The following is a 69,041-nucleotide window of genomic DNA, read 5'->3' on the forward strand; positions in this document are numbered from 1 at the left end:
ATTATTGTTTTACCCTCGATTTACAGAATTACCGTTTTACCCTCGATTGACAGAATTACTGTTTTACCCTCGATTTACAAAATTACTGTTTTACCCTCGATTTACAAAATTAATGAAATACTCTTGTAGGGTAGAATTACCGCAATACCCCTGTAGGGTAGAATTACTGAAATACCCCTGTAGGGTAGAATTATCGGAATACCCCTGTAGGGTAGAATTACTGGAATACCCCTGTAGGGTAGAATTATGAAATACCCCTGTAGGGTAAAATTATCGAAATACCCTTGTAGGGTAGAATTATCGAAATACCCCAATAGGGTAGAATTACTAAAATACCCCTGTAGGGTAGAATTATCGCAATACCCCTGTAGGGTAGAATTATCGAAATACCCCTGTAGGATAGAATTACCGAGATACCTTATGGGGTAAAATTACCATTTTGCCCCTAAGGTGTTAAATGACTGTTTTGCCCTTGTGGCTAAGAGACTAACTTGGACTGTGTGGATGACGAATTTGATTGTGAATATATCTTGGTATATGAATGACATGACTGTGATTGTTTGATTCAAATATGGGCATGACATTCTGCATACATGACATGTTGCATGGGTTGGGATTTTGTACGGAGGAAGATCTGATCTGTTAGGATCGCATGGTTGTTTGACGACTGTGGATCCACCGAAGGCTTAAGAGCCGTATATTCGTACTGATTTGATAAGGTCGCACGGGTTGCCCAAGATGACTGTGGACTGATCAATGGCTGAGTGCCGATCATATTTACCCGAGGCTGTGTGCCGACTATATTACCGTCGCTGATGGCTATGTGCCTAACATGATACAGCTACCGATGGCTTAAAGCCTTCTGACTATGGCTTTGTGTCAACCTACATACGGCTCTGTGACAACCTGATTATGGCTGTGTGCCAAACGTATTTGCTATGTGTCAATATATGGTTATTGACGACTCTATGTCGATCACATTTACCTAGGGCTGTGTACCGGTTATGTTACTCTAGTTGATGGCTATGTGCCTAACATAATGCAGTTATCGATGGCTTTGTGCCACGTATTCTGTTAAGTGGCCTTGCCACATTATCTGTTTCTGGTGGCTATGCCACAAATATCTGTTCTGGTGGCTTTGCCACAATATCTGTATTTGGTGACTCTGTCACAATATCTGATAACTGAGCAGCAATGCTGCAACTGTGGAGTGTAGGGTTGGGTGGGTTAAGCTATTCCCCACATGGAATGTAGGGCTGGTATGGGTGGAGTGTAGCAGTTGGTTATAGGCTGGATTGGGTTGGGATTGCATTCACATTCTGATTTTTGATTCTGTTACCTGATACTGATTTTGATGTTGATTTTGTTACCTGATACTGATTCTGATTTTGATTTTGTCACCTAATTCTGATTCTGATTCTGATTCTAGTTCTGATAATGTTTCTTATTCTGTAATATGTTAAAGCCTATCTGGTACTGTCTGTTATAATGGGCTAAGGCCCAATTGGTACTAAAACTGTAAGTAAGGCTGGGGCCAGACTTTTAATTCTTTTATATGACTGATTGTTCCTTTTTATAGTAGGGGATTTCACACTGAGTTTTCGTAAACTCACCCCATTTATTGACCTTTCAGGTAATTTCCAGCCTTAGACGGATCGGGGCTGCGAGGGGCTCGGAGGAAGCCACACACACTATTTATGTTACAGTTTTGATTATTACTTTTAAATGTTTTTATGAGGGTTGTTGTAGTAAAGCCGTTGTAATTTTCTGGATTTCAAATTTGGAATTTTATTTATTGTTCTTATAATTGCTAGTATTAGAATACGGTTTTCCAAAGCAACTACTGTTGTTCAAAACATCACGTAACCGCAATTGTTTTTAAATTAAGCTTCCGCAACTGCTAGGATTTTTACAAAGTTGTTAAAAATGTTATTCAGCTGAGGTTTTCTAACAAGGTTTAAAAAGGGTATAAGTTTTTAATTATTAAGAATGGTTTTTAATGGAAACATGGTTTTCGAAAAACACTTCAATGTTCGAGCCAAACTTCCAGGTTGGGTTTGGGGTGTTACAATCACATTTACTAATTAATTTAGTCAAGCATGCAACAGCATATGTAGGCCAAACAAATATGAATAAATATATCACTATATAAACTTTCATCTGACCTATTATCTCATATACATATATCACGAATTCTTATTCATACCTTCCCGAGTTTAACACATCATAGCTACACTTTATTCAAATACTTCAATATTACTATTAAATGGTCAGATGTAGCTCGGTTGGAGAATACTTCATTTTAAACAAAATGGTCCTTATTAGTGTCGGGAGACATCACACTATCACATATTTGTGGCATGTATAACTAAACTCTCAAACTTGCTATGTTAGTCCAAGAATCGACTAAACCTGCTCTGATACCACTAAATGTAACACCCCTTACCCGTACCCGAGGCCGGGATAAGGTACGAGGCGTTATCGGACAAACATACAAACATTAAACTAAAATACGGGCCATAAAATTTCATTCATGTTTCAAAACGTTCATTCACTTACACATAGTCCCTTATTTGATTTTACGAAGCCCAAAACATACTTTAGAAAGGGTTCGGGACTAAACTGAGAAGTTACGAAAATCTTGAAAATTTCATGCTTTAAGGCTCCACACGCCCGTGTCCCAAAGTCATGTTCCATACACGGCTGAGACACATGGTCGTGTCTCTGCCTGTGTGGAATATACCTAGGCTATTTTCTAAGCTTTGGTCAACCTTAATCTCTTACACACTTATACAAAATCAAAAGCATATAACATGGTATTCATTTAATGATTAAATATTCTCAATTAAACCACAAATATAGCATTTTTATACCATCATACATGTGTCTCTCATACTCATTTTACCTTGTTTATTATAGTACCACTTATACATTTATACCAAGATTATCATCTTACCAAATATCTTCAGCTTTATCATCAAGCATTCATATTTAAAACTAGATCATATCTTTATAAAATATCACAATTCAGATGCGCAAATAACATGTTTACCTAAAACATTTTAATTCAACTCCATACCCTACAAGCATTACATTGAGACTAGTCATATATATATACATGTCATGATTCATATCATTCTCTTTCTGTTTTCTTATAAACACATATCATTTATTTCATTATATCAATATTTCATATACCATAGTTTCCATGTATTCCACATATATTTATTTTCCTCCTCTTCCTCTCCATTCCACATCTTTAATGTATATAGCATTCTTGTAAGTACGATTTCACAATTTACAAATAAATGCTCACATCAAACTGTCCACACAAGTCATAGTCACTTACTTATTTATAATTCGAGCTACAGAGCTCCAAATTAAGATCCGTAAATTTTCCCTGAAACTAGACTCACATATCTTTGCTCCATAAAATTTTCATAATTTTTGGTTTAGCCAATTAGTACAGTTTATTCATTAAAATTTCCCCTGTTTGACATTCTGACAGTTCTGACCTCTCTTCACAAAAAATTAATTATCTCAAAATAAAAAAATTGGATAATGTTCTTGTTGATTTAGATTGAAAATAGACTCATTAGGGATTTTAAAAATATAATTTTAAGCCTCTAATTATATTTATCCAAATTTTTGTGATTTTCCAAAGTCAGAACAGGGGATCACATAATCATTCTGAATCAGTCTCACAAAAACATAAATATATCAAAATATAGAACTCCGTTTCTTGCGTTGTTTATTTTATATGAAAATAGAATTATTGAGATTTAATTTAATATCTTATTCAGTCTCTGATTCAATTTCTATTATTTTTGGTGATTTTTGAAAATCACATCAATGCTACTGTCTAAAGTAGTTTTATTGCTAATTAACTCTGTCACACTTTCTTTGTATTAACCTCATTTTAACATACATATCACAAATCATTTTCACCACATTTCATACATCACAAGTATAGGCCCATGATCACAAGGTCACCATAAAATCATCCTCATGTATAACTTACTTGTTTATAACCTTACCACATCCTGGTCACTTAATGAACACATCATTCACATAACCAAGTTCATGCACTTATTCATCCCAAAACTCACAAAGCAATACATAGAGAGTCTCCCGTTGAACACTTCGGATCAATCCTCAATACTTGGTGGTTTCAGCACATAGCTCCACCCATCATAGAGATCGGCTCTCTTGTACACATGGTGAACACTCAGTACCACCTATGTGACCTAGCCAATTTATCTCGTAGCTCTCTTGTCTACATGGTGTCCTTCACCTGGAGCCACGCATGCGACCAAGCTACATATATCCCGTAGCTCTCTTGTCTACATGGTGTACACATAGTATCACCCACGCGACCTAGCTACATCATAATGTCTTGTAGCTCTCTTGTACACATGATGTGCACTCAGCACCATACATGTGACCTAGCTACACACTATCTGTATCATCCAATCTTTTCGAAGGTTCAACCGGGATTTCTCTCTCTTTTCCAACAATTTCACCAATCAAGTAATTATCCACAAACATATTTCCAATATTATTATAAAATATCATAATACAAGTAATATTGATGTATTACTTACATATAAACTTACATCTCATTTAATATCAAGGCAATAACATTAAATTACACATTGCCTTATTAAAAATCATATGAACTTACAATTTCCTATAATATCCATAATCATAGAAATCACATTTATGTATGATAATTCATTGCACTTCATGTACCATAGACATATTTTTAAATCAATTCATAAACTTGGCACCATAATCATTTAATTTAACATAATTCAATTAATTCACTAAATTTAACTTTCAAATATAATTACAGCATTATTGCTGTATTATCATACCAACTTACATACTTTCAACACCTCGAAAATTATAATAAATATATCAATTTTACATTGAAACATGCATAAATTAATGCTTATTATACAGATGAACTTACCTCAATACTAAAATGATCATTTTACCAACTTTCCCATTTTTCGATTTTTCTCTCATTCTAGGCTCAAATCTCATTTTTCGGGATCTAAAACATCATATTTTACTTATTTAATTAATTTACTATTCAAAACAGTCCTTAACTCAAACTTTGGAAAAATTACAATTTTGCCCCTAAACTTTTGCATATTTACACTTTTGCCCCTAGGCTCAGGAATTAAACTTCATCCCTTATTCTTATGTTTTATGACATGCTGATCACTTTTCCCTTCAATGGCAACATCAAATTCTCACTTTAACATATACTTATGACTATTAGGTATTTTTACCGATTAAGCCCTTTTACTCGTTTTCACTCAAAACCGAGTAGCAAAAGTTGTCTAAAATAATTTAAAACCTCATATTCTATCATAAAACAACAAAATAAACACATTTCACCTATGGGTATTTTTCCAAATATGAACCCTAGCTTAAATTATTGCTAGAATAAGCTTAATCAAATTATCGGGATTCTAAAAACGTAAAGAACTTGAAAACGGGGTTAGAATGGAATTACTATTGAGCTTGGAAAGCTTGAAACCCTAGCCATGGTTTGCCCCATGCTAATTTCGGCCTCCATGAAAAAGATGAGTAAATTTTGGCTTTATTTTCCCTTTTTATTTCTTTTAATTACCAAATGATCAAAATGCCCTTCCTTAATAAACTTTCAAAAATTTCATCCATGTCCAATTTTTGTCCATCACTTAGAAATTGGTCAAATTCCTATTTAAGACCTCATAATTAATATTTCAAAGCAATTTCATACTAGAAACTTCTAGAATGCAAGTTTTGCAACTTATTCAATTTAGTCCCTAACTTCAAATTGAGCACTTTATGCATAGAATTTCCTCACGAAATTTTTACACAATCATGAAATCATATCATAGACCTCAAAATAATCATAAAATTTTTTATCTCATATTTTGTGGTCCAAAAACCTCTGTTCCAACTAGACCCAATTTTAGGCTATTATAGGGATTTTTATAGCTAAATGTGGTAGTTGAAATTTGGAACAAATAGTAGCCAAAGAGCCACCTCTTGGCCGGCCTCCTATGTGGAAAAGTTGATGGCTTCAACTTTGCTAAAAATGGCTTGGGGCAAATCTACAAAGCCACAAATTGTGGAGGGGTTTAATTTCAATTTGATCAAGTCTTCAAGGGATTCTTTGCAGCTTAAATAATCAGCTAATGGGCTGAATTGGGTCAGTACTTGGGCGGTTTTGGGCTGTCCTTTTCTTGGCCAGTTCAGTTTACTCGGTTCGGTTTAATTGGACCACTTTTTCATAATTAATTAATCATAATTTATTAACCCAAATTAAATTGGATATAAATTAAAATTAATTATATTATGAATAAATACATATAATTTTAGACCGTCTCAGGCTGAAATTTAGTTCACCTCGATACTTCAAATTGCTTCTCAGTTTCGTGCTTCTAGCAGTGTCTGCCGAGCCATTTTTCGCCCTTTGTGCAAATCTGTCGAAAATAACCAAAGTTCATCAAAAATAATTATAAAATTAACTAAAATTCAACATGTTCATATTTTAAGTGCACTTTAATTATTTTATAAAAATTGATTATTTTTCGACAAGAATTTAACCAAATTCGCATGAATTTAAGTTAAAAAGGGTAAGAAAAAGTGTGTAAATTTTTGTGTTTCCACACTCCCAAACTTAATTCATTGCTCGTCCCGAGTAATGCACAAATCAAAAATAATTTCTCATAAACACCTTTGAAAAATTCCTTCAAAACAGCATTCTTCCCAGAATTATGAATTTAATATACTTATGCTCAAAAATAAGAAATTTGATAGTTATGCTTACTTTAGTATATATATCGTTCAAATTAATCTCAATCATTCTTATGATAGAAAAAATTAGACTAAATGCGTCCTAATAAAATCATGTTAAACCTTACCAATTTAATTTTATTCCCTTATTCAAGATTTGCAATCATTAAGTTTAACTTATGCCTTCATATGTTAAAGGTAGCAATTTCTCTCCACTAATGCAGGTAGCATTAGAACTTTGAATCAATAGGTCTTTAACAAGGTTGTAACGTGTTTGGGCTTAGGGGTAGGTAAAAGATAGATAAATTAGGCTTTTAAACCCTAGATTCAGCTTCAATTGGACCCTTGGAATAATTTCCCTCAATACACCAACTTACTTTGCTTTCATATGCTCTTTTGTACATCTTATTTTAAGAACTCATGCTCTTTTTTTTTAACACGAGCATTTTACTGAATGCACTACAATTTTAGAGCATTTGATATTTCTTTTTAACTCCCTCAAACTTATTTTTAAAGAATACTTTGAATAGTACTAAGTCCAGTGTTTGGGACAATTTTAAGATAGTTAAGAGAGAAGTGATGGCTAAATTTGCAAGGGTTCAAATAAAATTAGGCCATATAGTCTCAAAGTTAGGTTTCAAAGGATAAAATTTTCATCATGGTTGGCTTGGAAGCCTCAAACGGTCCAAAAAAAGGTTGCCTAAATCATTTCCAATGTTCCATGCTTCCTAGGATTTCACCCCGAAAAACTACTAGGTCAATTCTAAAGACTTAAACTTTCATGCATGCCTAACTTTCGTAAGGAACTAAAAATTTATGGTACGATTTGCATACTTTATTAGAAATACATTCATATCGTTATTAAGCTAACATAATAATTTACTGAAATAATAGAACTTTATTTATACTGAAGTTTAGCATACTTAACAAAATTTCAAATTATTGAACAAAATATATCCTAATCATAATTAAAAGGAAAAAAATTATTCTGAGTGGATATAATTCAATTTTTCGGTCCCTCTACTTAAAATGAACAATGTCCTCATTGTTTAAAGTGAATAGATACTATACACCAGGTAGGATTTTAGAAAAGAGAAGGTGATTCTATTTGACTGCTTAAGTACCAAGCTTTCTCTAAATCCAATCCTAGACATGTATATATCTATTACAACACTTTATACTTTGTGACTTCCTCAAATTTTATTAATGATTTTCATCTCTTATTTTATTAGGCAAGAATAAAAAATTCTAATTAACTTAATCCTAAAATAACCTAAAAACAAAAAAATAAAATAAAGTCAAGATCTTCCCTTTTTATTTATTTACAGATCCTTCCGAATTCGACTCATCTTTTGCTCCATCATTATTGCCTTTGCATGAATCTCTTCGCTCTTTCTTCGATAATGGACTCCATGGTTCAGATATGAAATCTAGAAACTCAGGCACAAAAATAAATGGGTCATTGTAAATTTTCTTCAGATCACTTCTCATCGAGTCATCCCTTATTTTTTACTATCTCCAGTAAGCTTGTTACTGCCATTGCATATGCTGCATTATGTCCATCAACTTTGACAGCTCATCTCGAAAATCTGGGCTAGGCAGTTGAGCTCTGAACATTGAAGTTTTGACATCAAGGTCAGCTTCTGGTTCTATTGGTTCCACCTTATCTGGTACTTCAGCTGATTGTATTGTGGGATCTTCTTCTTCTTTGGGGTCCTCAATTTCTTGAACTCGTTGCTGTAGAACAGATTCTCTAGCTACTCGGTAGAGGTCCCAATCTGTGATTGTGCCCTGGCTATAGCCTGTCTTCGTTACCTTTCCAAGAAATTTAGCTTTCAAGTACAAAATTGTTATTGTAAAGGGAAAGTAAGCTGGGCCAGAACGTTTGACGGCACAATTCCGCATTTCTCTCAAGATGATTTTTCCCACATCAATGGTCTTTCTAGTTAAAATCGAGTATAATAAGACCATTCGCTCTAATGAAATTGTAGTTCCATGTGAACTATGTAACACCCCAAACCCAGCCTAGACATTATGACCGGATCTGACGTGCCACATCAAACCGTTAAAACATTTTTTCATTCCCAGTCCAGAAAAATCGTACTTGATGTTCAAGGATTAATTCATTAAGGGTTAAAGTGAATGGACGCTGTGCACCAGGTAGGAAACCGAAAAAGAGGAGATGAGTCCGTCGGACTGTTTAAGTACCAAGCTCTTTCGGATCCAATCCTAGATATGCACACCGCCATTGCCACACTCTAACATCGTGTATTTCTTTAGGTTACCATTGTAATTATGTTCATTTTAAAATAAAACATATTTAATTTTGGAAAACATTATCATATTAAAAGCCTAGTTTGAGATCGTTTTACTTTGAAATCAATTTATGTTTTTGAAAACAAACCCTAGATCTAGCCCATTTTGATAGTTAATATAAATTAAGTTCATCATAATAAAATATAAATCAAAAACCAAAAGAAAAATAATAAAGCGGCCTTATTACATAGTAAAACCAAATCATCAAAGTAAATGAAAAATGAAGTCCAGTTCATCAGAAGAAAACCATATTGCAGTACGAGTGGCCACTCTGAATCCCTCGCAGCTCCAAGCCCATCCTGGTTGGGGATTACCTGCATGGATGAAAATAGGGGATGAGTTTGGGGAAACTCAGTGTGTAAAATTAACCCAACCATGGCCCATATTAGCTCAACCCACAGAATACAGAATTAAGCCCATATGCCCATAACAGATCAGATCAGATATTTCATGTATATGCAGAACCCAACCCATAACCAACCACATACACCCCCTTACCGACCTTTCACCATGTGGGGAGACTACTCGACCCACCAAACCGCTACACGCCTTAGAAATGTGCAGCATGGCTGCCAGAACAGATAATGTGACAGAGTCACCAGATATAGATAATCGTGGCAGAGCCACTAGAACAGATATATGTGTCAGAGCCACCAGATCAGATAATTTGTGGCATAGCCACCAGGACGCTTCCTCCATAATATAACCCATGTCCCCATGCAACAAAAATTCATTCATGGCATACAACATACAGATTTAAATCAACATGCTTTTCAGACAAAATTAGCCCTAGGGGCATATCGGTCATTTACACCCAGGGGTATCATGGTAATTTTCCATACATAAGGGTATTATAGTAATTTAGCTACTTTTAGGGTTTTCATGCATATCCTAACCATTTACGTACCATCAGAACACTTACCGCGCATAATTACCGAATTGGGCCCGTTGGCCCAAGAACCCGATTTTTGGCCTATTAAGCCCAAATTATCAAAATGCACGAAATCACGCGTACTGCAGTTTGTTACTTTAGATTACTAAATATACAAACCCAACTATCTTGTGAGCATTCGCACACTCGCAAATTCCCAAAATATCGACTTTTCGGCATTTCAGCTTTTCGGCTTTTGCCAATCTAGTCTATGAGAGGGTGTCAGTTACACATCTGATTTGTGATGATATGCTGACGAGATCCGCACATGAACTGCCTACAAATAGATTACTAACACGTTAATCTAACTACTAAAACGCACTATAACTAACCCCTTACCACATTCGGCCCAAAGCACTTTGGCACTAGCGAACCTACCTTTGCCGAAACTAGCGATTGTGTTTAGATTCAGTCGTTTCTCCTTGTCCAAGCCTCTGATCAGCAGCCTCTGAATCGCACTATCATCATAATAAACAATTGTCACAATCTGTTAGAGCCTTAAAGCCCAATCCACAGCCTCCCTAAGCCTTTAGGGATTTCAGCTTTTCTAAATCCCGAAATAAAGAATAGATTCGAAAACTTACCACCAGTTTCTTCAGCCAACGATTTCACTTAAGCTCTTATTTGATTTCGATGTAGATCTAACCCTCAAATCCTAGCAGAAGTCGATCCTTTAATGATCTAAGAATTCGGCTATGCCCCTAAAATATGGGGTTTTCGGCTTTTAGTACAGTGAAGAAGATATGAGGGTTTTTGTAGTGGTTTTGTCGATAGAGGTTTAGGGCTCAGAGAACGAAAGAGTTGATCTCAAAGGATGAAAAAAGACGAAAAAGAAATCAATAGGTTTGCTAGGAGAATTCGGTACAGACAATATGAACCTTCGAGTTTTTGGATTTTGTGATATTCGGCTGTAAGGCTTAAAAATAAAAAGAATAAGGAAGTGGTGAAGAGTAAAGTGGTAGAAGAATTCGACTTTGGAGAAAGAAGAGGAGAAGGTAGGTGGAGAGAAAAAAATAAAGAAAAGAGGAGAAGGAAGGATGGTCAGAGAATTGGCACAGCACACCCAAATGCCGAAATTCCCACTACTACAATACCTAGCCGAATTTCCCATGCTAAAGTCCCTTGGCCGGCCACCTCTTGCTCCTTGATCAACTCCTAGATTTCCCTCCTTATCTTTATCCTTATCCAATCCCCTTTTCATCTTAAACTCTCCCAACAGAGTTCCCCCTTGAGTTCCATCACCTCCCCTTTTTGTGCACAAAAAATAAACACCTTATTTACTTGTCTTGCGGCTCGAACCTGGGCTCTTCCTACACTTCTACACGCCACTTTTATAGCCTTCCCAGTGGCGCCACATGCCACTTTGCCACTTGCTTCCTTTTGTCTTATTTTACCCAAATAATATTTAAGACCCCTGTTAACTAGAGCCCCCTTTTCCCTTATGGATTAAAATTAATTAAACCCTAGACTTAATCTTAAACTTGGGCCTTCTAGAGGCCCCCTAACATAATTAAACCTACGCCAAACAGTCAAAACACAGAAATTCTAAAATTCACCAAAATTCACAGAAGTCCCGAAAATTGGGGCGTTACAACTCTACCCTCCTTAAAGAAATTTCGTCCTCTAAATTTTACCTGATTCAAACAGATGAGGGTATTGCTGTAGCATCGCCTCTTCTGGTTCCCACGTAGCTTCCTCTCTGCCATGATTACGCCAAAGCACTTTCACTAATGAGACAGATTTCCTTCTCAAAACCTTAACATCTCGATCCAATATTTGCACCGGCTCTTCCTCGAATGTCAAATTAGTTTGTACTTCAATTTCTGCAACCGGCACGACATGAGCAGGGTCAGAACGATAACGCCTTAACATGGAGACATGAAAAACATCGTGAATCCTGTCTAGTTCCAGAGGCAATTCCAACTGATAAGCCACCGGGCCTACTCACTTCAAAACCCGATAAGGCCCAATGAACCGCGGATTCAACTTCCCTTTCTTACCAAACCTTAATATCTTCTTCCAAGGGGAAACCTTTAAGAAGACCATATCCCCTACTGAGTACTCAATCTCCTTACGCTTCAAATCTGCATACGATTTTTGCCTATCAGATGCTTCTTTTAAATGATCTCTAATTATTCTGACCTTATCCTCAGTATCTGCCACCAATTCCGGTCCAAGAACTTGTCGCTCCCCTAGCTGCGTCCAACAACTAGGTGTACGACACCTTCGTCATTACAGTGCTTCTTACGGTGCCATTCGAATACTTGCCTGATAACTGTTATTGTATGCAAATTCTGCCAACGGCAAGTAATCCTCCCAACTACTTTGAAAGTCAATCACACATCCCCTTAACATGTCCTCCATATCTTAAGTGCAAATATCACTGCCGCCAACTCCAAATCATGAGTAGGATAGTTCCCCTCGTGAGGCTTAAGCTATCGTGATGCATATGCAACCACCTTACCCTCCTGCATTAACAGGCAGCCCAAACCTACATGTGATGCGTCGATGTACACAGTAAAATCCTTCCCAGACTCCGGCTGGATTAACACAGGTGCTTCCGTCATAACTTTCTTCAACTTTTCAAAAGCTTCCTGCTAGGTCTCAGTCCATACAAACGGTACCCCTTTCCTTATGAGTTTTTTCAGAGGTGCAGCCAACACAGAAAAACCTTCCACAAACCTTCTGTAGTATCCTGCAAATCCTAGGAAACTCCGTATTTCTGACACCGACCTAGGCAGCTTCCACTCCAAAACCGCTTCAATTTTATGAGGGTCCACCTTTATCCCCTCAGCAGAGACCACATGTCCTAAGAAAGTTACCTCCCTCAACCAAAATTCACACTTGCTGAACTTCACGTAAAGTTCCTTCCCCTTAACACTTGTAGCACTATACGAAGATACTCGTCATGCTTTGCTGCAGTTTCAGAATATACCAGAATATCATCAATAAAGACGACTACGAACTGATCCAAAAATGGTTGGAACACACGATTCATCAGATCCATAAATGTTGCAGGAGTGTTCGTCAGCCCAAATGGCATAACCAGAAACTCGTAATGACCATACTGAGTCCTGAACGCCGTCTTATGGATATCCGCCTCCTTGACCCTTAACTGATGTATCCAGATCGAAGGTCGATCTTGGAAAATACAGACGCTCCTCTAAGCTGGTCGAACAGATCGTCAATCCTTGGCAGTGGATACTTATTCTTAATTGTCAATTTGTTCAACTGGCGGTAATCAATGGACATTCTCATTGTACCATCCTACTTCTTCACGAATAGCACCGGTGCTCCCCATGGAGACACGCTTGGCCTAATGGAGCCCCAATCCAACAACTCTTGAATTTGTGCCTTTAGCTCCACCAACTCCTTTGGTGCCATTCTATACGGTGTGATAGACACTGGCGCCATTCCAAGCAACAAGTAGATTCCAAACTCCACTTTTCGATTTGGAGGCAATCCCGGAAGCTCCTCTGGAAACACATCTTGGAATTCCTTTATAGTCCTAATCTTGTCCACTATCAATCCTTCCTCTTTCAACTGACTTACAAATGCCAAAGAGGAGGTGAGTCCATCGGACTGCTTAAGTACCAAGCTCTTTCGGATCCAATCCTAGACATGCACACAGCCATTGCCACACTCTAACATCGTGTATTTCTTTAGGTTACCATTGTAATTATGTTCATTTTAAAATAAAACATATTTAATTTTTGAAAACGTTATCATATTAAAAGCCTAGTTTAAGATCGTGTTACTTTGAAATCAATTTATGTTTTTGAAAACAAGCCCTAGATCTAGCCCATTTTGATAGTTAATATAAATTAAGTTCATCAGAATAAAATATAAATCAAAAACCCAAAGAAAAATAATAAAGCGGCCTTATTATATAGAAAAACCAAATCATCAAAGTAAATGAAAAATGAAGTCCAGTTCATCACAAATCATCAAAGAAAATGAAAAATGAAGTCCAGTTCATCAGAAGAAAACCATATTACAATACGAGGGCCACTCCGAATCCCTTGTAGCTCCAAGACCACCCTGGTTGGGGATTACCTGCATGGATGAAAATAGGGGATGAGTTTGGGGAAACTCAGTGTGTAAAATTAACCCAACCATAGCCCATATCAGCTCAACCCACAGAAACAGAATAAATCAGCCTTAGCCCGAAACAGAATACAGAATTAAGCCCATAGGCCCACAACAGATCATATCAGATATTTCATGCATATGCAGAACCCAACCCATAACCAACCACATACACCCCCTTACCGACCTTTCACCATGTGGGGAGACTACTTGACCCACCAAACCGCTACACGCCTCAGAAATGTGCAGCATAGCTGCCAGAACAGTTAATATGACAGAGTCACCAGATACAGATAATCGTGGCAGAGCCACCAGATCAGATAATTTGTGGCATAGCCACCAGGACGCTTCCTCCATAATATAACCCATGTCCCCATGCAACAAAGATTCATTCATGGCATATAACATACAGATTTAAATCAACATGCTTTTCAGTCAAAATTAGCCCTAGGGGCATATCGGTCATTTACACCTAGGGGTATCATGGTAATTTTCCATACATAAGGGTATTATAGTAATTTAGCTACTTTTAGGGTTTTCATGCATATCCTAACCATTTACGTACCATCAGAACACTTACCGCGCATACTTACCGAATTGGGCCCATTGGCCCATGAACCCGATTTTTGGCCCATTAAGCCCAGATTATCAAAATGCACTAAATCGCGCGAACTACAGTTTGTTACTTTAGATTACTAAATATACAAACCCAACTATCTTGTGAGCATTCGCACACTCGTAAATTCCCAAAATACCGACTTTTCGGCATTTCGGCTTTTCGGCTTTTGCCAATCTAGTCTATGAGAGGGTGTCAGTTACACACCTGATTTGTGACGATATGCTGACGAGATCCACACACGAACTACCTACAAATAGATTACTAACACGTTAATCTAACTACTAAAACGCACTATAACTAACCCCTTACCACATTTGGCCCAAAGCACTTTGGCACTAGCGAACCTACCTTTGCCGAAACTAGCGATTGTGTTTAGATTCAGTCGTTTCTCCTTGTCCAAGCCTCTGATCAGCAGCCTCTGAATCGCACTATCATCATAATAAACAATTGTCACTATCCGTTAGAGCCTTAAAGCCCAATCGACAGCCTCCCTAAGCCTTTAGGGATTTCGGCTTTTCTAAATCCCGAAATAAAGAATAGATTTGAAAACTTACCACCAGTTTCTTCAGCCAACAATTTCACTTAAGCTCTTATTTGATTTTGATGTAGATCTAACCCTCAAATCCTAGCAGAAGTCGATCCTTTAATGATCTAAGAATTCGGCTATGCCCCTAAAATATGGGGTTTTCGGCTTTTAGTACAGTGAAGAAGAGATGAGGGTTTTTGTAGTGGTTTTGTCGACAGAGGTTTGGGGCTCAGAGAACGAAAGAGTTGACCTCAAAGGATTATGAAAGACGAAAATTAAATCAATAGGTTTGCTAGGAGAATTCAGTACAGACAATATGAACCTTCGGGTTTTCGGCTTTTGTGATATTCAGCTGTAAGGCTTAAAAATAAAAAGAATAAGGAAGTGGTGAAGAGTAAAGTGGTAGAAGAATTCGACTATGGAGAAAAAAGAGGAGAAGGTAGGTAGAGAGAAAAAAATAAAGAAAAGAGGAGAAGGAAGGATGGTCAGAGAATCGGCACAACACACCCAAATGCCAAAATTCCCACTACTACAATACCTAGTCAAATTTTCCATGCTAAAGTCCCTTGCCCGGCCACCTCTTGCTCCTTGATCAGCTCCTAGATTTCCTCCCTTATCTTTATCCTTATTCAATCCCCTTTTCATCTTAAACTCTCCCTAACAGAGTTCCCCCTTGAGTTCCATCACCTCCCCTTTTTGTGCACAAAAAATAAACACCTTATTTGCTTGTCTTGCGGCTCGAACCTGGGCTCTTCCTACACTTTTTCATGCCACTTTTATATCCTTCCCAATGGCACCACATGCCACTTTGCCACTTGCTTCCTTATGTCTTATTTTACCCAAATAATATTTAAGGCCCCTGTTAACCAGAGCCCCCTTTCCCCTTATGGATTAAAATTAATTAAACCCTAGACTTAATCTTAAACTTGGGCCTTCTAGAGGCCCCCTAACATAATTAAACCTACGCCAAACAGTCAAAACACAGAAATTCTAAAATTCACCAAAATTCACAGAAGTCCTGAAAATTGGGGCGTTACAAACTAGGCATAAGGCTGAATCGGATGAAATAAAACCATACCTTTGCGAGTGGTGTCAAATATTCTCTTCGACAAGTGTGGATTCCTTGCTTTGACACAGCCCACTTAGAACCTGAAACTATAAGTTCCTCAAGAATTTCTTGTAAATTTTTAGGCTCTATATTGCTCTATAAGGAAGAATAATCGTTGTTTTCAAAATCAGGCAATTCAAAGAACTCATTAATAGCTTTTGAAGTTATTAGTACCTTGATTCTGTGAACTGGAACTTCCGTCAACTCGCTTGAGGTTAAATTCGCATAGAATTCGTGCACTAACTCCTCGTCCACACTAGGTCTCTTCTCACAAAATAATTCCCAATTGAGGGCTTCAACAACTTGACGAATACGTACATAAAGTCTTTGTAGTTGCTCTCTTTCAATGTAAAGCCTTTCTCTGGATGCATTTGTTGATTATTGAAAATACTCTCATATCTTGCTTTGGCTTCTTCACAATGGAACCTGTTTTGTGTTTCATCTATTTGGGCGCACGCACGAGTTCTCTTTCGAGGCATGATTAACCTGAACAAAAGATGGGAAATTATATTTTCTCAAAAATTTAATTAATAATAATTATTAATGATTCAATAAATTGAGAAAAAAATAAAATTAAAATTTAAGAGAAAATATGGTCTTACCACCTTTTTTTAAGAACTCCTAAAAAAAATAGTTCGAAAGCAAAAGAGGTCGATTTAAGGTAGGTTAGAGGATTTAGCTAAGGATGGGTGAAGGTGTGTGCTGCTCGGGTGTTGGAACGCTATTAGGTGTGCAGGTGGAAGGGCGTGGGAGTAGACAACAGTGCACGCAGGAGCTGGGCTGGGTGTGCGAGCAGTGCGTGGAGCCTCGTCAAGCAGGCCTGGTGTAGGCGCTAGGCGTAGGTGTGGGACACGGCTTGGGCAGCTGAGGCTGGAGCAGCAGGTGCTGAACAGGGCCAGGCGCGCAAAGTAGTGCGCGATGGACAGGCGTGTGTGAGGTCTGCTGGGCGTGTGTTGGCCGACTGTTGGGTGATGTTGTGGCTAGGAGCTTGTGGCACTTAAAGGATTTTGTGCTTTGGGATTTTGAGTGATGAATGAATGGAGGGAAGAAAGGGTGGAATTTATAATGAGAATAGTAGGAATTAGAGTAGAATTCTTAGTATAATTTAACAATTAAAAGAAAGAAATTCTAATTCTAATTCTACTCAAAGTTAACAACAATTAATAATAAAATATATGCATATTAAATTATTAATGCTATTAATTTATTAAAATTAAGCTAATCCTAATTTCATGCTAAGTTGATAAAAATTAATATATAAATTATAATAGATATAATTATATATTAAATATTATCATCTTTATTATTATTTGTAAATTTTTTTAATTAAAAAAATTTATTCTAGATGCCCTCTGAAAATATTTACAAAAAGAGGCACCTAATTTTTATTATTTACGAAAAGAGCAATCAAATTTTAAAAATAATTCAATTAAGTCCCTAGACTTAATTAAAATTTGAAATTGAGTTGAAATTTAAAACTTGGATCAAAATTGACCTTTTTATTTGAAAAACCAAAAATTTAATTTTCTATTTAGGGAATAATTTCTCGAAAATTTATGTTAAAATCAATTCCCAAGAAAGATTGGAGGGGTCACAAGCGGTCCCACTTAAGTTTCAATCTCCTAGACAGAATTTAAAGATACTAATCCTGAAGATATACCCTAAATTATTTATTAAAAAAGGAAAATAAGAAAATTTAAACATCCCATAAGATGAACGAAATTTGACTCCGTTCAATCTTACCTCCCTAGTAATGTTTCAGACGCTGAGCATTAACTTGAAAATTACCTCCCTTACCTTGGAGTTCAACAACTCTGTATGGATAGACGCGATGAATGGACCGGACCAACGTGATTTTAGTTTACCTAGAAAGAACCTTAATCTGCAATTAAATAACAAGACTTGCTGGCCTACTTCAAATTCTCGAACTCGAATGTGCTTGTCATGCCATTTCTTAAGTCTCTCTTTGAGTAATTTGGCATTTTCGTACGAGAGCATTTGGAATTCCTCTAGTTCATTGAGTTGGAGCATTTGTTTCTCTTTAGCAAGCTTAAGGTCCACATTGAGTTGTCGAAGGGCCCAGTAAGCTTTGTGCTCTAACTCTAAGGTCAGATGACAGGCTTTCCCAAAGACCAACCTGTAGGTTAACATCCCTAAAGGTGTTTTGTACGCTGTTCTGTAAGCCCATAAAACATCATCCAGTCTTTTGGACTAATCTCGTCTGTTCGAGCAAACTACCTTCTCAAGTATGCCTTTGATCTCGTTGTCTGCCAGTTCAGCTTGCCCATTCGTTTGTAGATGGTAAGCTAAAGAGACCTTGTGTTGCACTCCATGTTTATCTAATAACCATTTCAACCACTTGTTCACAAAATGGGACCCTTCATCACTGATGATGGCTCTTGGAGTTCCAAACCTTGTGAACACATGTTTCTGCAAAAACTTCATCACAACCTTAGCATCATTTGTCGAATAGGTTTCAGCCTCAATCCACTTAGACACGTAGTCTAAAGCTACCAAGATGTACTTGTAACCAAAAGACGGAGGGAAAAGACTGAGAAAATAAATACCCTAAACATTGAATAATTCTACCTCAATGATGTTTGTTTGAGGCATCTCATTTCTGTTGGTAACATTTCCGACCCTTTGACATCGATCACAACTCTTTATGTAAGCATATGCGTCTTTGAATAGTATTGGCCAAAAGAATCTAGCTTAAAGTACCTTGGCCGCAGTATGTGGACCTCCAAAGTGTCCCCCACTTGGAGCTGAGTGATAATGTTATAAAATCTTATGTACTTCATCTTCTGCCACGCATCTCTTAATCATTTGATCTGGACACTTTTTAAACAAGTATGGTTCTTCCCAGAAATATTACTTCACATCGTGAAGAAACTTTTTCCTTTGATGATACGTCTTATCCATCGGCATCAAACCACAAACTAAATAGTTAGCAATATCAGAAACCAATGGGTATTATGGGCATGATTTACTTTTAGTATGTGTTCATCTGGAAATGTTTCTTGAATGGGTATAAGTGGAGAATTCCCTTCTTATGGCTCCAATTTGAACAAGTGATCTGCTACTTGGTTTTCTACTCCCTTTCTATCTTAAATTTCTAAATCAAACTCTTGAAGTAGAAGTACCCATCGGATTAGTCTCGGCTTAGTGTCTTTCTTGGCAAGCAAATACTTAATTGCCGAGTAGTCTGTATAGACAATCACTTTGGTACTTTCAATATAAGATCGAAACTTGCCAAAAGCAAACACAATAGCAAGTAACTCTTTAACTGTTACCGTATAATTCAGTTGAGCTCCTGTCAGAGTTCGACTTGCGTAGTAGATTGGATGAAAATATTTGTTCCTTCGTTGGCCCATAACAGCTCCTATCGCAAAGTCACTTGCGTCACACATCAATTCAAATGACAAATTCCAGTCTGGTGTGGTGATTATGGGTGCCGAAACTAGTCAACTCTTCAAATCGTTGAAAGCTCTTAAGCACTCTTCATCAAATTTTAACGTCGTGTCCTTCTCCAATAATTTGCATAAGGGTTTAGCAATTTTGGAGAAGTCTTTAATGAAACTTCGATAGAAACCGGCGTGGCCCAAAAAGCTCCTAACACCTTTACAGATGTTGGAGGTGGGAGTTTCTCAATAACATCTACTTTGCTTTATCAACCTCTATTCCATGTCTTGTTATCCGATGCCCTAGAACAATACCTTCTCGTACCATGAAATGTCACTTTTCCCAGTTGAGTACAAGGTTTGTTTCTTCATATCAGTTTAGTACCTTGGCTAGATTGGATAGGCAATCGTCATAAGTATCTCCAAATACTAAAAAATCATCCATAAAAACTTCCAAATCTCAACCATGTCAGTAAAAATAGACATCATACATCTTTGAAATGTAGCAGGTGCATTACATAAACCAAATGGCATTCGTCTAAATGCAAATGTACCATACGAGCAGGTGAATGTTGTTTTCTGTTAATCTTCTGGTGCTAATGTAATCTAATTATACCCCAAGTATCCATCAAGAAAACAGTAATAGTCTCGCTTCGCAAGTCAATCCAGCATCTGGTCCAAAAATGGCAAAGGAAAGTGATCTTTCCTAGTCGCATTGTTCAGCTTCCGATAATCGATGCAAATTATCCATCTCGTATCAACTCGTTATTCTTATTTTAGATTACTCTAATACCTTCTTTCTTTGGCACGCACTGGACCAAGCTTACCCATGAGCTATCTGAGATGGGGTAAATTATACCCGCATCTAACCACTTGATGATTTCTTTCTTTACTACGTCTTTCATAATGGGGTTCAATCTTTGTTGTCCATCAATCGTCCCTTTTTCATCATCTTCTAGTATGATCTTGTGCACGCATATAGATGGACTAATACTGCAAATATCAGTTATGGTCCATCTGATAGCCTTTTTGAATTGTTTCAATACAAAGATGAGTTTCTCTTCTTGCTCACTAGTTAATTTTGCTGAAACTATCACAGGCAAAGTAGAAGCGTTACCTAAATAAACATAATTTAAATGTGAAGGTAGCACATTGAGTTCTAATTTATGTGGCTCTTTGATTGACGCTCTTGGCTAGGCATAATCCCTTTTCTCTAATTCCAAAAATTTAAAATAGGATTGCAAATTAAATCCCTTTTGATTACCTTCTAACAATACTAAGTATTCATATTCCTCTTCATCATTCAGAGGATCTGATGTCAAAATTTGTTCTAACGGATCCTCAACATAGTTGAGCTCCTTCTCCACTTTTAAATCCTCTAAATTGGATACTACAGAATAATCATCAATTGTGTCAGGAATTGCATAGACTTAAAAACGTTAAATGTTACCTGATCATCTTGAACACGCATAGTAAGCTCGCCCTTCTGCTCATCAATAAGGGTCCTTCCGGTTACTAAGAATGATCTTCCTAAGATAATTGGCACTTCATTGTCTACTTCAAAGTCTAGGTTAACAAAATCAATAGGGAAGATAAATTTATCTACACGTACCAATACATCCTCGATTTTTCCTTCTAGATGTGTTAAGGATCGATCCGCTAATTGAAGTGTAATCGTAGTAGGTCTAACTTCCTAAATATTGACACAGGAATCAAGTTAATACTCGCACCTAAGTCACATAATGCCTTACCATAATATGTTGCTCCAATGTTGCAAGGGATGGTAAAACATCTAGGATCATTCAACTTTGGGGGTAGTTTGTCTTGAAGATATGCACTGCATTCCTTCTTCAGAGCCACTGTCTCAAATTCTCTAAGTCTTCATTTTTTGGACAGGATATCCTTCATGAATTTGACGTAGTTTGGCATTTGTTCAAGTGCTTCAACCAATGGGATGTTGATATGAAGTTGCTTGAGTACGTCTAGGAACTTTTTGAGTTGAATCTCCTACTTCTGCTTTTGAAGTCTTTGAGGGTAGGGTGGTGGTGGTTTCTTTACTGGAACTGGTTGATTCATCTTCTGTGGTAATTTTGCATCTAAAAAAGTTGTTAGTTTATCAGAATTAGCTGGTTCTGAAATTACCTTGTCAGGTTTTACAGATTCTGGTTCTTATGAAACTAGAATTTCAACACTCGATTGAACTTCCTCTGAATCTTAAGCGTCAACTTGCTCATTTTCAGCTTCGATGGTGTTGGGCTCTATTGTCTTTCCACTCCTCAATGTCAACACTTTGCAATGCTCCTTCTCGAGATTCCTCATATTCTCCGTATCACTAGGTAAAACACCTTGTGGTCGATTCCTGAGTTTAGTAGCAAGCTGGCCCACTTGATTTTCCAAATTCCTGAGTTCACCACGATGGGTTATAGAAATTGGATTGCAGTCCTTGCCTTCCTCAATTTTGGGTTTGATTACCCATGTTATACACCAATTCTGGGTTCGATGGGTATTCTTCGAACAAATGTCCTTTCCCACAATAAACATAGGCTACATTTTCAAATTGATTCAATGGCTGTGCTGCAAAACTATTACACCCATTAGTGGTACAATTTTTAAGCATTGAGGATATTGAGGATACCTGAGATGCGAGTGAAGGGAGAGCATCTACTTCATGTATTCCAGCAATTTGTCTTCTTGACGTTGCTCGATTGGTTGGCCATTGATAGTTGTTGTTGGAAATCCTCTTAATAATTTCATAAGCCTTGTTATAAGCTTAGAAAGAAGAGCACCATTAGCAGAAGCATCCACTACCATCCTCGTGTGAGCATTGAGACCATTATAAAATGTCTCAAGTTTGATACAATGTGGGATTCTGTGATGAGGGCACTTTCATAATAACTCTTTGTACCTTTCCCATGCCTTATAAAAGGACTCATCATCCATTTTTTGGAAGGTAGTGATCTCATTCCTCAACTTAGCATCTTGCTAGGTGAGAAATATTTCATAAAGAATCTTTCTGCTAACTCTTGCCATGTGGAAATTGAGTTTGGTGGCAATAAGTTCAACCAGGCTCAAGCTCTGTCTTTTAGCGAGTATGGAAACAGCTTGAATCGTACTGCATCTTTGAGAACTCTGGCTAACTTGAAAGAATCGCTCACCTCCACTAAATTGCCCCACAGTCTGAAGCATTTGGAGCATAACTAGCTTCAGCTCGAACTGTTGTGCCTCAATTTCAGGTCTCCTAATACTGGGATTAAGATCAAGAAGCACTAGCAGGGCATACTGTCTTAAAGCTCTATCCCTATCATCAGCAATAGGGATAGGATTCTGAGTAGGGTTTGCTCCGTTTCCTTTATTTGGATTTTCAAAGTTCATTTCTTCGGTCCTTCTCTGACTTGCTTATCTTCTTTACTGTTGAAAAGTTCATTCAATCTTAGGGGTCTACAGGGAGTAGGTCAATAATTCAATCAATATTCGTAAACACCTGAAATAATCACAGAAAAATTAACTAAGTTAAAAATTAAATAGAAAATTAAACCAAAATGCAAAACTAACGAATTCACAAATAATAACTTTTTAAAATAGTCCCCGGTAATGACGCCAAAAACTTGGAACGGCAGAAATGTGCAAGTGTACACAATCGCAACAAGTAATAACGTGACAAGTAAATGTCGAGTTATCGTACCCACAGGGACTCTGAAAAGAATTATTTATGAATGCAAAATAAAACACTTTGGTGAAAAGATATTTTGTTTTGAAAAGGGTGATTAAAAAAATAAGATTTTAAACTAAATAAAAATAGAAGTTCTAATGCATGATTTCAAAATATGATTTAATCACGATGACATAATTGTGTTGGATTAATTACATTTCTTTAACTTAGAATTATTAAACTCATGTTTATGTTGTTACGAATAAATTCATGGCAACTCAGTAATTTGCTAACTTATGAACATACTCACCTACACAAATCCTTTCATCTTTTAACATATCCCTATGTTAATTCAATCTATTAAACAAATTCTAATAAGCAAACATGTTATTGCACATACATACTCATTAAATTGAACTAATCTCTTGCATATTCCTATGTCAATTCAACGATTAAATAAATCTAATAAGCACATAAAAGACTATGTGAGGTAACAAGGTATCCTTACCTTGAAATAGTTTAATCACAATAATCTTGCAAGTTATGCAAGGCAAATGTATCGCCAGGTACAATGCTAGTTTAACTCTCAGCTACCTTAGAAGAATAAATATGCACTGATTAAGTATTGTATCAATTAATTACAATTTCAATCCGTTTAAATAATTAATTCATTAGTTCTCTCACAATTATAATGCAAGAATAACTTAGGCATGATTTTACTTAATCAAGCATTTTACCGAGGTCGATAACATTATAAACACAACTTTAATAATTTAAGAGGACGAAATGCAATCAACCCAACACGAATTAAATTCAAGCTAAGCTAATTAAATTAACCATTCCAAAAACATAAATATTCATAGATATGTTCATCACATAAACAAAAAAATTTAAAGAGAAAGGGAACAAGAATCAAATCCGGTGTTTTTCTGTGGCTTGACTAGGTTGCTCTGTTCTTCCTTCTTTGTTGTCCTTGATGATAAAGGATGCTATGAACACTCAATTTCTACTTAAAATGGTTGAAGAGATCCCTTTCTCAAGAGGAGAAATCGGCAAAAGAGCAAGGAACTTTGAATGGGAAAATGAGAGAAAAAGGGAAAGAGGAGAGAAGAACTGTGAGAGAAGAGATGTGAATGAGGGATGTCTTGAATGATCAGCCAAGGGGTTTTTTATAGCTGAATGTGGCAGCTGAAATTTTCTAAAAATAATAGCCAAAGAGCCACCCCTTGGTCGACCTCCTATGTGGCAAAGTTGATGGCTTCAACTTTGCTAAAAATGGCTTGCGGCAAATCTATAAAGCCACCAATTGTGGAGGGGTTTAATTGCAATTTGAACAAGTATTCAAGGGCTTCTTTGCAGCTTAAATAATCATCTAATGAGCTAAATTGGGTCAGGACTTGGACAGTTTTGGGAAATCCTTTTCTTGGGCAGTTTGGTTTACTTGGTCCAATTAATAATTAATTAATCATAATTTATTAACCCTAATTAAATTGGATATAAATTAAAATTAATTATATTATGAATAAATACATATAATTTTGGACCGTCTTAGGCTGAAATTTAGTTTACTTTGATACTTCAAATTGCTTCTCGGTTTTGTGCTTCTAGTAGTGTCTGCTGAGCTATTTTTCGCCCTTTGTGCAAATCTGTCGAAAATAACCAAAGTTCATCAAAAATAATTATGAAATTAAATAAAATTCAACATGCTCATATTTTAAGTGAACTTTAATTATTTTATAAAATTAATTCTTTTTCGACAATAATTTAATCGAATTCGCGTGAATTTAAGTTCAAAAGGGTATGAAAAAGTGTGTAAATTTTTGTGTTTCCAGGGGTCGCACCAGTTTTATTTGTGAAAAAGAAAGATAGTTCGATGAGGCTATGTATTGATTACCGAAAACTCAACAAGGCGACGATAAAGAATAAGTGCCCATTGCCGAGGATAGATGATTTATTTGACCAACTTAAAGGAGCCACAGTATTTTCCAAGATAGATTTGAGGTCTGATTATTATTAGTTGAGGGTTAAGGACTCGGATGTGCTGAAAACTGCATTTCGGATGAGGTATGGTCACTATGAATTTTTAGTGATGCCTTTTGGTTTGATTAATGCTCCTGCGATTTTCATGGATTTAATGAATCGAATTTTCTGACCTTATTTGGATAAATTTGTTGTGGTGTTTATCGATGATATCCTGATTTATTCTCGTGACAAGTTTGAACATGCCGATCATTTGCGAATTGTTTTGTAAACTTTGAGAGATAAATAGTTGTATGCTAAGTTTAGAAAAAGTGAGTTTTGGCTTAGAGAATTCAAATTTTTGAGGCACATTGTATCAGGTGATGGGATCCAAGTTGATCCGAGTAAGATTTTGACCATTGTTGATTGGAAACCTCCGAGGAATGTATCCGAGGTTAGAAGCTTTTTGGGCTTAGTTGGATATTACCGAAAGTTTGTTAAAGGATTTTCTATGGTTGCCTCTCTGATGATAAAATTGTTACAAAAATATATCAAGTTCGAATGGTCAGAAAAGTGCCAACAAAGTTTTGAGAAATTAAAAACATTATTGATTGAGGCTCCGGTATTAGTGCAACCCGAGCCGGGAAACGAACTTGTGGTTTATAGTGATGCATCTTTAAATTGATTGGGTTGTGTGCTTATGCAAGAAGGCAAAGTGATACCCTATACTTCGAGTTAATTGAAACAGCATGAGAAAAATTATCTGACACATGATCTAGAGCTAGCTGCCATTGTGTTTGCGTTAAAGATTGGGAGACATCACTTGTATGGTGAGAAGTGTTGGGTATTCACCAATCACAAAAGTCTAAAGTGCTTGATGACTCAAAAATAATTGAATTTACGACAACAGAGGTGGCTAGATTTGATAAAAGATTATGAGTTGGTGATTGACTATCACCCGGGTAAGGCGAACATGGTCGCCGATGCCTTGAGTAGGAAATCCTTATTTTCCTTGAGAGCTATGAATACTCAGTTATCTGTGTCCAATGATGGTTCAATACAAGAGAAGTTGAGAGCTAGACCGACATTATTCCAAGAGATCTGTGAAGCTTAAAAAGGCGACTGTGATTTGTAAACCAAGAGAGCTCAATGTGAGTTAGGTGTTGAATCAGATTTTCGGATTGGTTCAGATGGTTTCTTGATGTTCCAAGATAGGGTTTGTATACCTGAAGCAACTTCATATCAACTTACCACTGGTGGAAGCATTGGACCAAATGCCCAGTTATGTAAAGTTCATACAGGACATATTATCAACGAAGCGCAGGCTAGGGGAATTTGAAACTGTTGCTCTCATTAAAGGGTGCACAGCAATGTTGATGAACAAATTACCACTGAAATTGAAGGACTCAGGGAGTGTTACTATTCCTTGCTCAATTGAAAATCATTATGTAGGTGAGGCATTATGTGATTTAGGTGCAAGCATAAAATTAATGCTTATGTCTATTTTCAAGAAATTGGGAATTAGGAAGACGAGACATACAATTGCCACGCTGTAGTTAGTAGGTTGTTCTTATGGACATTCGGAAGCTAAAATTGCAGATGTATTGGTAAGAGTTGATAAATTTATTTTTCCAATAGATTTTATTATTCCGGAATGTGAAGCTGATAAGGAGGTACCAATTATTCTTGGGAGACCTTTTCTATCCACTGGTAGAACATTAATTAATGTATAAAAAGGTGAATTAACAATGAGAGTTAATGTAACGCCCCTAACCCGAATCCGTCATCGGAATAGAGTTCCGGAGCATTACTGGAGTTACCGATTCATTTATCAGATATTTCATTAATCCGATATCTTTTGTTTTCCACGTTCAAGTCTCGTACTCAAGTCATCCGGATCTTTATAAAGAAATTTGATCGTCGTTTTCATTTATTTCATGTTATAATACATTCAACTAATGCTCTAAACAAAATTATCATTTTACCCCTAAACTTTTAATTAATGACGATTTCATCCTTAGGTTAAAATAAAATAAAATTATTACAATTTAATCCTTATTTCCAGTCGTTATTCTCACACAAATTGATAACAACCTATGAATTCTATAAAATGTTAGAATTTTCCATAATTTCAACACTTTTCAATATAATCCTTAAAACATGTTTTTCTCCGATCTTGAGCTAAATTAATAATATCATTCAATTTTGTAATTTAAATAATAAAATAATCCATTTCATGCAAATTGGTCATTTCTAACATTGTTTTTACAAAATTAACCATAAAATTTTACTTTTATTCAATTTAGTCCATGAGCCTAAAACATACAAATTAGCCATGCTAGCTGAATATTCATACATATTTTCCTCCTCCTCCTCTCCATTCCACATCCTTAATTTATATAACATGCAACAAGTAACATTATCAATAATTTCACTCTTTACTTATGTATATTCAAAACTGTCCATTTGCGTCATAGTCACTAAATTATTTATATATTAAGCTAAAGAACTCAAAATTAAGATCCGCTAATTTTCCCTAAAACTAGACTTACTTATCTTATTACCATAAAATTTTCAGAATTTTTGGTTAAGCCAATAAGTACAGTTTATTCTTTAAAGTTGTCCCTGTTCTGCTGTCTGACAGTTCCGACCCTTCTTCACTAAGAATTAATTATCTCATCGTACGAGATTCGGATGATGTTCCCGCTTATTTCTATTGAAAATAGACTCTTTAAGGATTTTAAACATATAAATTTAATCCCTTAATTATTTTTCTCCAATTTTTGATGATTTTTCAAATTCAGAACAGGGGAACCCAAAATCATTCTGACATTTTCTCACAAAACGTATTATATCTCATGATTTACAATTCCATTGCTTACACCGTTTCTTCTATAAGAAACTAAACTCAATAAGCTTTAATTTCATATTATTCATCCTCTAATTAGATTTCTACAATTTTTGGAGATTTTTCAAAGTTAGACTATTGCTGCTGTCCAAGACTATTTTAGTGCAAAATGTTGATTTTCATTTTGCCCCAAATTTCACAGTCCATACAATTCAGTCCTTACTTAATTAACCCCTCAATTAAACTAATTTTCTCAATTAATACTTTTCCTAGACATTATAAGTTATTTCATAACTATTGAAATTCAAAATTTCCACATAAAACTCTAACTTCAAACTCTTTAACAATTTAGGTCCCAAACATTCACTTTCTATTCAATTCTTTCAATAAAATCAGTATATAAACAATTTAAAGCTCTAATTCTATGTCAAATCATCATATACTTCCAGCACATATTCATAGAAACTTTCAATTTCTTTCATAGAATCAAGAACTAATGAATTCAACAAATGGACCTAGTTGTAAAAGTCACAAAAACACAAAAATTTCAAGAAATAATCAAGAATTGAACTTACTTGCAGTAAAAATATGAAAAACCAGCTTAAGGGAACTCTTCCATGGTGTTTTTGCTGATGAGAATGCAGAAAAATAAAGAGAAATCTAGATAATTCCACTTTAGTCCTAGCTTTATTAAGTAAATTTTGCAATTTTCCAATTTTGCCCTTAATTCCCCTTATTTTCTTGGTGATTTCATGCTCTTACCGTCCAGCCCAAATAGACCTTGGGTCTATTTGCCTTTTAAACCCTCTTTCTTTTATCATTTAAGCTATTTAATCATTTTCCACAATTTTGCATTTGATACAATTTAGTCCTTTTTTGTTCAATTAGCTATCAGTACTTTAAAATTTCTTGACGAAACTTTAATACTAACTTATTAACACTCCATAAATATTTATAAAAATATTTATGTCTCGATTTAAAATTCCCGAGGTCTCGATACCTCGTTTTCAATTTTAATTATTTTAATATATATATATTTTAGTACATTTCACTATTTCAAAATTTTTCCTAACTTCACATTTAACTTATACTCACTAAATTAATAATATTTCCTACTCATTTGTCGGATTTAGTGATCTTGAATCACTATTCCGACACCACTGAAAATTAGGCTGTTACAACTCTCCCCCCTTTAGGGATTTTAGTCCCCGAAAATCTTACCAGAAGAAGTTACTTTCAACACTCATAAAACACCTTTACTAACTTCTCAGAATCACAATTTGATTTAACCTCGAATATCTTTTTCCATTCACCTTTGAACTCTAGAACACAATGTTGGAACATACTGTCAAAATTCTAAATTACCCTCTCAGGGATACATATACTCAGCTGATCTGTCAAATGAAAACTCTGTACCTACTGAAATGATCATACAGATATTTCTTTGTCAAATGAACAACCATAAACTAAAAGACATTTTCCTTTCCGATGTTAATGACAATCCCAATTCGAAATCTATAGTCATTCTATCTCATAACACACTAGTATTATCATTGACTACAATAATCCTAAATGTTCTTAATGTTCAGCTTACTTCCTAACAAATAGACATCTGAACATGAACTCAAAGATATTATGTAACGCTCGTCCAATCACTAGTACATCTAACTCACAAGAAGATAATAAAGATCTTGATAATTTCTCAAAGAAAGCCAGAAGAAAAACACTGCTTACCGACTCTGGACTTCCATCATAACAGAGATAATATATTTCCCGCATGTATAAAACAAAATCATAATCAGTAGAAACATAAGAATAGTCTCACATAAATTTTTACCATTAACTTCATTTCCAACATATTAAAATAGAATTCCAAGAAGATGAAGAAATGACGATCATAAACCGACCAGACCAATAGGGCTTTCGTCTAACATCATAATTAACTAGCATTCTCAAAACATCAGAACTCCACCAGAGACTGAACAGCCACACACATATCTCTGAGGATAAAAGAATATATAGAATACCCAGAAAAGATGATCATATTCGTTTCAACTGTAACTATCACACGCAGACATCTTTACTACTCAATTATCATTTTTTTTACTAATTCTGTCATCATGAACTGCACATCATTCCATTCACTAACGAAAACCAATTCGGGAAAAATTTCAGCAAACATATACTTCAGACATCGTATCTGAATAAGTCGACTAGCCGAGGTTAACTTTTTCTTTAACCGTGACATTATGTAATCTGAATGATCTTTAGAATAATCTGATATCTTTTTTTTTTCAAAACTGTATTCACTTGTCAAACTATTTTCAACTCCGTCTGCATTATTAATTATTCCATTACTGTACTCATTAGTTTCACATTTGTGAACTTATTCAACATTTTTTTTTGTAAATTTGCATTATAAAATACTACATTGGTAAGAGGGTGAGGTCGTAAAGCCTCTAACTGAGTTCTCATAAATACACACATATAACTTAGCGTTTATCATCAACATCATATCATCACAATTACATAATTCACTTCAAGCAAATTAACATACATGATTATGTTACACGAACTTTTCAATTATCCATTTCAAACTAGTGTACTTAAACATACATTCCATGAATTTTGAGTAAATTTACTCATAGCATTTACCTAATCAAACAAGTTAGACACATAATATCATATGAATGCCACACAAACATAGATAAGTTTATCACAATATAAACTTTCATTTCATTCACGTTTTATCATTTCTCAACTTTTGATTATCTCATTTCGTACATTGTCACATACATATCATGAACTTCTATTCTTACATTTCTAAGTTCCTTCTCATCATAAGCACATTTCAAATATCTTAATATCACTAACTCATACTTCTCTTACCATATACATAATTTAACATTTAACATTTAATAATAAATAATTTGAATTTATAGTAATACAATCGTACGTTGAGTATGTTTGTACTCAGTGGTATTACCATAATTCAAATTATAAATACTATAATAAATAATAGACATCAAACATGTAACAATATAAGTCATATGTGTTAATTATGCTTTAATTTCATATCTCGGCAATACTCTTTCATCAAATGGCATCATATATCATCTATATTATCTTTAATCAATTGATGAACCTTTGGTTCAAGCTTTCAATCTCATATCTCTATTTCAATTCTCAATTCACATTTCTTTTCATAATTCCACTTTTTCACACTTTTAATAGTTTAATCGATCAAATTCATTCGATTTTCTCATTTCATTTACTCAACCCTATTAACATAACTCGGACTCCGATAGATACACGGATCCAACCAAACACACCAGTAAGGCACATTGTGCCTAAAATGGTACATAGTACCTGATCAGAATATGACACATAAGTGCCTGAAATGACACACGAGGTGCCTGTTGCGACACACAAGGTGCTTGAAATACGACACATAAAGTGCCTAATCAGTAAAGCCGACAAATCCCGTACACTTCCAGTTCCTATGACATGCCAATTATATCCGACTAGTCCGACAAGTTAATAGGGAATTCAATTCTCATTTCAATTTCACTTAATATTCATAGTTACCCCTATTAACAAGACTCGGACTTTGGCGGATACACGGATTCCATCCAAACACACCAAAATGTCCAACCAAAACACACCAGTATCATATAATCCTCTCAAACACACCAGATTAATATAATCCATCCAAAACACACCAGAATAGCACAAAGTGCCTCTTCGGATAAATCCGAAGGATATAAACATTAGCATATCCAAATCTCATCTCCAAATCCCTTCTCAAAATCCTATGGCATGCCAACTATATCCGACTCAGTCCGGTACAATTAATAAGGTATTCAATTCACTTTCTAGTTTCCAATCAATACACATTTCAATTAATCACATATTCATATCAATTTCATCACATTCCCAATCAATAAAATTTTCAAATATAACATATATCCAAAATTCTATTTCCACATCAATCACATATATCCATACAAATTTAATTCAATATTGATACTTACCTTAAAAGTTTACTTACTATACACATAAATTTAAATATAACATTTATTCATACCTTTATGAGTTCCGACTCATCATAATCTACTTTTGCTCATATATTTGAGTATCGCTTTCAACATTATCGTAATTAGCTCGGTTGGGAAAGTATCTCTATCTTTAAGTAAAATAAATCTCATCAGAGCTGGAAGATATTAAATTATCTTATCACAAGTTATATAATGGCATGCATTTCTAGACTTCACATATGCTACGTTTGGTCCGAGAACCGACTCAACCTTAGCTCTGATACCAATAAATGTAACGCCCCTAACCCGAATCCGTCACCGGAATAGAGTTACGGAGCATTACCGGAGTTACCAGTTCATTTATCACATATTTCATTAATCCAATATCTTTTCTTTTCCACGTTCAAGTCTCGTATTCAAGTCACCCGGATCTTTATAAAGAAATTTGATCGTCGTTTTCATTTATTTCATGTTATAATACATTCAACTAATGCTCTAAACAAAATTATCATTTTACCCCTAAACTTTTAATTAATGATGATTTCATCCTCAGGTTAAAATAAAATAAACTTATTGCAATTTAATCCTTATTTCCAGCCGTTATTCTCAAACAAATTGATAACAACCTATGAATTCTATAAAATGTCAGAATTTTTCATAATTTCAACACTTTTCAATTTAATCTTTAAAACATGTTTTTCCCCGATCTTGAGCTAAATTAATAATTTCATTCAATTTTGTAATTTAAATAATAAAATAATCCATTTCATGCAAATTGGTCATTTCTAACATTTTTTTAAAAAAATTGCCCATAAAATTTTACTTTTATTCAATTTAGTCCATGAGCCTAAAACATACAAATTAGCCATGCTAGCTGAATATTCATACATATTTTCCTCCTCCTCCTCTCCATTCCACATCCTTAATTTATATAACATGCAACAAGTAACATTATCAATAATTTCACTATTTACTTATGTATATTCAAAACTGTCCATTTGCGTTATAGTCACTAAATTATTTATATCTTAAGCTACAGAACTCGAAATTAAGATCCGCTAATTTTCCCTGAAACCAGACTTACTTATCTTATTAACATAAAATTTTCAAAATTTTTGGTTAAGCTAATAAGTACAGTTTATCTTTAAAGTTGCCCCTGTTCTGCTGTCTGACAGTTCCGACCCTTCTTCACTAAGAATTAATTATCTCATCGTAAGAGATTCAGATGATGTTACCGCTTATTTCTATTGAAAATAGTCTCTTTAAGGATTTTAAACATATAAATTTAATCCCTTAATTATTTTTCTCCAATTTTTGATGATTTTGCAAAGTCAAAACAGGGGAACCCAAAATCATTCTGACATTGTCTCACAAAACTTATTATATCTCATGATTTAAAATTCCATTGCTTACACCGTTTCTTCTATGAGAAACTAGACTCAATAAGCTTTAATTTCATATTTTATTCATCCTCTAATTATATTTCTACAAATTTTGGAGATTTTTCAAAGTTATAATATTGCTGCTGTCCAAAACTATTTTAGTGCAAAATGTTGATTTTCATTTTGCCCCAAATTTCACAGTTCATACAATTCAGTCCTTACTTAATTAACCCCTCAATTAAACTAATTTTCTCAATTAATACTTTTCCTAGACATTATAAGTTATTTCATAACTATTGAAATTCAGAATTTCCACATAAAACTCTAACTTCAAACTCTTTTACAATTTAGGTCCCAAACATTCACTTTCTATTCAATTCTTTCAATAAAATCAGCATATAAACAATTTAAAGCTCTAATTCTATGTCAAATCATCATATACTTCCAGCACATATTCATGGAAAATTTCAATTTCTTTCATAGAATCAAGAACTAATGAATTCAACAAATGGACCTAGTTGTAAAAGTCACAAAAACACAAAAATTTCAAGAAATAATCAAGAATTGAACTTACTTGCAGTAAAAATATGAAAAAACAGCTTAAGGGAACTCTTTCATGGTGTTTTTGCTGATGAGAATGCAGAAAAATAAAGAGAAATTTAGATAATTCCACTTTAGTCCTAGCTTTATTAAGTAAATTTTGAAATTTTCTAATTTTGCCCTTAATTCCCCTTATTTTCTTGGTGATTTCATGCTCTTGCCGTCCAGCCCAAATAGACCTTGGGTCTATTTGCCTTTTAAACCCTCTTTCTTTTATCATTTAAGCTATTTAATCATTTCCCACAATTTTGCATTTGATACAATTTAGTCCTTTTTTGTTCAATTAGCTATCAGTACTTTAAAATTTCTTGACGAAACTTTAATACTAACTTATTAACACTCTATAAATATTTATAAAAATATTTATGTCTCGATTTAAAATTCCTGAGGTCTCGATACCTCATTTTCAATTTTAATTATTTTAATATATATATATTAGTACATTTCACTATTTCAAAATTTTTCCTAACTTCACATTTAATTTATACTCACTAAATTAATAATATTTCCTTCTCATTTGTCGGATTTAGTGATCTCAAATCACTGTTCCGACACCACTGAAAATTAGGTTGTTACAGTTAATGACCTATAGGTAACTTTAATGTTTTTGATGCCATGAAGTGTGCAGATATAGATGAAGATTATCATGCCGTTGGGATTATTGACACAGCAGTGAAGGAAGAATTGGTAGAATTTTGTTACAACAATTCTGATAATGAAATAGACTTAGTTGAGTTGAATGAACAGAACTGATTGAAGAATTTAGTGAACTGATGGAGGCTAAGAAACTTGAAAATGGAGCAAGAATGAGTTTTGAATCTTTAAATTTATCAAAGCGTTCTTTTAAACCTCCTCAACCTTTTATAGAAGACTTTCCTACTTTGGAGTTAAAGCCTTTGCCACTACATTTAAAGTATACCTACTTGGGAGAAAACAACACTTTCCCAGTAGTTATCTCTGCAGAATTAACATATAACCAAGAGGCTCAATTGTTAGAAGTTTTAAAGAGAGCTAAGAAAGTGCTGGGATGGACAATCGCAGATATCAAGGGAATCAATCCGACCATCTACATGCATAAGAATTTACTGGAGGATTTCCATGACAATTCTATTAAGCAGCAGAGAAGACTAAACCCCATTATGAAGGAAGTCGTTAAAAAGGAGATTATCAAATGGCTTAATGCTAGAATAATCTATCCTATTTCTAATAGTTCGTGGGTGAGCCCTGTTCAATGTGTACCCAAGAAAGAGGTGTTACTATGATAGCAACGATAAGAACTAACTCATTCCAACTCGTACTATCATGGGATGAAGAGTTTTCATGGGCTATTGAAAGCTAAACAAACCAACCAGGAAAGACCATTTTCCTTTTCCATTCATCAATAAAATGTTAGGTAGATTAGCGGGAAAAGCTTTTTATTACTTTTTCGATGGTTATTCGGGGTATAACCAGATTGCCATAGCTCTTACTGACTAAGAAAAGACCACATTCACGTGTCCATATGAAACCTTCGCTTTTAGAAGAATGCTATTTGGATTGTGCAATACCCCTACAACATTTCAGCATTGCATGATGGCAATATTTCAGACATGGTGGAGAAATTTTTGGAAGCTTTATGGATGAATTCTCGGTGTTTGGCGATACTTTTGAAGGTTGTTTAGAAAACTTGGAGCTAGTTCTTTGTCGGCGTGAAGAGACTAACCTTGTTTTGAATTGGGAAAAATGCCATTTCATGGTCTGTTAAGGCATTGATCTGAGATATAAAATTCAACAGCAAGGGATTGTCATAGACAAAGCAAAGATTGACTTTATTGATAAATTGCCACCACCCACTACATTAAAGGTATTCAAAATTTCCTTGGTCATGTAGGATTTTATCGACGATTTATTAAAGATTTTTTGAAGATATCCAAACCCCTATGTGCATTGTTAGAACATAATAGAGCTTTCATGTTTGATAAGCCTTGTGTGCAAGCATTTGAGGAACTGAAAAAGAAATTGGTAACAACACCGATTGTTAGAGCATCGGCCTGGATATTACCTTTTGAACTTATGTACAATGCCAATGATTTTGTTGTAGGAGCAGTGCTTGGGCAAAGGAAGAATAAAGTGATTCATGCCATCTACTATGCAAGTCGGATGCTAATAGATACGTAGTTGAACTACACTACTACTAAGAAGGAACTATCGTCTGTGGTATTTGCATTTGACAAATTTAGATCCTATTTAGTTGGCACCAAATGTAACAGTCCGGTCTAGACCCTAGTGAAAATAGTGGTTTCGGGACCCCAAATCTGAGTCAAAAAATATTTTAATATTATTTTCTGTGATTATTATTTGTGAATTAGTATGCGTGAAAATTTCGTATGAAAATTTAATCGTTTATGTGCTCAATTTGATAAAATGACCTAATCGCATAAAATGTAAAAGTGGCCTTCTAATTGTTAAAGTGCCTATTTGATATGTCTTTATATTTGAGAGGTCATTATGTTGTTATTTGACCATTGAACATATGAGTGGACATTAATGACCTTGATATTAATGTTTTAAATGTTTATAATGCAAGGGTAAATTGGAAATTGATGTATTAATGTTAATTAAATTAAACCAAACATAAAATTAGTTCATTTTATGCTCATTGTTGCCAAAAATCACAAGAAAAGAAAAGAGAAAAAGATTATTAGGGTTTCGGCTAAGAATTTGGCTAATTAAGGTATGTATTTTGATCGATTTTTGATAATTTCTACGTTTTTGTGATCGTTTTTTAGTAATCTATGAATCCCATGCCTAAATTTCTGATTTTGATGATGATTTTGAAATATGCCATTGATGAAATTGTGAGCTTTATGAAGTTAGATGATAGAAAATGAAAGATATGTGTTGGGTTAGTATGTTTTTTTCTTTGAATTTTTTATGAATTTGAGTAATTTGGACTAAATTTTGAAAATGAGATTTTGAGGGACTAAAGTGTGAAATAAATGAAATATGTGGCCTTGTATGAGCTATAGGAATATTCAGCCAAGCATATATCTAAAGAAATTTAGTGTATTTTTTGATTTTATGAATTAGAGACTAAATTGTTAAAATGTGAAAATGTGAAGGATAATTTGTAAAATTCCCTAAATATGCATATTTGGATTGAATTGAATGATTTGGTGCATAAAATAGTTAAATTTGAATTTATATAGATTAAGAACAAAAGAAAACAGAATTAGATCGGGGAAATCGAAAGCCGTCGAGTAGTCGACTCCATTCGTCCGAATCCGTACGAGGTAAGTCAATATACAAACAAAAAGTGTTTGAAATGGTTTATTTATCTTTATATGCTATTGAACGATGATGAATGGCTTTATACATTGAATATGAGATATCCGAGAAAGTATCGACAAAGTTCTGACATCTGAAAAGTCCTGTACGAACCATAGGAATAGTTAGGATACATATGTCATGACATAGGATCCGATATGTGTTCTCGTGTAAGACCACATCTAGGACATTGGCATCGACTTATGATTTACATGTAAGACCATGTCTAAGACATTGGCATCGTATTTTATTTCGTGTAAGACCCTGCCTGGGACAGTGGCATCGATATTTGATTAAATGTAAGACCACGTCTGGGATGTTGGCATTGTACGAGCTTTTCGAGCTATCAGCATATCCTTATGATTCCAAACAGTTCAACGGACATTCTGAGAAAAGGAATTATTATGTGAACATGTATCCGATTCAGGTACGTTTGAAATGAGTATCATATTTGAGGTTGAAAGGTATGTATATGTACTTTAGTGAACAAATGTTGATATGTGATAAAAGCATGAGAAAATATGCTATATGTGTAAATGAATTTGGAATATGTGAAATGTATATGAACATTGAGGTATGTGATAGTGTTTGGCTATGAAATATATGTAATCTGATAATGCATTTATACTTAAAGTGTTAAGTTTATTTGTATATGGCTTACTAAGCTTTTGAAAGCTTATTTTGTGTGTTTTTCAACTGTTTTATAGATATCGTAGCTACTGGAGCTCAGGGATCATCTAGGACCATCACTACACTATAGAACTTTTTTTTGGTACCTTTTGAAAATGTATATATTGATGTATGGCATGTATAGGTCAGAAGTGTGTGAATATGTTTCGTAATGTATATATTTATCCATATGACTTGGCCTGGTTTTGGTTGTGAATATGAATGTGTTTTTGGTACAAATTATGTGATGCAAGTGTGTCATTATGATGTGCATTTGGTTGGCCAAAATAAATGGTCAATTTAGTAAGTTTTGGTATGTGCATTTTTAGAATTTGTAAGAATTTGGTATGAGAATGAATGGAATGTATCAAGGTTATAAACCATATGTTTTGGTATGTTTTTGGCTTGTGGAATGACATGAATTGGTATGTGTTATGAACATGAGATTGGTTGATAATATCATAGTATGAATGATGGATGTTTTGTGATTGGAAATGGTTGAAATTTGATGTGCATTTGGTGCCTATTTGATGATTGTAGGGAGGACCCTCAATGGGTGGGAAATTGGCCTTGTAAATGGCCTATTTTTGCCTACACAGGCAGAGACATAGGCGTGTTTCTCAGCCATGTTGCTCGAGGGCCATTTCGAAATAAGCCTGGGCGGATCACACGGTCACACACACGAGCGTGTGCTAGGCCACGTGGCCAAGTCAGTTTTGACCACAGGCTAAACACATGGGCGTGTGGTCAGCCATGTAGCCAAGCCAGTAGCCTCCCTAATTTTCACAAGGCCTGACACATAGGCGTGTCTTGTGGCTATATGGAAAAGTCAGTTTGTATACCCTGTTTTGACATGGCCTAGACACACGAGCGTGTCTAAAGTCATGTGAGGTACATTGCCTGTTCAAACGGGCGTATGACTTGTACAACTTTGAAAAATGTTTAAGTTTTGAGAAAATTTTTTATGAGCTCGGTTTAGTCCCGACCCCTTTCTAATGTATGCTTAAGGTTTCAAGGACCTAAGAAAGGGACTTAATAGTGATATTTGATTATGATATGTCGATATTTGATTTTTGATTATGAATTTGTTTGTGAAATGTTTTGATATGTCTGGTAATACCTTTTAACCCTAGTCCGGCGACGGATATGATTCAGGGGTATTACACCAAAGTTATAGTTTATATAGATCATTCTGTGATTAAGTATTTGACGACAAAAAAGACTCCAAGCCAAGACTAATTCGGTGGATATTTCTGCTATAGGAATTTAATCTAGAAATTTGAGATAGGAAAGGCACAAAGAATCAATTGGCTGATCACTTGCCAAGACTTGAAGCAGGCAATGAAGACGACAATATTCAACTCATTAGGGAGGATTTTCCAGATGAGCAACTACTGGTTGCCACGGTATTACCTTGGTATGATGATATTGTCAATTTCTTACTAAGTGGATTGCTGCCACCTGAGCTCAACAATCAAAGACAAAGGAAATTTTTCCATGATGCCAAGCAATATTATTGGGATAAGCTAGTTTTATTCAAACATTTTGTAGATCAAATAATTCAGAAGTGTGCTCCAGATGACGAGATTCAGAATATTTTACACCACTGTCATTCAACACCATATGGAGGACATTTCGAGGGAATGTGAACTACTGCAAAGGTTCTCGAATCTGTCTTTTATTAGCCAAGCATGTTTAAAGATGCACATGAATTTTTCCAAGTTTGAGATCATTGGCAACGAACTGCAAATTATCAAGAAGGTATGAAATGCCATTGCAAAATACTCTAGAAGTTGAATTGTTTGATGTGTGGGGATCGACTTTACGAGTCCATTTCCACATTTATGGCAATATATACATCCTTGTAGCTATAGATTACGCCTCCAAGTGGGTTGAAGCTATCGCTCTCCCTACAAATGATGCCAGATAGGTACTAAAGGTCCTGCATAAGAATATTTTCACCAGGTTTGGTACTCATGGTGATTTTATTAGTGATGAATGTTCTCATTTTGACTACAAATTAGTTGTTACTGCCTTGAATAGCTATGGGTTTAAACATAAAATTGCCACGACATATTATCCCTAGATAAATGAATAAGTTGAGGTCTCGAATAGAGAAATTAAGCAGATTTTGGAGAAAGTGGTTAATCCCATTCGCAAAGATTGGTCATCTAGATTTTATGAAGTTTTGTGGGCATATCGTACCTCTTTCAAGACACCATTGGGAATTTTGCCTTTTAAGCTCGTCTATGGGAAACCTTGCCACTTGCTTGTTGAACTTGAACATAACGCATTTTAGGATATTAATAAATTGAACATGAATTGGATTAATGTTGACAAAAATTTACTACTGGAGCTGTATGAGATGGAGGAATTTAAAGCTCAAGCTTATGAGAATGCCAAACTGTACAAAGAAAAGATGTAACAACCCATTTTTTAGTGAAATTGGAATAGTGGTTTCGGGACCACAAATCCGATCCGAAAATAAATTTTATTTTTATTTTATAATATGGTCCGTATTAGGATAGACATGTTTGTGTGAAAATTTTTATACGAAAATTTTATCGATTAAGTGCTTAATTACGAGAAGGACTAAATCGCATAAAATGCGAAAGTTGAATTCCTGTAGCTAGGATTAAATAGCTACGGAATTCGAATCTAGAGGTTCTTATATGGTAATTAGACCGTTAAAGAAAGGTATGTAGATTTTTGTGACTCATCCATGGAAAAATTAGAAAAGAGTAGGGACAAAATTAGAAATTGAAATAATTTAATTAATTAAAAGATTATAAAAGAAATATCATCTTATTTTGTCATCTTCAACACCAAAATTATAAGGAAGCACTAGGAGAGACAGAAGAAACTTTCAAGGCTTAATTGGGTAAGTTTCCTTGTCCTGTTTTTAATAATTTTGATATTTTTGAAATCGAAATAGCTTAATCTATCTGTTTAGGGGATTAATTTGAAAAGTTATCAAGGTATGAAATTTAGGTCATGGATGAATATGCTGAAAATTAGAAATTTATGGTAGAAAATGAAAGCCTGCTGATTAATAAACAACTTTTACAAAGTGATTTTTGATAAAAACATGATTTAGGGACTAAAATGTAAAGTTGTGAAATTTGATGAAAAATTTTGAATTTTTATGAATACATGTGCTGTAAATTTTGTAATGGGTTTAGGTTAGACTTGGTATGGGGAGTAAATTGCACAAATTTTATTTTCCGAGCCTAGGGACGAAATTAGAATTTATGAAAAAGTTAGGGGCAAAATCGTAATTTTTCCTAAGACGTAAATTGAGTCCAAATGAGTATGAAATATGAGAAATTGATGATTAAAGCTATTTATATAGATCCAGACAACTGACATTCAAGGATAGACCAAGGAAAAGAAAAGGTTTCGGATTAGTAGATTATTTACGCGAACAAGTGTCGAGGTAAGTTCCTATAACTTGATCGAGTATGTAATTATGTTAATTGAATGTTATGATTATATGTAATGTGACTTATATTGGAATGCATTACTTGAATGCTATAATGGACAATTTAATACATGCTTGAAATGGTGAAAAAGGGGTTAAGTCCCAATTGAATATTGAATTCCAAAGAATATATGTGCTTTCCCGAGATGGATAAGGTCCTGTATTTGTTGCGGACGATATTTAGCTCGGATGAGTAATCCTATTGACCTCATTATAGAAAGGATTTACCTTAGACGGGTAATCCTAATGCAATACCTCTCGAGTATACGTTATGATTAGGGTTAGGGTTTAGCTTGGACTAGTAATCCTAATTGAGCCCTTTTGAACATTTGTTATATAAAGGATTTAGCCTGGACTGATAATCCTATTATATGATATGTGGCTCGAGAGTGTGTTCCTTGATTTAGTGCCCTAATAGGTACCCTTGGATAAGAAATTGACAGATTATTGAATCGTACACCTCGATGTACTATTTGAGCATCCATCGAAATTTCAATAATGCAACGGACACAACTCTTGACATGGTATCAGAATTTTGAGATGAAATGATAATGACTTGAAAGAATATTGCATGATGAGCTCATCTATGTTTACTTGAATGATATGAAGATTTTGGTGACTAACATGTTTGATTGAATGCTTGTGTTTCGGCAATTTTGCTAATGGATGGAAAAACATGATATTGTATGCTTAGATTTAATAAACGAGTTTGGTAAGTTTAGTTTCCATTATACAAACTTACTAAGCATTTAATGCTTACTCCATTTTATTTTACCTATTTTATAGTGCTCAGAAGCTCGCGAAGGTTGGAGATCATTAGAGCATCGTCACACTATCAACTTGTAACACCCCTAACCCGTATCCGTCCCCAGAATAGGGTTACTAGGCATTACCAACCAAATCACAACATACAACATCCATTCTCATACATAAATCCATAATCACGTAAACATCAATCAGACATAATCATATTGTCCCTTATAAGGCTCTACGAGACCTTAAAACATGCTTGAAATAGGTTCGGGACTAAATTGATAACATTTAAAAACTTTGGGAAACTCATAAAATTTTCATGCATACAAAGTTCACATGCCTGTGTGAACAGGCAGTGTGCCTGACACGGCCACCAGACACGCTCGTGTCACAGGCCATGTGAAAACAAGGCATACATACTGGCTTGCATCACACGGTCGAAGACACGCCCGTATGCCATGACCGTGTGATATCTGGAGGGTATACTGACTTGGGTCACACGGCCTACCACACGCCCATGTACTAGCCCGTGTTCTACACACAGCTAGCAGACACGATCGTGTGTCTAAGCCGTGTAACTCTCTGACTTGTTTTAACTAAGTTACAGCAGGCACACGGTCAAGACACACACTCGTGTGCTCAACCGTGTGAGGCGAAATTAGGCTTGGTTTAAGTCACATTTCTCATCCTCCTCAAGCATACCTAAACCACAACTTTACATACCATTTCAAATCACTTATAGGCAACCAGAACATGCCAATTCATATACAAATCATGCCATCTCATCTTCAACCATTTCACTACTCAAATCATAACCATAAACATACCAAAACAATATGTCATTATCAACAATTTCAACTATCTTACTTATGCATTATTCTCATCATTTTATCAACTAATTCATGCCACAAAATATATCAATTCATCATCTTAAAACTAAGCCACAACATGCCATTTCTGAACCATGATACATCATTGATAATTAGCCAAATCAATTAACCATCTAGCCAACACATGAACCATATTAAACTTGCCAAAACATAAGGCATTATATGTATCTTAGATCACTTATCAAACTTATGAATTAAGCCAACTTATATGGCCAAATACACACCAACATTTACAAGCCAAATCTCATGGCTAATATCATAACTCAAAACATATCATCACATCACTAGCCTATACATGGCATATACCATATTTACAAAGCATCCAAAAATACCAATTAGAAGTCGATAGTGTGATGACGATTCCTGATGATCCCTGATGTCCGAGCTAGCTTCGATAATCTATCAAATAGGGAAGGAATAGACAAAGTAAGCTTCAAAAGCTTAGTAAGCCATATACAAATAAAATTACCACATGAATCAACATCATTTCCATCAAATAAGCAAACTATGAATAAGAACATATAAGTTCACAAACCTATCCCAATGTATACATATTCAATGTCACATGTGAATTCATCAAATACTTCCCTTTCAATACTTGTATGGATCTTGTACGTACCTGAATCACTTAACTCATTCACATATTCTTTCTCAACTTGACTTTTCCCATTAAACCCTTCGGAATAGTTAAAGATACTCAGAAATCATATATAGCTCGTACAATGTCATATCCTAGATATGGTCTTACATGTTATCACATACCGATGCCAATGTCCCAGACATGGTCTTACACGAAATCACAAACGATGCCAATGTCCGAGACATGGTCTTACACGTAATCACAATACAATGCCAATTTCCCAGACATGATCTTACATGTAATCACATCTTGGTAATCCTAATGTCATGACATTCGTATCCTCTACTATTCCTAAGGTTTATACGGGACTTTCGGATGTCATAACTTCGTCGATTCTTGCTTGTATTTGCTCGTTCAACATTCATAGCAATTCAATGACAAATAAACATTTATAAATCAATTTAAAGGTATTTATTTGCATATGAACTTACCTCGTATATACGATGAACGGATCGGATCGACTACTCGACAACTTTCGATTTCCCCTGATCTAAATCCGATTTCTTTCTTTCTTGAACTGTGTGAATTCAAATTTAGTTCATTTAATCACCTATTCATTCAATTTCATCAAAAAATACTTATTTGGGAATTTTTACACTTTAGCCCTAAAAGTTTCACATTTATTCAATTTAGTCCTTATTTCACAAAAACACAAAATACACTAATTTTGAAAAAAACCATGCTTGGCTAAATTGCCATAGTGCCCCTAGCAACCCATATTTCATATTCATTTCACATTTCAACCCCTCAAATTACAATTTTCACATTTTAATCCTTAAAATGCTTTTTTAGCTAAAATCACTTAACATCACTTAAGCTTTCATATTTCATCATCAATCATCCAAAATCTCAAACATTCATCAATGGTATTTTAAAAAATCACCAACAAACTCAAAAATTAGGGCACGAGCTAGCTAGTACTCAAAGCAAAAATCACAAAAACGTAAAAACCATCAAAAATCGAGCTTGAAACATACCTCAATCAAGATCAAATGTGTACCGAATCCAAATGTTCTCCCATGGCTTTATTTCTTTTGTTATTCAGTAGAGAAATAAGGATAAAAATGCTTTTTATTTATTTATCATTAATACATAGTTTACCATTTTACCCTTGGTTATTAAACCATTTAATCATCAAATATAAGGCCACTTATGTCCATTCCCACTATCAATGGTCTACTCACAACATAAGGACTTCACATTTAATCAACCATAGCAATTAAACACATTTAACATGTAAAATGCCACTTTTCCATTTTAAGCAATTTAGCTTTTTTTTTATCAAATTAAGCATTCAAACACTAAAATTATTTCATGGAACTTTCACACATATATAATCACATGTTATCAATACTAAAAATAATATTAAAATTAATTTTCAAACATTGATTTTGTGGTTCCCAAACCATTATTCTGATATAGCTAAAATCAGACTGTTACAAAACTAGTTATTTTGGGGTATACATATAGTAGAATCATTTTGGCATATTGGCAGGTATAGGACAACTTGACCATTAGTGGCCTGAAAAGGATGTTTGTAATCTAGTCATTGGAATGGCTAGTAATGGTTGTTTTGATATACTTGTAATGTCATGCTATGGTAGCTAAATATATGTTAAGTGCTTGTTCAAATTTTGCCTAACATATGGAATATATCAAGGTAAGATTATAAACATGTAATGCCCCAAAATTTTATTTTCATTTCTGTTAAAATGTGACACAACTGTGTATCTACTTTAGTGGTTAAGTGTTCTGTGAGTGTTTGAGAGGTCCCAAGTTCAAGGCTTGCATTTGGCAACTTTTTGGTGTTTTTCTAATATAAGCCCTATCTCTATTCAGTGGGCTTATATTAAATTATTTGTAAAGCCATATCAGAATAGGCCTGCTTGTCTGGTGGTTAAGATGTGTGTTGTTGGGTTGGAGATCCTGATTTCGAATCCCTTCGCAAGCGTGGGAGTTTATTTTTAGTCGGTTGACCAGGAGAATTTTGGTCAAACAGAAAGCTTGAGGATGTAGTTTGTTAGTGAAATAATGGGGAGAGATTTGAGGGATTGGGATAGTTAATTCTAATTATCTTTTTAATTTTCTTTTTTCCAATTTTTCCTCTCTTTCCAAGAAAAGAAACCGACGTTAGATTCCTCTTCCTTACTTTTTGTTTTTTGATTTCGATTGTTGTGTCTCGCAATTCGGCCTCGTTCGGTTGTTACTTGTTAGAATTCCTTCGTTGTTCCACTATTTGCAAGTAAGTGGCTTAAGTGAACTATGGTTTGATTTCTGAATTAGCGGCTGGAAGTTTATGTCTTTTGTTTTGGCAGTAGAGAATCATGTAGAACGGGGTTTCCCTTATACTGTTTCATAATCGTAATCGTCTAGGAGCGTTGGGGTAAGTGTTGGCTATTTGATAGGAATTGTGTTGATTTTGTGGTTGTGGTTAAACTATGAATTAATTATGATTCTGAGCTTTGGGTTGTCGAATATAGGTTCGGGAAAGTTTAGGAGTGGTTTCGCAGCAAATTGATACCAGGTGTGCACCCAAAAACATAGAAAATGAGGTTTCGAAGAAAGCAAAAAGCCCCACTAATGATGCTACATGGGTGTGTGGTCACCCTTGTGGTAGGCCGTGTGATAGGACATGGGCGTACGATCGATGAGGCCAGGCCGTGTGCGCAAGAAACGACCGTGTGATGGCTAGGTAGGCCGTGTGCGACACACGGGCTAGACTAATATGGGTCGTGTGGGCCATACAGGCGTGTAGGCCCACATGGGTAGTCCATATGTTCATGTGGAAATTTGGGCCAGGCCGTTTGATCCAGACGGGCCAAGGCCAACCTGGGCATCTGGGCCACACAGGCGTGTGAGCCCACACGGGCAGACCACATGGACGTGTGAGCTCATTTTTACAGAAATGTTGTTAAGGTTGTATGGGTTGTGTAACACCCCTATCCCGTAACCGTCGCCGGAATAGGTAAGGGGCATTACCGGACTTGTAACTCATGTCAGAACAGTAAGATTTTGAACTTTTTCTTGAAATAAAGATCATTCATTTAAATAAGTACTAAGCACAGCCAGGGATAAAATTTAAACTTCTCTAAGTAAACATTCAAAAGATGCCATTTTCGCATGGCTTATATACATTAACCAAAATATCCTCTCACTACTAGTCTATTCTATACATGCCATAAGATAATCCAAAATGTAGCAGTACCAAACAATGGATAGTGATAGTGTGACTAGTTGCTGATGATCCCCGAGCCTGTAGCTTCGCAATGAGATCTATAAAACAGAGGAAACAGAGTAAACGGAGTAAGCATTACAATGCTTAGTAAGTTTTAAGCAGTGTCAACAGATAACAATCAAATTATAACATAGTTGTTCGTATTTTTATTTCACTCTTCCTTCGGGCATACCATCCCTTTACCGAATATGCACATCTCATCATATACAATAGGCAGATAAACTTTCACATAAAAGTGAGCTCATGTGACATAGATATATCGTATGATTTCACATAACCTCTCACACTGATCCGATGTCACATAATCATAGGAATAGTCTCATAGATTGCTCTCGTATGCATCACATAGCTACCTTATGATTTAGTGCAAATCAAGCTCACATATAAACTTGGAGTACATACCTGTTTAACCTTTCGCATTGAATATATTTATAAGCAATTCTTATTACGAAGTCTTACCCGGACATAATCTCCACACGAAGTTATCGGGTCTTACCTGGACAAAATCCCCACGCGTAGTCATCGGTTCTTTAGAGCTCGGATATAGTATGAGCACGAAGCTTACGGACATTAATCAGTGATAATATTCTCGCATAAAGCCTGCGGGGTTTTAACCCGGATATAGTACTGACACAAATGCCCTTCGGGACTTATCACATTTATACACTTTCACATCCATCACGTTGGCCACTCGGCCCTGTCACATATATACACTTTCACATTCATCACATCGGCCATTAGGCCTTATCACATATATACACTTTCGCATTCATCACATCGGCCATTAGGCCTTACCACATATATACACCTTCACATTCATCACATCGGCCATTAGGCCTTATCACATATATACACTTTCACATTCATCACATCGGCCATTAGGCCTTATCACATATATATACACTTTCACATTCATCACATCGGCCATTAGGCCTTATCACATATATATGCACCTTCACATTCATCACATCGGCCATTAGGCCTTATCACATATATATACACTTTCGCATTCATCACATCGGCCATTAGGCCTTATCACATATATATACACTTTCACATTCATCACATCGGCCGTTAGGCCTTATCACATATATATACACTTTCACGTATACACACTGTCTTGGCTGAATCTACATCTATCATTTTCCAATATCACAATTTAGAATTCACGTATGGGTTTAATCAATAGCTTATGAGCAACTAAAACAAGTTTATCAAGGTTTACAACGCAATCTCAAATTCAGCACAAGCTGTTTTTCCTGAGCAATAGTCACTAAATTATTTATAACTGGAGCTACAAAACTCTAAATCACTTTATGTTAATTTTTCCTGAATATAGACTCGTATATCTTCCATCCATAAAATTTCCAGAATTTTAGGTTTGGCCAATCAATACCAGATTTTTCTTAAAGTTTCCACTATTTCACTGTTTGACTAATCTGACCACTCTTCACTACGAATCAAATTTCTCATTTTACAGAATTCAAAATGTGTTGTATTTGATTTCATTTGAAACTAGATCATTAAGGAGTCTAAGCATATAAATTTTATCTTATAACCATTTTCGTACAATTTATAATGATTTTCTAAAGACAGAACAGAGGATTACAGTGTCATTCTGCGCTGTCTCACACAACTTTAAGTATCTCATTATCGGAAATTCCTTTGCTTACATGGTTTCTTTTATAAGAAACTAGACTCATTAAGCTTTAATTTCATGTCTCATTCAGCCTCTAATTCAAATCCATAAATTTATGGTGATTTTCTAAAGTCACGTTACTGCTGCTGTCCTAAGCAGACTATTTCAAATTACCCTTAAATTCCCAAGCTCAAACACTTAAGAACTTACCATTTGAGCTTAGAACATATCATGGCCACATCATATATTATTAAATAAACTCATCATGTCCTATTATAATTGAATTTACTCAATGTTTAATCACTTAAAACTTACCTCGGATGTTGTTGAACGATTTCGGCGGCTATTCGATCACTTTTTCCTTTCCTTTCTCCAACTTTGGTCCTCTAAGCTCTTGAGCTTAATTGAGTAAATTAAGTATATCAACTTCATATACTTCACTTAATCAAAGCAAGAAATACAATTATCCTCACTATCTCACACATATACGTTCAGTCAATCATTACTATGTTACAAGTCAAGCGTAGCTTAGGCTAGATCGAACATATATAATCTTTTAACTCAATTTACGAATCAAGACATATTAGTTATCAAAGGTTGACCATGATACACATAGTGAGCTCCATTTTTTTAACTCACATTCGGCACATAAAAACATACACAAAATTTTCCACACAAGCTAGTATTTTAGCAATTAATATGACACAAGTTAGACCAAAAGTTTACAATAAAATTACAAGGTACATACATAGGGTCCATATACATGTTTATTTTAAAACACCACCCTTTAAACCCTCTAGCTCTACTTACAAAAGACTCTCATAACTAAAATCCATAAGTAAGTCATCCAATTCCACCATTTCAATAAGTATTTTATACCAAATCTAATAACTAAATGTTATTAATGAGATTCATACCAAGACCGAATATTCATTAACAACCAAAGCATATATTCAACAATTTAACAATGTGTTTAACCTCCATGGCCGAATAGATCCTTTCTATTCCATTTAACTACCATAAATTTAAAATATTTAAATCAAGTTCATGAGTTTCTAATTTCATTACTTCAACCATTCAAAGCCTATCTAATTTCTCAAATAGATTTCTAATACAAGAATTAAGCCAACCTACTAACCTTGACACCCACATTCGGCAAGTGACCACACACACACTCTCATAACCGAATTTCCATACTACTAAAACCTCTATACACATATTCCCTTATTCATCTTCAATTTAAGCTCCCAACTCATAAAACATAAGGAATAGAAATCATCTTCTAAGTTTCCTACCTTAACTGCATGCCCAAATCACCACAAGGATCAAAATTCACACATGGGCTCAATCAAAGACCTATCCATCAACTAAAATTTCATAAAATCTCAAAGAATTTACCTAAAACTTACCTTAATTAAGCAAGTAGAAGACCGAATGCCTAGCTTCTTCCCTCCTCCTCTCAATTCGGCCAAGAAGAACCAAAGAACACAACTTGTTTCCTTTCCTCCTTAGAACATTCGGCCAAGAGAAATGAAAAAAGATGGACACTTTTTTTTTTGTTTTCTTTCTTACATTCACGGCAATGGGGAGGGGGGAGAAACAATCACACACATTCTTTCTTTTTTTTCCATTTCTTTATTACCCATACTCCTTATTTTATTGTTCCTATTTGATAAAAATTCACTTACAATTAACAAAATTCAAACATGAAATTTTCACACATGCACATGTACATATAATGAGCATCAATTATGACGGTTAATTATTTTTATGACTCGGTTTAGTGGTCCCGAAACCACTTCCCGACTAGGGTCAAATTAGGGGTGTCACAGGTTGCCTAAGTTGACTGTGAACCTTCTGTAGGGTCGGTAAGCACTACTTAGGCTCTTATCTGTGTGAAATTGATTAAGTGAATTATATATTGAGCATGTTATATATATAAGCATGTATACTGAACTGTATCTGATAGATCTATGATAGCATGACATTCCATTATATGTTGCATTGCATCGGGGTGGGATGATATTATTTGGTGGAAGTGTACTGAAAGGCTTTAAGCCTAATATTTGGCAGCTCAGCTGCAAATTACTGTTTATGTGTCGCATTTGGTGCTACCTAGAGTGTAGGGATGGGTGGGTTGATTTAATCCCCACATGAAGTGTAAGGTTGGACGGAGATGGCTTGTAGAGGCTGGTTGGGTAAGACTTTGTTACTGATTACTGTATGCATGACTATTACTGTGATGGGCTGCGACGCTAGTGCATAACTGATACTGAATATTGAAATTGAGTTGGGCTATGGCCCAAACTACTACTGGGACTGTAATGGGCTTAGGCACAGATTGCATTTGACTATTTACTGCTAATTGACTGTATGCATGTTTTCTGCAGGGATTACACACCGAGTTTACGTAAACTCACCCTTTTGTTTAATGTGCACAGGTAATACTCAAACTTGACGGATCAGTACAGCGAAGGACTCGACGGTGGCCATACGTATTTTAAACCATTTTAATTTCAGTTATGGTATTTATTTCTTAATTATTTTCTAGGTAATTTTTATGTAAATTAGACTTTTGGATTGTTTGTTTTTACTTCAGATTGTGAAACTGCAAATGCAACATAAACTTGGTTTTATTAAAAATGACAATTTTACTAAAAGCGATTAGTTTTCCTCAAATGTCAGGGTTTTAAAAGCTTCCGCTGCAAAAATCAATTTTGAACAAATGAAATTAACGAGAAAACAATTTTGATTTTGACGTGAGATAACACAGAAGATATTCAAGAAAACGGGTTTTGACTTGGTAATTCGACTTCAAAATTCCATTCCATGTGACATCGCTAGATTCGGCCGTAACGCCTAGGACAGGTTTGGGGTATTGCGTTTAGTGGTATCAGAGTCCGATTTCAAAACTGCGCTGTAGATTTAGGTTTTAAAATTTGGGTTTTAATAATTGATTTTCAAATGATTTGAAATGATTTAACTTAGTGTGTGGTACACCAAGTCTCCAGCGCTGATCCTGTAAGTTTTCTGAAACTGTGACAAGTTTAAACTGAAATTACTGTAGATAGTATATTCTGAAACTACTATAGATAGTAAACTATGAAAACACTCTAGATAGTGTATATTGAGACTGTAGCAAAACAGATAGAGACTGCGATTCATGAAAATCACTCTGAATTACTGAAACTGTTACATAAAACATCTGCTAATAAATACTAAAACCGTAACTGATTCATAAAATTCGTAATATAGATAAATCCAACTAGACATGAGCGCACAAGGTATTTTTGGACGGGGTACTAGAGGCTGTGGAAGAGGCCTTAGAGGGGCTCAAACTGATTCCTTATCATCTAGCAGCATGCTTAATTTGGACACGAGTGAGACGCCAGTGTCACCCGCTATTGAGACTGGGTCTCAAGATCGCATGGCTGGGGACGATGCATTGTCCGATGCTATGCTAAGGATATTAGAGAGGGTCACTGGACCCAATACTAGATCTAGGAGCCGAAGGCTGGTTACAGAAATACTCTAGTCTAATGGAGTTGAGCTCTTCAGGGGTGTCACTGGGGTTGCCCCTAATGTGGTTGAATACTGGATTGAGGTAGGGAGAGGATTACGGATAACCTGGATTGCACCCCCGAGCATAAATTTAAGTGCAGTCTCACTGTTGAGGGATGAGGTTATCAGTGGTGGCCTACTATTAAGGAGGGCACTCATCCCGAACGTCTGACCTGGGAGTTCTTTAAGATCGCCTTCGAGGGGAAATATGTGGGAACCAGTTATGTGGACGCCCGTAGGGAGTTTTTGAATCTGACACAGGAAGATCAAACAGTGACCAAGTATGAGGCCGAGTTTCTGAGACTGGGCCGCTATGCGCTGGGTATGGTGGCATCTGACTACGAGCGATGTGTCCACTTTAAAGATGGCCTTAGGGATAACTTGAGGGTTCTGATAGCTCCGTAGAGGGAGCGACCTTTTTCTGCCTTGGTCAAAAGGTAAAGATCATTGAGGAGGTTAAGCGCACTAAGCGCCAATGTAACACCCTATACCCGTAACCCACGCCAGGGAGGAGTACAAGGCATTACCTAACGTGATCTCATGCCTACAACCAATCTCGAGTAACTGAGACTCGGTTCAAACTTAAAATTTTTTCAATATCTACCTTAAACTTCTTATTATGGGCCTACGAGCCCCGAATTGATCATTGAAAGCTATTTGGAGCAATTCCGGGTCCTTAAACCAACCTTAATAAATTTTCCTTTAAAACAAGGCACACGCCTATGTGGAAGAGTAACACGCCCGTGTAACCATTTTGACATGGTTGTGCTGGCGACCCGTGTGGCTCACACGGTCTAAGCACCCTGGGACATGCCCATGTCCCACACCCATGTAGAATTAATTTCTAATTCACACTTACAGGGGTTTTCACATGGCTAGACACACGCCCGTGTCATTGGCCCGTGTCCCTCAAACGGCCATGACACACCCATGTCCTAGCCCGTATACAAAAACATGGACATTATGTTTCTGATGTAAGCAAGCTCATAATGTCACACGGCCAAGGCACACGCCCGTGTGCTGGGCCGTGTCCTCCACACGGCTGAGACACATGGTTGTGTCTCTGCCCATGTGTTTATTACCATGCATGCTGACTTGAAATTTTTACATGTATGGGGACACAAGGCCGAACTACACGCCCATGGGGTAGACCGTGTGCCACACACGGCCTAGACACATCCCGTGTGCCTACCCATGTGGACAATATAAGGCTATTTACGAAGCCTCATTGCCACCCTTACTTGCCTATTTCCATACAAATTCCAACCAATGCTAAAACGAGCACAATTTCTAAAATGAAATCAACCACAATAAGCGTTTATTATCTCATGATAATACATCATTTATAAATTTAAAATGAATGTTAACCATCATTTAAGACATAATATGTAACGCCCCGCACCCGAGACCGTTGCCGGAGTCAAACACGAGGTGTTAACGAACTTAATTCATTTATTTACACAGTTCATTTTAAAATTTCCAGACAAGCTGGCTAACTGCGTCACTGTCACCTTAAAAATCATATCTCGAGTTTCAAAACTCGAAAACTGATTCTATAAATTTTCCCTGAAACTAGACTCACATATCCATCTACAAATTTTTTTCTAGAATTTTTAGTCAGGCCAATTAGTACAGTTTATTATTTAAAGTCTTCCCTGTTTCAGGGTTCGACTACTCTGACCTTCATGCATTACGACTTAGATATCTCCCTGTACAGGGCTTCAATACATATACCGTTTGTTTCTAATGAAACTAGACTAAAAAAGGAATCTGTAAATATAAAGCATGACTTCTAATTATTACTGGTTAATTTATGGTAAATTTCCAAAGTCAGAACAGGGGATCCAGTAACCATTCTGGCCCTGTTTCACGAAAACTTAAACATCTCATAAAATACAGCTCATATGGTCGTTTCACTTCTTCCATATGAAAATAGACTCATCAAGGTTCGATTAAAATTTATTCATTATTTAATTACATTCCTACTATTTTTAGTGAATTTTCAAACTCACATCACTGCTGCTGTCAGCATCTATTTTAAGGTAAATTTCACCTATTTCATAGTTTCCATGATTCAACTAGCCATTTGACATGCATAGCACCAAATATGATCGTCATTAACCATTCCAATGGCTAATCATTGCCAAGCATTTCCACACCTCTCAATAACCATATATATACAAAATGATTTTACTACTATGCTCAAAATATTTAAGCCATTTTCGCATGGCTATCCGAATATATACACATTACCAAAGGTACTTGATTAACAACAAAGGTTAGTCCTATACATGCCATTATCAACGTTTAACTAAAAGAGTACCAAAAGGGCTTAGATAGTGTGGACGACTTCAACTTCGACAATCCCGAGTCCGATAGCTGACGAACAAAAATCTATAAAACAGAGAATTAAAGAAATGGAATAAGCATTTAATGCTTAGTAAGTTTTGAGTAACGAAATTATTTACGACTAAAGTATAGCGTTCATATGACTAAATGAATAATTTCATATATGCACATTCTCAAAATCATAATTTCTTCACGCTTCAACCAATATATTCATACACAGGGTATCAAACCTAACTAGATGCCGGAAGCTCGTTAATCAATTGAGCGAGTACTATTTGAAAGGAATCAACCTTTCCGATGCATATACGAAACATACCTTATCGTTTGTATTTTATGAGCGTATTAATTGAAATTATTACAGCAATATCGCTCGCTTCCAAACCCAAGTATCCTCGGGATTTAGCCGGATATAGCAACTCGCACAAATGCCTTCGGGTCTTAGCCCGGATTGTGACAGCCCTAAATTGACCCTAGTCGGAAAGTGTAACACCCCGAACCCAAGACCGTCGCCGGAGTCGAACACGAGGTGTTAACAGACTTCAAACCACTTATTTGACATTTCCCAGACAAGCTGCCAATCTGCGTACTAGTCGCTTTAAAAATCATATCTTGAGTTCTGAAACTCAAAATCCAGTTCCGTAAATTTTCCCTGGAACTAGACTCATATACCTATATGGTAGAATTTTTGTAGAATTTTTGGTCAGGCCAATTAGTACAGTTTATTAGTTAAATTCTCCCCTATTACAGGGTGCGACTGCACTGACCTTCATGCATTACGATTTGGATAACTCCCTGCACAAAGCTTCAATACTGATGCCGTTTGTTTCTATAGAAACTAGACTCAGAGAGGAATCTATAAATATATGGCATGACTCCTAATTATCTCTGGTTAATTTATAATGAATTTCCAAAGTCGGAACAGGGAACCCAGAAACTGTTCTGGCCCTGTCTCACGAGAACCTGAATATCTCTTAACATACTGTCCATATGATCGTTTCGTTACTTCTATATGAAAATAGACTCATCGAGATTCGATTCCATAATTTATTCACTATTTAATTCCATTCCTACTAATTTTTGTGATTTTTCAATCCCACGTCACTGCTGCTGCAAGCATCTGTTACTGAAGCAACTATGCCCATTTCGTGATTTCTCATTGATCTATCTAGTAATTCATCATACATATCACAAAATTATAATCATGACTAGCCATACCAAAGGCTAATCATTGTCAAACATCTCCCTACTACACTATTGCCATATCATGAATCTTAACACCAAAATTAATCAGCCATGACATATGGCATAAAAAGAAATCGAATTACCAAGACTTACGACCTAACGTTATAAAACCAAATCCAACCGAACATTTATGCCATTTTCGCATGGCTAAAATTTTACATACCAAATTTCAACAAAACATATTAGCCTATACATGCCGAAATGTTCTCCTAGACCGACTAAAAAGAAAATACCAAAAGTTGCTAGCCGGTGTGATGACTCCGATGACGGCCCGATCACGCAAAAAGAGACGAGTCCAAGAAACCTAAAATAGGTGACAAGGAAACACCGAGTGAGTATATAACTCAGTAAGTCATAAGCAATGCACTACCATCCATTAATAACATTATCACAAGAGGAAGCAAAATGGAACGAGGCTAGTTACTCCATCCATACCGAACCATACCATAGTTCCTCAAACCTATCGGTTCAAGCTCAACCAAGTCATGCATTCACATTCCATATACTAATCAATAGGATATTTGAGGCATTTTCATACATCATTTTATTTTCGTTACAATCATACAACTAAACGACCTTTCACCTATTCCATGATAAATCTTATGTACGTGACTTCAATTATAATTGTCACATAGGTTCAAACTTACCAAGCTCAACTTCAAATATAAACATAGCGCTTATTAGTCACGAACTCGAGGTACTTACCCGATCCGCTGTCCGTGATCAACTCAATAATGTCTCACACTTAGTGTCCATAGTGATTCAAAAGTATATATTAAGTCCGCACACTCAGTGCTATATAATCAACTTGCACACTTAGTGCTATATAATCAAACTCGCACACTTAGTGCTACATAATCAAACTCGCACACTTAGTGCTACATAATCAAACTCGCACACTTAGTGCTGTACAATTTAAACCCGCACACTTAGCGCCAATCTCATGATCATAAATGTTTATACCCGCACTCTTAGTGCCGAGATCAACAACTCAATACATCTCACCTCTTTTCTTTTCATTCAACACTTTCATCACCACATACATACATGTATATATATATTTATCATTCCATTCAGCATCATTACATAGACGTTATGACCATTTAAATTAATACAAACTATATGCTTAATGACTTACTTTATGTTGGGTAAAATAATTCCGAGTCGGCTACTCGATGACCTTCGATTTCCCCTTGTTGGACGCCTCTCCTTTAGGTTCTTGAGCTTAAATAAATAAATCAACTAGTTTAATTACCTTGCTAGTTATTTATATCCCGTAACATTAATAGTTTCATATCAAAAGAAGCATACGGCAACATTTTATTTCAAGGTACATATTCATAATTCAAATTTGACCATATAAACCAATATCATCCACTTGATCAATTATAGAGAATTAAAGTTAATATCACCATGTGTACTCTATATGGCCCATTATACATAATCAAATTTAACATCATCTATATATTTACTCATATGGCCGAATATACATACCCCCATATAATATCATTTTCATTCCATTTAACACTTAATTTCCACCACATAAACACTTGGCCGAATAATCCTAAACTAGCAAAACTCCACATTTGTTCATACCATCTTTTAAATTCACATGTATATTTTATTTTTACATGAACCATAGCCGAATCGTTTTAACCATGAGTAACATAACAAGCATAAATCATACTTATGGATATACCATGGCCGATTCAATCTAATCACATCCAAAATCATCAACCATTTTCAATGCATATAACATATATAAACATGAATAAGTTTCATATAATCTCTTAACACATTAATTTCTTTCATCAACAATCTTTTGTTTCTTTATCCGTCAAAACTTAAAGGTAAGAAAAAAATCAAGTTCTTCTCACACATACCATAACCGAAAGTTCCATCCAACACTCTAAATTCGAAATTTTAGTATGGCTAGGTAAGAAAAACGTGATGATTAACCTGAACAACTAAGATTTCAAAAGAAAGATTAACAAAATTTACTAACCTCCTCTTCATTTAAAAGGCCGAATGCCTTTGCCCCCCCTCTTTTTCTTCTTCTTGTACGGCTAAGAAGAACAAGGTAATAACCCCTTTTTTTTTACTTCCTTTATTATCCTTAGTATTTCTTTTATTATTTCCTTTCCTTTACATAAAATAATGACCACTTCATGGAAATTTACCACATATTCTAATATATGCTCCATCATGGCCGGCCACTATGTATAAAAGAAGGAGTATTTGACATGCAAAGCCATTATTCTCACTACATGCTTTAATAGGTCCTTATAAATTAACCTATCACATTTCAAAATTTTCTCACATAAGTTCTATTTACTAAAATTCACCTACAATTAAACAAAATTCAAATGTGAAATTTTCACACATGCATATATACATATAATAAGCATCAAATATGACAGCTAATTATTTTTATGACTCGGTTTAGCGGTCCCGAAACCACTTCCCGACTAGGGTCAATTTTGGGCTGTCACAACTCTCCCCCACTCAAGAAATTTTCGTCCCCGAAAATCTTACCGGTAAATAGGTTTGGGTATCGTTCTTTCATCGAGCTCTCGGTTTCCCAAGTAGCTTCCTCGATCCCGTGTTTGAGCCGTAACACCTTTACTAACGGAACCCTTTTGTTTCGCAACCCCTTCACTTCACGAGCTAGGATACGCATCGGCTCTTCTTCATAACTCATATCGGCTTGAATTTCAACCTCCGACGGGCTAATTATGTGCGAAGGATCAGATCTATAGCGTCGAAGCATCGAAACATGAAAGACGTCGTGAATCTTTTCAAGTTCAGGGGGTAAAATCAATCGCCGCAACTGGACCGACTCGTTCGGATATTTCGTATGGCCCAATGAATCTCGGACTCAACTTGCCCTTTCGGCCAAATCTGAGTACCTTTTTCCAAGGTGAAACTTTAAGAAACACTTTATCTCCTACCTGATATTCAATGTCTTTTCGTTTCAAATCCGCATACAATTTCTGACGATCCGTGGCTGCCTTTAGACTTTCACGGATTACCCTTACTTTCTGTTCGGCATCTTTAATCAAATCGACTCCGAAAATTTTACTTTCACCGAGCTTGGTCCAAAACAATGGTGTACGGCATTTACGACCGTACAAAGCCTCGTAAGGTGCCATATTAATACTTGATTGAAAACTATTGTTGTAAGCGAATTCAATCAAAGGTAAATACCATTCCCATGAACCACTAAACTCGAGGATGCAACATCTCAACATATCTTCAAGTATCTGAATTATCCACTCGGATTGACCATCGGTTTCTGGATGAAAAGCGGTGCTAAAATGCAGCTTGGTACCCAAAGCTTCTTGCAATTTCTTCCAAAATCGTGAGGTGAATCTCGGATCTCTATCCGACACGATAGAAATAGGTACTCCATGTAATCTCACAATCTGAGAAACATACAATTCGGCTAGTTTATCCAATGAAAAATCCGTACGCACGGGATAAAGTGAGCCGACTTAGTCAGTCTATCAACAACAACCCAAATCGCATCCTTCTTGCTTGCTGACAAGGGCAGTCCGGACACAAAGTCCATTGTGACTCGATCCCATTTCCACTCGGGTATCATGATCGGCTGAAGTAATCCTGAAGGCACTTGATGTTCCGCTTTCACTTGTTGACATATTAAACATCTCGAAACAAAGTCGGAGATGTCCCGTTTCATACCATGCCACCAAAACCGACGTTTCAAATCGTTGTACATTTTCACACTCCCCGGGTGAATTGACATTCGGCTACAATGAGCTTCGTTCAGAATCATCGAAATGAGTTCTGAATTTCTTGGAACACACAACCGACTTCTGAACCTCAAACAATCGTCATCATCAATTTGAAATTCGGATTCCATATTCGGAATACATTCAGCCCGTTTTGCAACCAATTCATCGTCGACTTTCTGAGCTTCACGAATTTGATGAATCAATAATGGTTTGGCCTTTAATTCAGCTACTAACACATTGTCGGGTAGAACAGACAAGTGTACATTCATCGCTCGTAAAGCAAACAGCGATTTCTGGCTTAAGGCGTCCGCAACCACATTAGCCTTTCCCGGGTGGTAATCAATGACAAGCTCGTAATCTTTCAACAACTCAAGCCAATGTCTTTGTCGCAGATTTAAGTCTCTTTGAGTTATCAAATATTTGAGACTTTTGTGATCCGAAAATACATGGCACTTTTCGCCAAACAAATAATGTCGCCATATTTTCAAAGCAAATACGATGGCGGCTAGTTCGAGATCATGGGTTGGATAATTTCTCTCGTGTGGCTTCAATTGTCTCGACGCATAGGCCACAACTCGACCTTCTTGCATCAATACGCAACCCAACCCGAGTAGGGATGCGTCACTATAAATGACAAACTCTTTGCCTGATTAGGGTTGCACTAAAATTGGAGCTTCAGTCAAATGAGTTTTCAATTGATCGAAGCTTTTCTGACATTTCTCCGTCCATTCGAACTTACCATCCTTTTGAAGTAGCTTCGTCATTGGTGTGGCTATCATCGAGAACCCTTTTATAAATCGTCGGTAATAACCGGCGAGCCCCAGGAAGCTCCGAACTTCGGTAACATTTCTTGGAGGCTTCCAGTTAAGTATGGCTGAAATTTTGCTCGGGTCAACTTGAATACCCGATGCGGATACCACATGACCCAAGAAACTAACCTCTCTTAACCAGAACTCACACTTACTGAACTTAGCATATAACTTCTTATCCCGCAAAATTTGCAACACTAATCTCAGGTGCTCAGCATGTTCGGTCTCATCTCCTGAATAGACTAAGATGTCATCAATGAACACAACTACGAACCGGTCCAAATACTGTCTGAAGATCCGATTCATCAAATCCATAAATATCGCAGGGGCATTAGTGAGCCCGAACGGCATCACTAAGAACTCGTAGTGACCGTACCTCGTTCTGAAAGCAGTTTTGGGTACGTCCGAATCTCGAATCCGCAACTGATAATAACCCGATCTCAAATCTATCTTTGAAAACACTGAGGCTCCCTTTAGTTGATCAAACAAATCATCAATGCACGGTAATGGATATTTATTCTTTATCGTCACTTTATTCAGTTGACAATAGTCAATGCACAATCTCATGGTTCCTTCCTTCTTTTTCACGAACAATACTGGTGCACCCCAAGGTGAGAAACTTGGTCGAGTGAAACCTCTATCCGTCAACTCTTGCAATTGAGCTTTCAATTCCTTTAACTCGGTTAGTGCCATACGATACGGAGCTATCGAAATTGGCGTAGTTCCAGGTACAAGCTCAATACCAAACTCTATCTCCCGAACAGGTGGCAAACCCGGTAACTCTTCAGGAAAAACATCCGGGTATTCACAAACCACCGGCACAGATTCGGGTTTCTTTTCTAATTCTTTGTCATCAAGTACATACGCAAGGTATGCTTCGCACCCTTTTCTTACATATTTCTGGGCCAACATTGCTGATATTACAGCTGGCAACCCCCTTAAGTCTGTAGACTCAACTCGGATTATCTCGTTATTTGCGCACCACAAATCAATAGTCTTGCTTTTGCAATTCACAACCGCATCATGCGCGGTCAACCAATCCAAACCAAGAATAACATCAAATTCGTCAAACGGCAAAAGCATCAAATCGGCCGGAAAACAGGATTCTCGGATTATTAGAGGGCATCTCTTACACACTTTATCAACAAGTACGCATTGACCCAAAGGGTTTGACACTCGAATTACGAACTCAGTAGACTCAACAGGTAGAGTCTTACTGGATGCTAAGGTTTCGCATACATATGAATGAGTAGAGCCAGGGTCAATCAATGCAATCACATTAGTATCAAAGAGAGTGAAGGTACCAGTGATGACGTCAGGGGAGGATGCCTCCTCTCGTGCGCGAATGGCATATGCTCTAGCAGGAGTACGGTTCTCGGCTCGAACAGCCGTATCAGAGGCCCCTCTCTGACTACCACCCCTACCTCCTAAAATTCTCGGTGGTCTACCTCTAGTTGTCACTCCACTAGGTCTTGCACCTTGAATCTTATTCTTCTCATCAAGCTCCGTGCAATCTCTAATGAAGTGGTCCTTCGAACCGCATCCGTAACAGGCCCTGTTAGTAGACTTACCCCAACATTCACCTAGGTGTCGTCTTCCGCATTGGGGACATTCAGGTTTCTCTTGACGATTATTGCCCACACTAGCTACCGAAGTAGCTCGGGAGTCCGTCGATGGTCGTGCCCTGATGGAAATTCCCGCAGTCGTCCTCGACTTATTAGTGTCCCCCTGAACTTCTTTACAGCTGAGAACGGAGCTTTACCCGTCGATCTTTTACGATAGTCTCTAGCTTCAAATTCAGCCTTCTTCTTCTCCTTTCCAAGTTCTTCCGCCTTGCAGGCTCGTTCGACTAGTGTTACAAATTCTTTTATCTCCAAAATACCCACTAGTAGCTTTAAATCTTCATTCAATCCTTCTTGAATCTTTTGCACATAGCAACCTCATCAGCTACACACTCCCAGGCATACCTACTGAGTCTTACGAATTCATGTTCGTATTCAGATACTGTCATACGGCCTTGCTTGAGTTCCAAGAATTCCTTGCGCTTTTGATCAATGAACCGTTGGCTAATATATTTCTTTCGGAATTCCGTTTGAAAGAAGTCCCAAGTAACTCGTTCGTTTGGGACTATGGAAATCAGGGTCCTCCACCAATAGTAGGCTGAGTCCCGCAACAAGGATATAGCACACTTTAGACATTCATCGGGTGTGCATGACAGTTCATCAAACACCCGAATGGTGTTATCAAGCCAGAACTCGGCCCTTTCAGCATCATCAGTAACTATGGCCCTGAACTCCTCAGCCCCGCGCTTCCTAATCAAGTCTACAGGTGGCTTACTCAGCCTCACAGGATCAGTGACTGATGGCATTACGGGCTCTTGGGGTGGATTATTCAAATTCGGGAATTGTTGGACAGCCGGATTGGTTCGGGCATATTGTGCGAACCACTCATTCATCATGGTAAAGAAGGCTTGTTTAGCCCCCTCACCTTGATCATTCGCAGATGACTGAGGTTCAACAGGCGGCGTCCCTTGTGCAGGAGCAGCCGCTACACTTTCAACGTCATCCGCCAAGGTTCTCTCTACACCGGGATCCATTTACTAATCAAAACAAAAATTTTAACCGTCAGAAGTCATCACACATTTAAACATTAACATTAAGGCATGTATAGCTAGACTCATACGTGCTATGGTAGTCCTAGAACCGACTAAACCATAGCTCTGATACCAATAAAATTGTAACACCCCGAACCCGAGACCGTCGCCGGAGTCGAACACGAGGTGTTAACAGACTTCAAACCACTTATTTGACATTTCCCAGACAAGCTTCCAATCTGCGTACTAGTCGCTTTAAAAATCATATCTTGAGTTCTGAAACTCAAAATCCAGTTCCGTAAATTTTCCCTGAACTAGACTCATATACCTATATGGTAGAATTTTTGTAGAATTTTTGGTCGGGCCAATTAGTACAGTTTATTAGTTAAATTCTCCCCTATTACAGGGTACGACTGCACTGACCTTCATGCATTACGATTTGGATAAATCCCTGCACAAAGCTTCAATACTGATGCCATTTGTTTCTATAGAAACTAGACTCAGAGAGGAATCTATAAATATATGGCATGACTCCTAATTATCTCTGGTTAATTTATAATGAATTTCCAAAGTCGGAACAGGGAACCCAGAAACCGTTCTGGCCCTGTCTCACGAGAACCTGAATATCTCTTAACATACTGTCCATATGATCGTTTCGTTACTTCTATATGAAAATAGACTCATCGAGATTCGATTGCATAATTTATTCACTATTTAATTCCATTCCTACTAATTTTTGTGATTTTTCAATCCCACGTCACTGCTGCTGCAGCATCTGTTACTGAAGCAACTATGCCCATTTCGTGATTTCTCATTGATCTATCTAGTAATTCATCATACATATCACAAAATTATAATCATGACTAGCCATACCAAAGGCTAATCATTGTCAAACATCTCCCTACTACACTATTGCCATATCATGAATCTTAACACCAAAATTAATCAGCCATGACATATGGCATAAAAGAAAATCGAATTACCAAGACTTACGACCTAACGTTATAAAACCAAATCCAACCGAACATTTATGCCATTTTCGCATGGCTAAAATTTTACATACCAAATTTCAACAAAACATATTAGCCTATACATGCCGAAATGTTCTCCTAGACCGACTAAAAAGAAAATACCAAAAGTTGCTAGCCGGTGTGATGACTCCGATGACGGCCCGATCACGCAAAAAGAGACGAGTCCAAGAAACCTAAAATAGGTGACAAGGAAACACCGAGTGAGTATATAACTCAGTAAGTCATAAGCAATGCACTACCATCCATTAATAACATTATCACAAGAGGAAGCAAAATGGAACGAGGCTAGTTACTCCATCCATACCGAACCATACCATAGTTCCTCAAACCTATCGGTTCAAGCTCATACCAAGTCATGCATTCACATTCCATATACTAATCAATAGGATATTTGAGGCATTTTCATACATCATTTTATTTTCGTTACAATCATACAACTAAACGACCTTCACCTATTCCATGATAAATCTTATGTACGTGACTTCAATTATAATTGTCACATAGGTTCAAACTTACCAAGCTCAACTTCAAATATAAACATAGCGCTTATTAGTTACGAACTCGAGGTACTTACCCGATCCGCTGTCCGTGATCAACTCAACAATGTCGCACACTTAGTGTCCATAGTGATTCAAAAGTATATATTAAGTCCGCACACTCAGTGCTATATAATCAACTTGCACACTTAGTGCTATATAATCAAACTCGCACACTTAGTGCTACATAATCAAACTCGCACACTTAGTGCTACATAATCAAACTCGCACACTTAGTGCTGTACAATTTAAACCCGCACACTTAGCGCCAATCTCATGATCATAAATGTTTATACCCGCACTCTTAGTGCCGAGATCAACAACTCAATACATCTCACCTCTTTTCTTTTCATTCAACACTTTCATCACCACATACATACATGTATATATATATTTATCATTCCATTCAGCATCATTACATAGACGTTATGACCATTTAAATTAATACAAACTATATGCTTAATGACTTACTTTATGTTGGGTAAAATAATTCCGAGTCGGCTACTCGATGACCTTCGATTTCCCCTTGTTGGACGCCTCTCCTTTAGGTTCTTGAGCTTAAATAAATAAATCAATAGTTTAATTACCTTGCTAGTTATTTATATCCCGTAACATTAATAGTTTCATATCAAAAGAAGCATACGGCAACATTTTATTTCAAGGTACATATTCATAATTCAAATTCGACCATATAAACCAATATCATCCACTTGATCAATTATAGAGAATTAAAGTTAATATCACCATGTGTACTCTATATGGCCCATTATACATAATCAAATTTAACATCATCTATATATTACTCATATGGCCGAATATACATACCCCATATAATATCATTTTCATTCCATTAACACTTAATTCCACCACATAACACTTGGCGAATAATCCTAAACTAGCAAAACTCCACATTGTTCATACCATCTTTTAATTCACATGTATATTTTATTTTTACATGAACATAGCCGAATCGTTTTAACAGAGTAACATAACAAGCATAAATCATACTTATGGATAACATGCACAATCTAATCAATCCAAAATCAACATTTTCAATGCATATAATATATAAATGAATAAGTTTCATATAATCTTAACATTAATTTTTCATAACAATTTTTGTTTCTTTATCACAAAATAAAGTAAGAAAAAAATAGTTTTCACACATACCAACGAAATTCATCCAAACTCAATTGAAATTAGTAGGCTAGGAAAAAAATGATAATGAAAACTAATCAAAAAAAGATAAAAAATACTAACCTTCATTCAAAAGGCGAATGCCTTTGCCCCCTCTTTTTTCTTTTGTACGGCAAGAACAAGGTAACCCTTTTTTTTTAACTTCTTTTATTATCCTTAGTATTTCTTTTATTATTTCTTTCCTTTACATAAAATAATGACCACTTCATGGAAATTTACCACATATTCTAATATATGCTCCATCATGGCCGGCCATGTATAAAAGAAGGGTATTTGACATGCCAAAGCCATTATTCTCACTACATGCTTAATAGGTCTTATAAATTAACCTATCACATTTCAAAATTTTCTCACATAAGTCCTATTTACTAAAATTCACCTACAATTAAACAAAATTCAATATGAAATTCACAATGATATATAAAAAATAAGCATCAAATATAACACAATTATTTTTTACTGACTTCGACATATCTAAGAAGTACACCAAAAACCACATAATTAACGTATATTATGCTTTTATATTTTATGGGCATTTGGTTAAGTATAAGCTAAATAGGACTTGTTGTGAGAAAATTTAGAAATTTGCTAGGCAAATGTTAAATGGCCTATTGATGCATGTTAGAAATGTTGTCTTGCATGTCAATTACCAAATTGGATGGGGGCGGCCATGCTATGGTTAAATGTATTAAAGCATTATGTTAGTGTTTATGTTAGGAAATAAAATAAAGAACATGGTAATAAAATAATAGTGGTTAGTAGGAGAAAACAAAAAAAATCTAGGCCTAGGTTGCTCCTCCATTGCCGTGAATTGAAGGAAGAAAACAAAGAAAAAAAATGTCATCTTTTAACATCTAGCCGAAAATGCTAAGAAGAAGGGGAAGAGAAGTAAAATATTCGGCACTCTTCTAGTCTTGATAAGGTATGTATTCATGGTAGCTTTTGGAATTGTTGAATGTATTAAGCTAGTTATAAGCCCTTAGTTGCCCATGTTCAAATTTGAATCTATGTTGGTACATAGCAATCGGTCATGAGAAAATGTTCAAGAAAATGGTTGTTGTTCATGTTATTTGGATGAGAAATGGTGAGTTTTGTTGTTTCATGTTAAAGTTAGGTGAATGATGATGGATGAGTGTTTGAACTATAAAAAAGAATCATAGGTGAGCATTAGATACTAAGGGAAAAAGAATCGGCTACCTTGTTATGAGCTAGGGCCGAATGTGAGTTTGGTTGTGTTTGAATATTACATGCTTGGTAGAATGGTGGATGAAAGTGCCGAATGTGGTCTTTGGTTTGGGCATAAGGAATAATAGTATGCATAGGTTTTCGGTTTTGGTAGTACCTATGTAATTATAATTAGTTCATTTGATGGTTTGGCATGAGGTGATAAGTAAAAGTTTAAAGGTAGCTTAAGTTAATTGATTATATGTGTGTATGCTATTAGAAATTCAAGGAATTCTCGGCAAAAATGTGGTTAGGGGTTAAGTCATGGGAACTTGGGGGTATTCATATGTGGACCTTAAGAATTTCTGTACACTAATGACTATGTTTGAGTTAGGTGTTCAAATAACTTAAATCAATGTGTTATGCCATGACCAAGTATAATCGGCCACAATGAGTAAAGAAATGGGTTTAATTGATATGTAGGTAAAGTGTTAAGTGTTAAACGATAATGGGAAAATGATAACCATTATTCGGGATTATGTATATACTCGACCCACATGGATGCCATACATAGATTGGGTGTTGCATGTATTCGGCTTAGGTAAGCATATTGAAAATGATTCTATCTTGACTTAGATAATTGGCTAAAGGGAGCAATATTTAGCTAATATGGTTGGAATTTGAATTCCGATGATTTCATTGCATATGACTCTAATAGTCCAATTAATAGTAATGGACTAAAGTACCTTGGAATTTCTCTCCGATGTATCAGAGATGATGTAAATCCAATTTATTTGTTCAAATTTAAGCCTCAACGATGCCAAAGGGGAACTTAAATGCCGATATAAGGGAAGGAGAAATGGTAAATTGAATAGCCGTTGAAGTCGGTTCGACAGCATCCCGAGTGTACACGTTTTCATTGAGTTTAATGGAACTTAGTTTATGATTTGATTAAGTCATGACATATAGCATAACAAAGAAACGGAGATATAATGATTCAACTTGAATTATATATTGAGGTGACTAGTTTATACTTGTGACGGGTAGCCGAAAATGGTAATGCTTGATAAGTGACTAGTGTTTGAATTCTAGTTATGAAAATGAAATATAGATGCGTCATGATTTATTGATATGTGCATGAATATCCGGATGATAACCGGGCTAAGTCCGAAGGCATTTGTGCTAGTGACTAATTCCGGGCTAAGTCCAAAGGCATTTGTGCGAGTTACTATATCCGGGCTAAGTTCCGAAGGCATTTGTGCAAGTTACTATATCCGGGCTAGGTACCGAAGAAGGCATTTGTGCGAGTTACTATAACCGGCTAAATCCCGAAGGTACTTGGGTTGGGAATGAGCGATCTTGCTGTAAAATTTCAATTAATACACTCGAAAAAATCCAACGATGAGGTATGTTTTGTATATGCATTGGAATAATTGATTCCTTTTAAATAGTATTCGCTCAATCGATTAACAAGCTTCCGGCCTTTAGTCAAGTTAATAACTTATGTATGAATATAAGGGTTGGAAATGTGAAGTAGGTATGATTTTGAGAATATGTGTATATGAAACTATTCGTTTAGTCATATGAATGCTATACTTCAGTTGTGCATGATTTCATTATTCAAAACTTACTAAGCATTAAATGCTTATTCCGTTTATTTGATTCTCTGTTTTATAGATTTTGGTTCGTCAACTATCGGACTCGGGAGTGTCAAAGTCGAAGTCATCCACACTATCAAAGCCCTTTTGGTACTCTTTTAGTTGAACTCTAAAAATGGCATGTATAGGACTGCCCTTTTGTTGTTAGTCAAGTACCTTGGTAATGTATATATTTGGATAGCCATGCGAAAATGGCTTATATATATTTTGACCATAGCGTTATAATCATTTTGTATGTTGTTCATTGGTGGTATGGAAATGTTGGTAACG

The 69,041-nt window shown here is 35.9% G+C and overlaps 1 protein-coding gene and 1 non-coding gene across 2 annotated transcripts; both read left to right on the forward strand.

Annotated features, from left to right (window-relative positions):
* Positions 1-22,654: 22,654 nt before the first annotated feature.
* LOC121207714 (small nucleolar RNA R71) lies at positions 22,655-22,761 on the forward strand. Its single transcript, XR_005902838.1, has one exon. It is a non-coding gene; the product is annotated as a small nucleolar RNA R71 (small nucleolar RNA).
* Positions 22,762-35,036: 12,275 nt separating this feature from the next.
* On the forward strand, positions 35,037-39,887 carry LOC107956481 (uncharacterized). Its single transcript, XM_016892136.1, has 4 exons — positions 35,037-35,480; positions 36,038-36,106; positions 36,226-36,416; positions 39,527-39,887. Exons 1-4 carry the CDS (start codon positions 35,037-35,039, stop codon positions 39,885-39,887), a joined length of 1,065 nt encoding a protein of 354 aa, XP_016747625.1.
* Positions 39,888-69,041: the final 29,154 nt, after the last annotated feature.

Source organism: Gossypium hirsutum, chromosome A01 (genome assembly GCF_007990345.1).
Source record: "Gossypium hirsutum isolate 1008001.06 chromosome A01, Gossypium_hirsutum_v2.1, whole genome shotgun sequence".
NCBI classification, from domain to species: domain Eukaryota; kingdom Viridiplantae; phylum Streptophyta; class Magnoliopsida; order Malvales; family Malvaceae; genus Gossypium; species Gossypium hirsutum.

Excerpts from the sequence above, each read along its gene's own strand:
- LOC107956481 (XM_016892136.1), top strand. The coding sequence starts at position 35,037 with ATGGAGGCTAAGAAACTTGAAAATGGAGCAAGAATGAGTTTTGAATCT. Across the intron at positions 36,107-36,225 it reads CACCACCCACTACATTAAAG|CCTTGTGTGCAAGCATTTGA; the intron begins GTATTCAAAATT and ends ATGTTTGATAAG. Across the intron at positions 36,417-39,526 it reads AGTCGGATGCTAATAGATAC|GAAAGGCACAAAGAATCAAT; the intron begins GTAGTTGAACTA and ends AATTTGAGATAG.